The sequence below is a fragment of the Carettochelys insculpta genome, chromosome 29, assembly GCF_033958435.1.
Source record: "Carettochelys insculpta isolate YL-2023 chromosome 29, ASM3395843v1, whole genome shotgun sequence".
Classification (NCBI taxonomy): domain Eukaryota; kingdom Metazoa; phylum Chordata; order Testudines; family Carettochelyidae; genus Carettochelys; species Carettochelys insculpta.
The window spans coordinates 14416482-14484427 of record NC_134165.1 but is presented as its reverse complement, the minus strand read 5'-3'; the positions used below and the strand labels follow the sequence as shown (position 1 = coordinate 14484427).

Here is a 67946-nt window from a genome sequence, read left to right as displayed (position 1 = left end):
GCGGGAGGTGGAGTCAAGCGGATCCACCGCAGGGTAGATGCCCAGCTCTGCGATGGCACGAGACAGCACCGTGGTGGCGTCCAAATGGGCGAAGGTAGTGGCTGGGGCGGGGTCAGTCAAGTCATCAGCTGGCACATAGATGGCCTAGGAAAGGGGAGAGACGTTCTGCCAGGGACCGAGGGAAATGCTACCGACAACACAGAGGGAGCCACTCGGCAGCCCTGGAGGGCACTGACCCACCACTCTCCAGAGCACACTTACCTGCACGGAGGTGATGGAGCCCTTGCGAGTGGTGGTGATCCGCTCCTGCATGGTGCCCATGTCTGTTGCCAGGGTGGGCTGGTAGCCCACTGCTGAGGGGATTCTGCCGAGCAAGGCAGAGACCTGAAAGGAAGCAGAGATGGGTCAGCTGGGGGCTGCAGACAGAAGCAGGGCCAGTCCACAGCAGTGGCCAGACAAGGCCCCCTCCCCTCCAAATCAAAACTGCCAGGTCCCTCCCTTGGCACCCTAGGACATCCAGTGCTCCCCAGCCCTTCCCCTCCTTTGTGTTTAGGCTTGTCTCAGTCCGCCTGACTTCCTCCAGCGTGATCCCTGGCTACGGCACTGATCCAGGGCCACTGGCCTGCAGGGAACCAACCCGGGGCTGGAGCCAGGAGCACACACACGAGTCTGGACAGGTAAGCGCAGCTCCCAGGGCCCCTGCAGCCCCATACCTCGGAGCCAGCCTGCGTGAACCGGAAGATGTTGTCTATGAAGAGCAGCACGTCCTGACCCTCCTGGTCCCTGAAGTACTCTGCCACCGTCAGCCCAGTCAGTGCAACTCTGGCCCGGGCACCTGGGGGCTCGTTCATCTGCCCATAAACCAGGGCCACCTGCGGCACAAGGGGGGAGCGTGCGTCAGGACAGTGCCCCATGCTGGGCCCTTCCAAGAGCACCAGCCCGGAAGGGAGACTGGGCAGCCAAGGCCCACACTTCCCCCAGTAGGGCTGACCCCTAGGATCCCCGCTTGGCCACCAGCTGCACTCTGCTCAGATCCGAGGGTTCGCCTTAACTTGCGGGGCAGCTCGGCCTCTGGGCACCTGTGCCGGAGGACAACGCCCCCCCCCCCCACCCCCACCCCCTCCGCCAGCTTTACCTTGGAGCTTGTATCCTTCAGGTTGATGACCCCAGACTCTATCATTTCATGGTACAAATCGTTCCCTTCACGGGTTCGCTCCCCAACGCCAGCAAACACCGAGTAGCCGCCGTGGGCTTTGGCCACATTATTGATCAGCTCCATGATCAACACGGTCTTGCCCACGCCAGCACCGCCGAACAGACCTGGCCGAGGGGGGAACAGGTACACCTGGTCAGCACAGTAGTACCCCAACAAGCAGCTGTTTTGCCCTTAGGCTCTCCCCACCTGGCCTTTTCCTTCTCAGGAGATTGGTAGCTGCTTCAGCAAACTCAGAAGAACGAAAGTCATCAACACTCATCAGCGAAGGAGCCAAGGGGCATCAGCGAGGGCAGGGCTGCTATGACAGAAGCCACCACTACAAAGCTGCAGGGTGGCTGCCTTAGCTCAAAACATGGAGCCCAGCTCCATGAAGACTCCCGCCCAGGGTCAGTGCCCAGATGCTCCCCGCCAGCTCCTTTGATCTGCTACCTACCAATTTTGCCACCCTTGGCGTACGGTGCCAACAAGTCCACCACTTTGATGCCAGTGACCAGGATCTCCTGCTCTACGCTCATCTCCACAAATTCAGGGGCTTCAGCATGGATAGCAGCAAACCTGCAACACAGGAGCCCGGGGAATTGCAGCAGCTCCATGGGATATGAGTGTGGCATTTGAGGCCTGCTAGGGAGCCCCTGGTTGTGCGCCTTGGTGTCTCTTTGGTCTCGGTCACATGCCCAACAGCCACGGATGTTCCTCCTTGAGGATAGCTGCCTCTGTGCTAACAGCAGGTTTCAGCACTCCCTGGCTCTGCCTCCTGCAACCCCGAGCATCTAGGGCAACAGAGCCCACACTTAGTGGAGTCAAGGCCCCACTGAACTCTAAAAGGAGAAAGTTACTGAATTGGAAAGACACCCCTGTTCAGTTTGGCTGCAGACAATTGTCAATGCCATGTACAACCTCAGACATACTGCTGCCAACTCTCAGCCATTGAAATAGGCCTGGAAGATATGCTACAGTATCTGCCCCCCTTCCCCTGCAGCGATGGGTAGGTCAGCTCCTTTTAACTGGGATCAGCAGGGGCTTGTCTTCCTACGAGGCCAGACAGAGTCTGCACTTACTGTTTGGTGGTTATGGGACCCCTCTCGTCAATGGGCTCCCCAATCACATTCATAATTCTTCCAAGGGTCTCGGGACCCACGGGGATTCTGATTGGGGCACCGGAGTCCAGCACCTTCTGTCCTCTAACCAGGCCCTCAGTGCCATCCATGGCAATGGTACGAACTGTGTTCTCACCTGCCAGGAATGAGAAAAAGAGCATTACATGGATGCTACCTAAAGGCAGTTTCTGGTAACAAGACAGCACTGAAAGCACCAGGGCTATTTGTGAAGCAGGTCTCCCCCAAAATGATGGCAAAAGCCACTTCAGCGGACACCTTGTGGTTAGTGTGCTAACTCAGGAGAGTTACCTTCAGCACCCTGTTCTGACACACACGTGACCTTGGGCAAGTCACTTAACCACTACTATGGGAGGCTGCCTAACTGCCACGATAGAAGAGACATCTGAACAGCTGATATGCACAGGAATCCCTGGAAACTGCTTTCACTGTATCCCTCACTGCAGGCTCCCTTCCTGGCAGCTTCAGGCCAGCTGCCATTTTAAGCCTGCTCCTCCTCAGATCACAGTAGTGGCTTCAGCACGCTCAGAAGAACGAAAGTCATCACATTAGATCATCAGTGAAGGAGGCAGCCTCAGCCCTGAGCAGCTCATAGACCCGGAGTGGCTACTCCTTACCCAGGTGCTGAGCCACTTCTAGCACCAGCCTGATGTCCCTGCCCTGCACTTCAAGGGCGTTCAGGATCGGGGGCAGCCCCTCGTCGAACTGGACATCCACCACAGCGCCAATGACGGCCACGATGCGGCCCATGGCAGCTCCGGGCTTGGCGGCAGGAGCTGTTTGCGCAGCATAGTCCCGGCCTGGAAGGGGAACAGAGGAGACATGAGCTCAGGTCAGACGCTGGGACAGGCAGCAATGAAACCCCCAGGTGAGCGGCTCCAGGAGTCTGCAGGGAACAAACTGCTTGGGCCAGGACGAGGGAGGGACACCCCTGCAGCCAGCATCAGTCCACAGCCCGAGGGGAAAACAGCAACCCCCATGCCCAGGCCCAGCAGCGAGTCTGCTCCTGCAGCTAGGAGGGAAAGGGAGTCCAGGTGCCCACCAGGCCCTTCCCCACCAGGGACAGGCCCACACCACCCCAGAGCCCACAGCATGGGCCCCCAATGGCCAAGCCCCCCCCAACCCAGAGGTCCCAGGCTGCCTTCGCTTGCTACCCCCAAACCCAGATCTGCCTCCACACTCCTGAACCCCCCCAAAACCCCGCCCCCAGCACCCCAAAACCCCGCCCCCACCCCCTCCTCAAACCCCGCCCCCAGCACCCCCAAACCCCGCCCCCACCCGTACCCCCTCCTCAAACCCCGCACCCCGAAACCCCGCCCCCACCCGTACCCCCTCCTCAAACCCCGCCCCCGAGCGCCCCTCCCCAGCACTGCTCCACACCCCGCCCCAAAGCCTCCCCCCATCCCCCTTCGCCGCCCGTGGCCCCCCCGCGCCCCGAGCACCCGCCGCCCGCCCAAGGTGACCCCGCCCCGCCCCGCACTCACGGGCCCCGCCGGTGGCCGCGCCGCGCAGCAGCAGGTCACGTAGCAGCCCCGGGGCCCCGGCCGGGCCCAGCGCCCCGCGCCGCAGCAGGGGCCCGGCGGCAGCAGCCGAGCAGCGACCAACCCAACCCAACATGGCGGCGCTGTGTGAACCGGGACGCCCGCCCGCCGAGAAATGCGCCGCGAGGCGGGGCCGCCGGGACGCACGTGACCCCGGCCGGCGCGCGCGGTTGGGCGGCAGGCGTGCCAGTCAGACGGCCCCGCGAGCGCATTGGGCCAGGCGCCTGCTCATGGCGCCGGCTCCTCTCGTTCATTGGGCGCGACCTACGCCACTCAGCTGCGCTCCTCCTTCCCGTTGGTCCGCGCGAGGGCGGCTGGCGGATGAGCAGCGTGCAGGTGATTGGCCGGGAGGCGGGAAAAGGCGGGCTCGCTTCTTAAGGGCGCAGGACCCAGGAAGGCGTGACCACGTGTCCTGCCTTGTCCTTGCTGCGGGCCTTAGCCCGGCCTGGCCGCTGGGGTCTGTCCCAGGGAGCTGGAGTGTCCCTCGGGGGAGGGTGATTTCCTGCCTCCTGACCCCACAGGCCCCTGGGAGCATTTAATCTGGACAGACCCTTGGCCTGGGTCCATTTTGCTAGGGGTGGTCCCCTGCCTGACACTGTGACAAAACCTGGGCTGGGCTGGGCTGGGCTGGTGGGCACCACTTTGAGGAGTGGCATGACCTCGCCCCAGCCATTCCTGGGCCACAGCGGAGGATCACCTGCGTCAGGGTCCGTGCTGCTGTGTTGTAAAGCAGGACAGAGCCTGCACTGCTCTGCCTGGCTATTGCACCTACGACGGTCTGTGCAGTCCCAGGGTCTGTGACTTGAGCTACAGCCATGCTGCAAAATGGACCTAAATTACAGTTGGACTCGAGCTCTGAATCCCCTCTGTAGGGCCTTAGGAGTCAAGACTGAGCCTGGCTGATGGCTATGTGGACAGAAGAAGATCTGAGCCAGCAGGGGGCTGGGAAGTGCTTTGTGCAAGGCCACACAAGGCAGTGACACAGCTGGAAGCAGACTCTCAGCTCACCCAACACAGCTGCGAATACAATGCAAGAGCCCTGGGTCTTATCTTCCCTCTGCTCACTGTCTTGCTCCTTGCCAAATCAACAGTGGTGATGTATTAATGCTCTGTTCCAGATGGGGGTAGCCCTGGCTCTACCAGCATTGTTAAGCCTCTTTTTTTTTTTTTTTTCAAAAGAGGAAATTTCTGTCACTATGAAACCTGAATTTGGACCATGGTGGTTTGATCACCATTGCCCCCAGCTGCGCTACAAAGATGTCTGCAAGAGAGACCTCAGAGAGGTAGACATCGAGCTGCACAACTGGGAAGAACTAGCAGACGACCGCAGCAGATGGAGGCAGGGGTTACACAAGGGCCTTCAGAAGCGCGAGATGAAGATCAGACAGCTAGCAGAGGAGAAGCGAGCACACAGAAAGCACAATAAGGACTTGCCAGACACCCACTACATCTGCAAGAGATGCAACAAGGACTGTCACTCTCGTGTGAGTCTTCATAGTCACAATAGACGCTATAAATGAAGTCCTCAATTGAAACTTTAAAGGGCGCGATCCATAGTCTATGCAGACTGAAGGATGCCTACTACTACTACTAGGATGCCCATCAGCTCTACCCCTTTGAGTCTTGGGGATCCCTCAGGGTTCTTAGGTGCTTCTCAAGCTTGCTTCAGTACCGGACCAATGCAAGTTTAACCACCATTAGGCACGGGTTACACAAACACCCCAAACCGTGCGGCTGCTGTCCCCTCTCCTCTCACAGGAAGTTAGCCCACACAACTTTTCTCATGCTAAACTCCTATGGTCACTAAGAATTCTACATCCCAGGGTCGTAGCTAGATTCTCACTGGAAACATGGCCCTCAACCACCTACCGCCAGGGCCCCTTCTCCCATCTGGCCTTTCAGAACAGTGGCTGCTTGCAACTCCCATGATGGGAACCCATTCACTGCAGTCATTTCGTGGGAGTTTTGCACACCTGATATTTACACTTCTCTGACTACAGCTTGTTTTTCTTTGCCTATTGTTTAGCCTGCCCTGAACTTGGAAATGCAGCCACTTCGATAAATGGACTGAAAGGCAACTCTGATTTTACAGGAGCCTGGTCATCTGCTACACCTTCTATAACAACCATACATTATGTGAACTTTCCCCTGAGCTTTCCCGGCCCCATTCTATCAATAGATCCTGCTGACGTACAGACCTAAATTTAGAGCCACGCTGAGTTCCTAAAGAGGGATGGGTTTTTTTTTTCCCACTCCAGGAGTCCCATGTACCATTACTTCACCATCCCCCTCATCACACTGAGCACAGAGATCCAAATGGAGACAGTGCTGATCCTTGCCTGGAAGGCAAGTGGTCTTTTTTTCATAGGCATTAAGCGCAGTACATGAAGGAACCAAGCCACAGCACACTCCAGTATAAGAAAGAATCCTCCAACAGTTCCTCCTTTCAATCTATAGAGCCCTGCAAATCCATGGCTCTCTGCTTCATATCCGAGCTCATTTTTGCACATGTGGATGCATATATAAATTTTGTATCAAGAACCCTTCAAATCTGGGGCTATCAGCTTTCTGGATGCCCATTTTGTGCATACCCCTTTTATATTCACACAGGGCTCTACTCATCTAGCAATGGGCAGTTTAACTAGTCACCTCAGCAAGAGTAATAACTCCCAGTTTACTAAAAGTTATTTGGCACTTTTTATTCTACTTCTTGATTGTGATGAAACACAGGCAATGTTGTGCTTGTGCATCCCTAGGTAGGCAAACTGCTATATCCTTTTTGTCTTCTGCCTCAAGTTTACAGCACTGCACATGGTTCTCTCAAGCTTTCATTGCAAGCTGGAGGAGTGGAAAATACTAGATTTATAAAAAGGACCTTGCATGTGTCTGGGACCCATCCAGAGTTTTATATCTAGCACCCCACAGAATTACAGTGAGGGACTCTCACTCAAGCAGATATGCCTTCAAAACTGAAGTTGTTGGAATGTAAAATTAGCCCCAGCTGCTACCATTACATACAGAGCAAAGCCAGGAGCAGTACAGCTGAGTACAGCAGTTTGAAGGCTCTGCAGAGATCTGTCTAAGGAGGACAGCTGGGATGGAGCTGGTACAAGTTCTGGAAGCAGCAATTCCCTTGCCCTGGGCAGTGAGCACTCCAGGGACAGCCTCTCCAGCAAACACTTCCCAGAGTCTCTGTCTCTTCTCAGCTTTGCTACAGACACATCTGATCAATGCACCGAACATGAAGTCCTAACTTTTCTCTGGTACCAGTGACCAGAAATGAGAGACCACAGACTCCCTGGCTCACTCCACATCAATGTTGAAGTAGCCTGGGGGGATGTCTCCTGTAACATGACTAACAGAGCCTCCCTACACTGTACTTGAGCCTCAGTACTTTTGTCACTCATGGGATTTTCCCCAGATGTAAGTAGGCATTGAGCAGGCTGCTGACCAGCACTGGGCAGGGCTTAACCAGCTGGCATTTAAGGGTATATTGTTCCAGCCCCTAGACATAAGAGTCTAACAGGACATCTCTCTCTTGAGCCTTGGACCACTCTGACAACTGTCCCTAGCCATAAGAAAGAATTGAAGAGGGTGCAGGAGGGTACCGCTCTTACATCAGCACGCAACCAGCATGTGGCAAGAGAAGGTGGTGGGATTACCATGGCTGAACACCAATACATGAGATTCTCCAGCAATTAAGCTTGAGGCAGTGGAATTACAGAATACAACTGGAAGGAACCAAGAGGTTGTCCAGTCCAATCCCTTTCATCCACGGCAGGACCAAGAACCACCTAGATACATGAAAGATGTTGTCACTTGATCAGTTCTCTTTTCCACATGAAACAAACCCCTTTTCAGTCTTCCCCTCATGGGTCATGTTCTCTAGAGCTTTGATGATTTTTGTTTGCCTCTGCTCCTGAAGGGATGGAAGCAGTCAATGAACATTCACCTTCTCTGAACCAGCTACCTCTCACATTCGCCTTCTCCAATCTTTTCCATGTGTTTTGGCAGCGACTACTGCTACAGGCAATCGCCATGCATGTAACTAACACTAGTTGGATGCCTTTAAAGGGAAGTTGGCCAAGCAGACATTCCAGTTGAGCACAGGGACATGTTGCTTGTGACTATAGGGGAGCATATAGGGGCCGTAGCGTAACTGACAGAACCTGAACAAGCCCAGTCATGTCTCAGTAATTAGCTACATGAAGCCTGATTTACGCTGTGTTTAGATTAGTTCAGAGGGCTCCTCTTCCGCAGAAAGTACCAGGTGAAGCTGTAAGTGATGACAACATCAGGCAGCAGCATCTGGCATCAGTCCAATACGTATGGTTCTGTTAACAGAATCTTGTACCCAGTGCACTCTTATTGGCAAAGCACAGGAGACTAGAATGATGTACACAGGGCTACTCCACTTTACACCTGAAAGGCACGAGCACCTCCTTTAGAAAGAGTCAGGTGAGCAGCTGTACCCATCTGAAACTGCTTCTGGGGTTCTGTATGTTTAGCTCTGAATTCTTAGAGCATGGCTAAAGTAAGCTTACGCTGGTGTAACAAGACCATGGAGAGATGTGAAACTGACACCCCAAGTGATGCAAGACTGACCAAACCCTGCTGTAGACAATACTTAAGTCAATGGGGAGGTCTCCTGTTGACACTGCCATTGCGCAGTTGGATCAGCTGCTGATGAAAGAAGCTCTGTCAGTGTAATAGCATCTTCACTGAAAGGCCCCACAACAGTGTAAGTGAGACCCACTCTTAAGGAGGACTCTACGAGGAGGAGTCTTGTTTTGAAGAAAAGTACGAAGCAGGAGCCTCCTACTGGTGATAGGAGAAAGTGAAGGATGTGAACACTTAGCAACACCAAACAGTTCCCCAATTCCCACAGCTGGAGCTTGAGAGAGGCTAAATGCTCACAGGTTTTAATCTCTGCATGCAGACTGTTTAGCAGAATGAGCCATCCTCATGGAACCTCAGAGCCCATCATGGTGAGTTAATTGAAGACCGTTCTTAAACGCACCAGAGATGTACTGGAAGGAGACCAAGCTAGAGATATGAAACATGTCGAGGCGCATGGCAACAGGACTAGGACAGGTACTACAGCATGCACTAGAGCCAGCATTAGAACACTGAAGAAATATTGTTTAAATCAGTTGCAGCACACTGTGCTAAGCTTTCCACTTGAAGTCCAGAAACTGATCATCATGAACTCATGTACAAATACACCCCACAGTCCCACAAGGCCAAAGGTCTCTTAAAGAAACTAAAAATGCCAAAATGCAAAAGCTCAAAGATCTAGGAGGAGGACAAAACACTGTTTTATTTTAGTCAAATCACAACACTTTTTTAAACTGTTGGCAAAGTGTACCTACAATTTTCAATTACAGATCCACTTTTTTCCTTTTTGAAGGTTTGCTGGGAACATTACAACTTGCCTCCTTCAAACAACCGAAGTAATCCCACAGTAGTATTCCAGCTAAAAATAAAAATATCCATTCCAGCAAAGAGTAAGAATACATGAAGTTACAGTGAACCAGAGAGTTAAAAGAACAGCCATGGAGTCTTCAACAGTTTATTAGAAAGAATGTAGACATTTAAAAAAAAAAAAAACTCCTTTGCTCTGAACACAGATTGAGGTTTTTCAGTCTTGTAAGAAGCTGGTCAAAGTAAAAGGAAACAAAAATCCAATAGTGTATTAACGTTTTGTCACTCATTTCCATCAACAGTGCAAATACAGTTTGGTCTAAATGTACAGATCGACAAGCAACAATGTACAGCCAGCCACTTTCACCCCTCTGTATTAAGAGATGTAAAAGCTTGAGGGTCAAACAATACCAAATGTACAGGCTTCACCCACTTAAGTTAGGGCTTCACTAGTTTTAGCTAGGATACATCTGGAACACTAGTGATTAAATAAAAAGTGAAGCAATTTTCTTCTCTTTTTTAATTAAAACATTAGTGGAACACACCTGAAGACACCGCAGAGGTATAACATGTTACCAGTTTAATTTTGTGAGCCAATTAAAACATTGTTTCAGTCAGTTGAATTTCAGGTATAAAAATCTGAAATTTTAAATGATCTGCAGTCCACACTGTGAAGGGGGAAAAACAGCAGCGAATTTACCCTTCATGTAAATTGAGAATTTTCCTATTGAAATTATGTCTGATGATGAGGCAAGGAGGCTCTAAGCCCTTTTTATTGCAACTTGTTTTGTAGCGATTGCCTATACCTCAATTTTTTTTTTTGGAAGTCTGGAAAAAAAACTTTCATGCATAACATTATTGCCTCATGTAGCTTAAGACTGCCCCGAACAACAGTACACACCAACCATCAGTGAAGCCATTTAAAACAGATTGAAAATGGGTTAAAGGATGCAAAATTTCTGCCTTTAGCGCTATCAACTCAGGAATTCTTCTGTTATGAAATGTTGTGATGAAGTTCTTTCCCCAAACCTTGAAGACGACAGTTCTTCTTACTCCAGATCTGGCATTTCTGAGGACAAAGTTAGTACATTAGTGTTTGGGTTTTACTTTGTTCTAAGACACCCCTAGAACTCATGTTGCACTAGAGGCTCTACAAAGACGATCCCAGCCCAGTTTAAGAAGCATGCAGCACAGCTTTATAAACGCATTTGCTACAGTTTGTCCACTGGTGGAAGGAAAAGTTAGGGGTTCTCAAACATGCAGAACTTGAGACAGTGCCTTCATAACTGCTGCATGAAATACAAGAGATCAGTCAAGCACATACAGAGCATCATGCACAGGATGAAAGTCTCCAGCCTCAACAACTACTATTAGGAATGTAGCAATTTGGGAAGTTCAAGAGTAAAACGTGCAGCTCTTGGGATAGAATCTGACCCTGTGTTCAACAGTCCACTAGACTGTACATCCTAAACACTCAAGCATTAGACCTGCAATGAATACATACGGAAGGCTAACTAGAATGCAGTGACAACATGCAGAACAGTGCATAGTGCTGGGAAGCTCTCTGCAACACAAAGCTCATGCAAGACACGAGTTCAGAAATAATAAATTTCCTTGTTAAAATGAACTTACTTTCGTCATCACTGTCTGGTGAATCCTGGAGGAGGAAAAAGAGGTTGGCAAATAAGTCAGGTAGGTCCTGAAGTTGTCCTTCTGCCCTGACACTAACTCAATAAATGCCATCCCTAAACTTGAAAATAAGGATGTTTAAGCTATGCTTTGGGTCAGATTTGCTGCAATATCCTTCACAGCAAATCTGGTAAGCCTTACCTACTTCAAAGCAGAATTACCAAAAACCATAGCTGAAGGTGTGGTGAGGCTGGCTCAAGCACAGCAGCTGCAGTGGTAAAGCCATTGCCATTCAGGCCCAAAAACTGGGTGGAGCGTGGGGAGGAGAGGAAGGGGTAGCTGCACCAGAGCCCGGAACTCTGGCCATCATTGCTGCTACTTCAGCACTGGCGGCAGCAGCAGGATCTCCAGGCTCCTCTGAACTGCCACAGCTGCGCGCACACGCGTGTGTGGGTGGTGGTGGGGGGGAGGGAAGGGGCAGCAGCTAAGGGCTCACTGCCCCTTGTGCCCTCCCACCTTGCCCCAGGGCCCACAGTGACTGTCAGCTCTGCTGTTGCCATTTAATGTTCTTGCAGGAGACAAAACGCAGGTTTCTGTCCAAATGTGATGTCCCATTTATGCACAAAGGAAATGAAGAGCAGGACTCCACACAGAGCCCATTTCCACATATTTAAGCTTGTAAGAATTCTGAAGCGGTGATACAAGTTGACATGAGCAACTGAACATATCTGCTGCAAACTTAACTCTGAGGAGTTCTCCACAAACTACTTACATCATCTGCTCCATCTACTTCCGGCAAATCTACATCGTCATCTCCACCCATGTTGTTCATCATCTATTATAAAAGAGAACTAGAGTTAAACTGTAGACTTTGCCTCAATGACATTCTTAGTCTCTGTAAAACCCAAGGAACACTGCATTCTAAGACCCAAGCCAGTCCCATTTATCACCAAGCCCTGGTTCCATTTATCAGTCTCCACTGTGATTTCTGTACATCCTCTTACACACATGCAGAAGTTACTGCATCTTCATTAAGAATATTTCATGGGAAGAGCCCAAGTATGAATGCAGAGCTGCCACACACACTATAAAAATGAACATGCAAAATGTTTTTAAATTAACAGAGTCTCAGTCTGATGGATAGTCAAATTAATGCATGAGCCCTCTATTTCTGGAGAGCCACATTAAGTCCAGCTTCAGTCACATGCACAAAAAAGCAGCCACTCAACTACGGTAAGACTCAGGCCTGGTAGATATGCCTTCTAATGCCACCTGTGAGCACCTACTCTCTTGCTTTTGAGTGCTCTGCAGTTTCCCCTTTGCACTAAGGCTGGTTTGTCAACATACAGTTGAAGATCACCACAAAGGAAAATTAAACATACAGAAGTAGCAGCCAGTGAAGTGGGTTTTTTTAATATACACTATGGTCAACTATATAATATGTATGCAGTGGCTTCAATTTTAAGATCTTTTTGCTCTAGCTGGAACCTGCCAAGTCACCATTTGGTGCTGGCAACAGCTGAAGTTAAATGTGTAATGAGTTTGCATTGTTATTGATAGCCAAAGAGGCAGTTTGTTTGCTAAGACAACTAACTGCCTAGCTATCACCTACTCCTTGCTAACAAGACCCCAAAATGTAAAGCCAAGGCTCTGGGTTTTAATCTTCCCTCACCTCAGAGAAGCGATCAAAATTGGACAGATCTTCATCTGAATCATCTTCCCAGTCTTTCCAATTGTTGAAATCCACACTGAGCCAGTTGAGCTACACAGCAATACAAATAAATATTTGTATCAAGGAGAAATAAAGGAAAAAGTTCCTCTCGCATTTGGGCCACATTAGGCAGGTTCTCCAAGAGCTACCATTTTGTCTGGAGAGGGGCCAAACGACTGTGTAGCTACTACAAAGTACACAGTAAATGCTTAATTATTCATCATCTGACACAATGTTTAAACTCTGCTTCCATGAGTATAGCAGAAGAGAGAAGCATACCTTTGCCCTCTCTTTTGTTAGCCTGGGCCACGACTGGCCAGATTCTCCTTTTCTTAAGCAACACAGGATAGATCTGTCTGTTCTTTTATGCTTTGATTCCTGGAATGAAAGAATTGTCCTTTTAAGGATGGTAGAGTCAGGAGACTGAAGCAACTTCCACTAGCACATTTGAGAGATCACCAACCGTATTTGAGAAAATGAATGAAGACTATACGGTATCTGCCTCCAGTCATCTGCAACACTCTTTACAATGAATACCTAATCAAAGTCTACTGGAGCATCTATGGAACTCTGCACTGTGATCTAACATGTACAAAATAATTCTTCCCCCTCCATTTTGGGCTAGTCACAGCATTCCAACTGGGGAAAGGTTTGCATGCATCAGCCAAGCCAAAAACCCCACACTTCTACACAGCAACATTTTACAAGCTGGTAAAGATCCCGCCCTAACAGGTGCAGTGATGCTAACTGTGTGCATGTTTGGTTTTGGCCCCTTCAGAAAGATGGGTAAGGATAAAGCAAAGAGCACTAAAGGGAGGATGTGCAAGAACGCTGGTGAGAAGCATACAGAAGTGTAGTCAGTAAGTACTCAAGAGGAGACTTTGACATGCCACTCAACTAGCAACAAGGAAGGACACAAGTTTCCTTTCTCAGATCAACAGTTCTTTAAACACATTAGGTACTAATGGTGGAGACTCTGGGTAGTGAACAAGTACTTCACAGGTTTAGAATCCTTTTCTTGTATAATTAAGGGTACAGAGGACATAAGTTTGCAGAATACTTACAATTGGATCAATACAATTAAAAAGATCAATTTCATTTAAATGCTTAAAGTTATCACTTCCGCCAAGACAACTGTAAGAGAAAAGAATTAAGGTAGTTATGTAGCTAGACTTTAAGTTAGAAGAATCTCAAAACAAAGAGTCACAATAAAATAGAAGTATTTACTATTAAATTAAAAAAAAAAGGTTCAGGTCAGCATTTAGATATTGAAATCTCTTTTACTTGACAATTATCTCAGTTATTTACCTGAATGTAAGTTTAGATTTTTCAAAGTTTACGTTAACATCTTTACTGTCTTCAACACAAAATTCAATAAAGACGTAGTCTCTTCGGTCATACCACTTCGCAGAAGCAGGCTGCCTAGAAAGAGACCATTTAAGAGAATTAGATCAAAACTGAAAACACATGCCATTAATTCTCAATGTTGAGAGAAATTTCTTGATTTTAAGACAGAGGACCAAATCCTATCCATTCTAGCCTAGTGAATTCAAGGGTGCAGAGTGCCACTGTTTGCACATTTTCCCCTTACAAACAGCTTTAACAGCACGTCTAGTTTTCACTGCAATTAAGGCGACTCTCATGTGCAAGAGAAGCTTCCTTGCAGTTATAAGATAAGCTTCTTATTGCAGTGTTAGTTCAGAGGAGTAACCTAAATGGGGATTAGGCTGAAAAATAGACAGATGCTGAAGAGAAGAGAAAATTCAGTGCATAATCCTCCAAAAAGCATTGCAGAGTGGTAACACTCTTCGAATGCCTAGAAGTTACCATAGATCTTGAAACTGAATGGAAAGACCATACATTAAGGCAATCAGAATCTCCCTAGCGGATATACTAACGCAAGACCTTTGAGTCCCTAACACCAATGGCTCCTATTTAACCAGACTGAATATATACCTGTTTTGAAGCAAGTTTTCAAGTTGAAAGTGGTAAGAAACAAAAGTAAAGAGAAAACTCAAGTTCCTGAAAAGAGTAAGATCAGCTTAAATTGCATGCAAATACCATTAGAAATTGCCACCAAGTGAACAGGTTCCTGTTTACTAACTAGACAGTTTTACAGAGTCTTTTAAACTTAACAAGGAAGCAGAAGAAGATTGCTATTTAAAGGTGCTGAGATTTATTATGAGTTAGAAACACTTCACTTTATGTACAAAGCCCTCCTCATAGCAGCAGCTATTCCTCACCTCCAAACTACGTTACAACAACAGTAAAGCCTGGGCAGGAGCCATGTAATTACGAAGAGTTAAACTGTAAGTAAGTAAAACAGAACAGGGGCATACGAGTCTCTAGGAATTGTATAACTTTGAGCTGACCATGTCAGATCTCAGCCTAAGTGGGACATGCTTGCTCAGTCCTCTACCAAAGCCTCCAAAGAACACAAGTGCAACAGGATATGCACTTGTAATCCAGCAGGTGGTAAACTATTGCCCCAGGATAGTACAAAACATATCTACTGCTTTTTGGCTAAGTGGTAAAGCTGAAGTCCTGACCACTCAAGGTCCACCAAGAGGTTACAAAAGAGAAATTATGTTGCAAAACAGAACCCAGGGTTGTTCCTGTCTGAATCCAAGGCCTTGGCCAATCATTAGCCCTGCTCAAGTAGAACCAAGGCTGAATGGCAAGTAGCATGTGCGGAGGGGGAAGGGGAGGGAGAAGGAACAGGACCGCCGCTTGTGACAAGGTTCCCTTGAAGTGTAGTGACCCTAGTGACATACAACTTGTATCTAAAGATAACTGCACAAATGAGCCCCTTCTACAGATCTCAGCAAATAGAACAAGAATGGAAATCCCTTTGTCTTCCCCACAACTTGCTTACACTACAAGCACGCACAAGTTAAAGTCACATTTCTATGGGAAGCCAGTGTTAACTGTAGTCACGCTCATCTGAAACTCAACTGAGACGGTACTCATCTGAGACATGCAGCTAACATGGTTCAGAATCCACAGCTGCGTTCTTCCCACCAAAACTGTGCCGACAGTTCATCTGACACAAACTAGGCTGGATAACAATTTCTACATTCTGGAGGGAGCACTAGTCATCCACTTTGCATAAGCTGCTGTCGTCACAAACTCAAGACAGCAGGTGTTTTATACAAGGTGCAATGTACATTGTGATACCTTCCTCCGGAGACCCATGAAAGGGAACCACAATGATGGAACACAACCCTAATCACACACACCGATATCAGAAACTTTTAAAAGAAGTGGTCTCAAGGCTTTACTCTGACCTGAAAGTCTGACTAATTCAATATACTGACCAAAAGTCAGTTATTAATACCACACACGTTTAGAGTCCAGCTGCACCTGAAAGAATGGGTATTTGTTCTTTTCGCGTACAGTGTACATGAAGATGTTGAGTGTGTGGAACACTAGCTTTTTCTGCAATGTTTGACACAAAACCAGTGGCCAAGCATGTTTACATGCACCATTTTACACTTAGCTTGGGGGTTTTCTCCACCCATCTTACGTTATAGAGCTCACTAGGTTCTGTAACAGCTTATTTTATTAAGAAGGTTTTCGTAGATTTAGTATCAGATAGTTTTCCCAAACAGTCTAAAGACAGTGTTTTATCCTACTCTTGCTCAAAAGCCTGGAGAGCTGTTCTGCACATATAGTTCTAGTTAGGGATGTAAAATACTGTTTACTTGGTTAATCAGTTAGGGTTAAATTTAACCAGTTAACCCATTTAACTGGGGGGAGCTGGGGCACTTTGGAGCATGCCTGCCCCACCCTGCAAACTAGGGCTGCTCTGGCCAAGCTGAGGAACCCTGCCCGCAGAGTGCTGTGGGATGCTTCCACCAGGCTGAAGCACATGGCACCTCCCGACAACACACACTCACAGGGGGCCCCATGGAGCTGGAGCAAGCCCCTAGCTGCAGCAGGAGGGAGGCTGCTCCAGCCCTCACGGGTTAACTCAACACCCGTAGTTCTAGTATGCTTCTCTCCAATTACTGTGGACAAGCCTTTGCACAACTTTCAAGGAGAAGCAGCTTGAAGAAAACATCTTGGTGAAAGGGAAACCATTTACTTCATTGATGCTGGACTTTTAGCTTGCCTTGAAAAGTGCAATCTGAAAACAGTATAAAGCTTTCATTTGAGAGTATTCCAACACCACAAGGATTTTGTGTCACTAAATGTCATGACATTTTAGTGGACATGGTTTTAGTCAAAACCTTTATCATGTGCCTCACTCATTAATAATGCCCAAAATTTGATTCACAGCTGCACTGATTTTGATGCAATAGACATATGGTGATGGAGATTTCAATCGGAGACAATGCAAACTCAAGTTCTTAGACTACTATCGCTAAGGCAGTTTACACCCATACAAATACAGCGGCTACTACAGAAGAGACTTAATTGGCAACTCTTGCACCAGCTCTACAAAGACTGATCTGGTAGTAAAGGCAATAAAAGCATAATAGTGGGCCCTACAAGCCACAGGAGAAGTGTGTTTCCATTAAGGTCTAGGTGTATCTCTCTGGACCTCAACATAAGCCAATAGAGCCCAGGTAGGAAGTATAAGGTCCCTTCCCCAGGAAGAGTCATCTTCAAATGTCAAAGAGAAAAATCCGTTCCTGGATGGATTGTCTGAATTCAAGCAAACGACATGAATCCACTGGATAAAAGACTATCTGCCTTCTAGTGGCACATTGAGCAATAGCATGCAAGGCAAAAAGTTCTCTCTTATTTGTGCTGACCTATGCTGGGCAAGTTTAGTAATAAGAGTGGCTATTCTCCCTATTCAATATTTCTAATTTCTTATGTGGACAAAAGCCTCACCCTACTAAGACTTAAAGACTCGTAGTGGGGGTGGGGAGGGGGGAAGAGCAAGGGTAAGTGTGCCCTGCTTTTATTTGCCTACCTCAGGCATCAGACCTGCTACGTACCATAGTCATCTCCCATACTGTTGTGGGAGACTATGAAAATCTGATTCTGAATTTGATACATTAGTTATCACCCAGAGTTGCTACATAATCAAGAGCAGAGAGAGCAATTTCCCTCCTAATGCAAGGGCTTTGTGGAACACTTAACATTTAGCGAGTATTTTCACCGATAAAGATACAAGCTGCCTTCCATGAGTTACAGCCATTTGTAATACCTACATATCTGAGAAAATAAATCATGCCCTACCTATCTTTGCCCAGATTAACTGGGTCTTACAGGAATCAGGTACTGCACCACTATATAGTACTTTCAGTTTATTTAAAAGATTAGACTCAAAATTAAACAGGGGTTCCCTTCCAATGACTTAAGCCCTGTGAAAAAGGGAATATTAGCAAGAGGAAATACAGCAGGCTTATGTTTAAAGTTTGAATCATTACACTATTTTAGATTTATAAATCCTCTTTTCCCTTGCCCCCCCCTGCAAAAAAAAACAAAACGCACAAACCACACACCCACCACAAAACAGCTTGCTGTAGTCAGCCTAACCCACTCTGGAAGCCTGACCTACAGGTAACAATACAGATCAAGTTAAATTTGATCACAGCTTTGATTTAGGCCCCCTCAACATACCAGGAACCACAATTTCATAACCACAAATGGTGACAGAGATAGCCATGTTAGTCTGTATTCTATCAAAACAAAAAAGCCTAATAAATAATTTTGTTAGTCTTTAAAGTGCTACGTAACTGCTTTTTTGTTTTGATAAACACAAATGGTAAGGCAAGCCACATCAATACTAGCAGAAATTTCAGATGAGGTAGTACCATGTGTACGTTAAGATTTCTGGAAGAATTGAGCTACAAAGTCAACAGCATGCATGTGTTGACAAAAGTTTTTAATAAGCACTTGTGCAGTAAGGTCACTCCACACCTGTACAACCATTATGCAGTCCTAAACTATGACAACCTCATCTGACTAGTAGTGGAGAAATGTGATTATGATTTTCAAGGGCTCCAGCTGCATGCATTCATCACCATAAAGGCCTAGCATTTTCTTCTCTTCCTTCCGTATAAACAAGACCATTTCACAAGAACAACTCATCAACTGTGAAGGCTGAAAAGGTTGACCCAAAGGTCATTTGAACTAAACGGACGACGCAGAGTTCCATCACATCAGCTTCTTGTTAAGTCCTAAATGCACCATCAGATGTATTTAATATTTCAATTTTTACCATGACATGTCAGTCATATGCCTGAAAGTAAATAATATCTTGAGCAGAGTTAAAAGTGTTCTCTGGCCCCTTATAATAGTCTTCCTTACGAGGTTCTTGTATTTCACACTGTGGTGCCCTTTACCACCAGATTAAACTTGTTGCCTTGTGTGTGTTTCATTTAAGAAATGACCACAGTGCATTACATCAGTGCCAGGCACTTCTGGTTGCCATTTTGCCCCTCAAGTAATGACACATTGCCTCAGTACTATGGACAGGCTGTGATCAATGCAAGTTACTAGCACATCACACTGATGTACTTCATCTTGCATCTTAAGTGTCTACTTTACAGTGACCTCTTCACCAGCTTTCAATTGATGGGAATCCTGCTGAATTAGCCCAACTTGTCTGTCACTTCCACATTGCATTAAATGCAGTGTATTCTACACTAGACTACAAAGGAGACCAGCTGGTGCAGAACACAGTGGCTCTTCAGCTTAGCAAAGTTAACTGTATGGACTATATTACACCAATGTTCCACAGACGGCACTGGTACCTGTGTAGTGTTTGCAGCTGATGGGGTTGCTAGTGACTTCTGGTGCACAAAAACAGATTGGGGTCCTAAAACAAGCTCTCTCGATATATCGCCATAATTCAAATCAATCTCTGTGCTAGCTTGGTCATTGCCCTGTATTGAATGTCATGGGGATCTAAGTTTCAGTGAAGGGATCTCAACCATGAAACTCTTCCCCTAACAGAACCAATATGGCCTGAATTTGAACACCTTTTCAGGTATGCTGAAAAGTATGTCTGGTGAGCAAACAAGGTTTGAAGGTGGTGAAGAATACTCAGTTCATTGGAAAGTGTGGGATACAGTTTTAGGTAACAAAACTGGCTTTTATTACAAAATGTGTACTCAAATTAACATGCAGTAGTAGTTATGAGAATTCTTGTATTTGTATTCTAGAGATTTACCTTCTGGTCTGGTTCCATGCTGTAGACCTACAGAACTAAGCAATTTTGTCCTGGAAGTACAGTTGTCACAACCAGAAGTCAACTCAAAGTTTTTGAGCAACATATGGGATCTCAGGTATTTTGACACATGCATATACTACATATTTTACATTTATTCAGAATGCAAATGGCTGAGCCACTAAACGCTAGGGCTCAGCATACTTACAAGTCTTCACTTCACAGAGACAGAAAGAGAAATACAGCCATACAGGTGAAGTAACTTGCTTAAGGTCACAAAGCATCTCAAAAACCAAGCCTCAGATGGTTCAGAGTCCCATCTCCCAAACCCCCTACGCCATTACTAGTTCATAGTCTGACAGTAAGTTTGTTTCAGTTTCTGTCACCTTCTGGTGCTTGAGAAGCATGCTTTAGAAGAGTAACCCAACTAGGACCCTGAACAGCCAAACCCAGCTAATACAGTGGCTTGTATTTGTTTCTCTTAATCTTCAAGAAAGAGAAAAGAAGGGAACTAAGATCTTGTGGCATATTTATACTTATATTTGGCCTGTTTTGAGGACTATTGCTCCAAAAGTATTAGTGAGTGGCACCACAGAATAGCTCAGAAGCAGATCATTCCCTGAATTCTCGAGGCGGGGCAGTTACAGGTCTGAGTGACAACCTCAGGCGCACCTAAGAGAGACAGGAAACTTGGGAATCCCGGCAAGGCCTCACTTTAATAAAAACAAAAGCTACTGTTCAACCCAGCTCCTAGGTCTCTATTACTCGTTCCTGGGGATACAGGGACCCCGCGTGCCTACATCTCTCTCCTCCTGCCCCCAAATTAACCCCTCCTGCACCCACACAGGGGAGCAGGACTGGAGGCTGAGCTGCTCATCTGAGGAATACCCACCTCCCCCCCCAAAACCCCACACCTCTCATGAAACCCCTACAAACTTCTCTGCCCCCCCCACTCCTCGCCAGTCCTTCACACCTACTCCAGCACCAGCCCCCCCCTCACTTCCCAGCTCCCCTCCACCCCTTAGGGCCCCCCACGCCCCAGCTCCACCCCCTAGGCCCCACAGCCCCCACCCCCTAGGCCCCACAGCTGCCCTCCACCCCTGGCCCCACAGCCCCCACTCCCCTCAGCTCCCCTGGCCCCCACTCTTCAGCTCCTCCCCCCTCGGCTCCACTCCCCACCGATCCCTGCCCCCTCACATGGCGAGCGGCGGCAGGGGCGGCTCCCCGGCGCGGGGCTCTCTGGCGCGGGCGGGCAGCGGCGAGCGGGACCGGCTCCGACCAACGTGAGGCGGCGGCGGCTCCTCAGGGCTCGGCCTAGCACCCACAATGCACCGCGCGCTCTCGGGCAACGGCGGCTGCTCTAGGCGCTGGTGACGCAGCAAAATACCCCACTCCCGCCTCTCGCCGCACTGCCCGCCGCGCATGCGCCAGCGCCTGCTCCCTCAGCGCGCTTTGCCGCCCGCCGGGCCCGACCTGCCGCAGAGCGCATGCGCCCCAACCGCCTCGCGCCTCCCATGCGCGTGCCCAGGGCGGCCGCTCCCCGAAGTGCGCAGGCGCTGAGCCCATCTTTTCAGTGCGCAGGCGCTTAGCCGCTTCATTGGCTCTGACTCCGGCCCACGTGCAGCGCATGCGCCGCTGACGCCCCCTAGTTTCCCGCGGCTCCAAGATAGAGGCCTAGCCCTCGGTTGCCATGGAAACGAGTAGGGGCTGCTGGGACATGTAGTTTTCTCGGGCCCTGTGGTTGCACGGGGTAGGGGTAGAATGTGGAACATCTAAAAAACATGGGGTGTGCCGGGATGCGGGTCCCCAAAGCCAAGCATGAGACTGCGGCCTTAGGTGGCTCATCAGGGGGATATGCAGGGTACACAAGTCAGCTGCTTTAAGGGGACCCTCTTCCTTAGGAGGTGCTTGGGGACCTCCCAATGGCTGGCTAAATACAAAAGCAGCTTCCCCTCCCTTGGTGTTCACACCTCCAGATCAACTGCTGGTAGTGAGCCTCACCCTTACAGACTGAGCTAACTTTGTTATCCCCACCCTTGCTCTGACTTATTTATACCTGGCCCTGCAGGTTTCCAAGACCAGCATCTGCTGAAGTGAGTCTGTGCTCACGAAAGCTCACACTCAAAATTTTTCTGTTAGTCTATAAGGTGCCCCAGGACCCTTTGTTGCTGTTACAGATCCAGGCTAACACAGCTACCCCTCCGATCAATTTAGACAGTTTTTCTTTTTGCATTTGATAGGCTAGAAAAGCATTTGTTAAATAAGAAAACATTCAAATGCCTCTCACTTTTTCCATGCCTTCTTTTGTTTTCAGGTGCTGTCATTTTTTATTTTTATTATGGCCAGGGACCTCAAAATATGGATGTGGCCCGGCAATGGTAAATAAAATGTCTTACGGGCCACATATAGAACGTCAATGGGCCACTTGGGGCTGGTGGGCTGCAGACTGTCCACCACTGTACTAGAGTCTGAGTTCTTTTCTGCTTCCTACAGGATGGTGGACCTTCACACTGAGCAACAAAATGCCAGAATTAGCATGTGTGCTTGCCTGGGAACAGCAAAGGAGTGCCAGTGTCAGGGCTGAGATTTTATCTGTGAGCAGGGATTCCACCTCCTTGTAACCTCGTCGAAAACCAAAACCAAAATGAAAAATAAAAGATTTCACCGACAATAAGCCACAAGTTTTATTTACTGATAGAAATAGTACAAATGTTAAATTTAGCCGCATTTTACTCTTCTCCGAAAAACCAAAAGGTTCCTCCCTTCTGACAGCTACATCGTCAATTCCTAGAGAGCAAGCGACAGAGAAAGAGAGGGAAAGGTTAGAAACTATCCCACGGAGAGAGTCTGAAATTTCCCAGAGACTTCACAAAGCTCTGCACTCCAGCCCCCTCCAGCATGCCAAGGCAGAAACAACATAGCAGCCTGAATATCAGACTGTTTATCCACCAAGCAGGGCCAAGTGGCCTTGGGGAAGGCTGCTATGAGAACAAACAGCTGTGTAGTATCTTGCTTGAACACATGCAGGGGTGTGAGAGGACAGAGGCATGGGCTCACCTACTCCCCAGATAATTATTTACACAACTACACAGACCTGAGCTGCTCTTGTGCCACTGGGTCTCTTATTCCCCACCCCTCCCAATGGACGATGCTGATGCACAGTGAGAACTACCAGAATGATGCAGAGAGGGTGAAGAGAGTTGTGAAGAAAGGAGGGGGTGAAAGTAGGGATATGCCCTCATGGTAACTGATCATGAAGCTTCCTCCCTGACCCCCACCAGCAGTGAATGGACCAGGCCTGGCCTTCCCATCCAGGGAGGAGTCACTCCTCACTAACTTCTGCTCCCCAAGCTTTGAGTTTGTTTAGCTGGCTGGGAACTGTGCTCCAGGAGCCACTCACCATAATGGCGTTTACAATATCGTTACTGTTGTTCTTCAGTGCACGGACAGCCTTCGCCCGGGACACGTTTGCCTGGGACATGACCAGCTCGATGTCCTTCACCTCAACGCCAGTCTCGTCAACCTTAGCGAGAAGAGACCAGACTGTCTCCCAGCATCGATATCTGGGCCCTGCAGGTAAATGGCCCCATCCCACTGGGGCAAGCCTCAGTTCAACCCCAGCAGCAGCAGCAGCCGCCATTATCTGATTTCACTGCTTGCTGACTGTGGAAATGGCTGTTTCCAGGGAGCACAGGTATTAGTAGGCTGGATCTGCTCCGATCTGGCGTGGTGCCCATTCCCCTGGCAGTGGTCAGCACCAGCCACTTCCAAAGGAAGATACAGACAGCCTGGCAGGAGGGGATTCTGGGATGACCAGCACTCTGGGCAACTTTCTTCATTCTACCATTAGAGCTGGAAGGTGCAGGAAGGGACAGGGAATCCCCAGGCACCACATCTCAGCCTCTCCAGCACAGAGCTACAGGGGGAAACCAGCTAAGATGCTGTGAAGGCGTATACAATGGGGAGACAGCACAGTCCAACAGAGCAGGACACCAGGAACCGCAGCAGCCAGTGCTAACAAGATGTGCCTGCTCCACAGCGGGGAAGGACAGTAAACGTTGGGGGCCTGTGCTCTGCCAGGCCCCCCAAAGGGAGGATCAGCTGGTATGCTGGTTTGTTTGAAGTGGGCAGGGAACCCTGCAATTTGCTCCACACCAGGACACTGGATACCTGTCAAGAGGGGAACACTAGGGTGGGCAAGAGGCCTAGGAACCACACTTGCACATTACTACCAGATCCCTTCATCTGAATTGCCCTGGCTACAGCCTTCCATCTCAGCCTCCCAGACGATGTGACCGGGCGCTGGACACAACGTACCTCCTCTTCTTCGCTCTCCTCCTGTACGGTGGGAGTCTGTGTGTTTTCCTGAATGTTTGAGACGGCTTCTCCTTGCACTTTGAATTTCTCGGCGGCTGCCAGCTGTGCCTGCTGCGACAGATCTTCAATCTGGAGTGGGGAGAAGCACAGAGCGGAATGAGGTGCTGGAGATGGAGCCGCCACTTCAAACCAGCCCCGAGAGACACCCGGAGTTGGTGGCTCAGACATCTGAGACCTTAAGAGTCAGCCCCAGCTGCGCTGCTTGCTCCTGTGGCAGTGCAAACACAACCATGGCTCTGTTGCTATCTGCTGTGCAGTCGAGGTGAGAAACCAGGTTGCAGAGAGGATTCAAAGCCCACCCACCTCTCACCACACACACGGCAGCAGGGAAGCGGTTATCTAGGCACAGTTCTGTCTGAAGTGAGATGCCACAGAATGGCAACCCCCACCCACCCCCCCAGGTCTGGCTGAGCCCCCTGTGCCGCTGTGAGAAGAGACGGAAAGGGCCGTCGGAAACCATCCCTGTCCATTACGAGCAGGGTCAGTTCACCTTGGCCTCGCCAAAGACAATGTAGGTGTCCGACGCTGGGCTTTTGTATACGTCTGGCTTCGTGATGACAAAGAGGATGTTCTTGGATTTCCGGATCGTGACTCGGGTTACACCTGTGACCTGGCGAAGGCCGAGTTTGGACATTGCCTTAAAAGCAAAGGGGACGGAAGAGGAATAACTCAAGACAGTCGAGACAAAGGCATAGCTAGCCCATCGGCACAGGACATCCCACAGAAAAACCGGAGGTTCCTGCTGCAGAGAAGACCCCTACCCAGAGGCAGCATGGAGAGAACTGGGAGTCAGGGTTCAGTCCCAGCTCTGCCACCAGCTGGTCTAAACTGAGGCAGCCCAATGCATATAAACGCTAGTGCCAGGCCATTTCTCCTCCCAGCTGTGCTGGCTGACTCCACACTGGCCATCTTCTCTTACCTTTCGTGCTTTCTTTTCACTCCGGCTCTGTTTTGCTTTGCTAACGGGTTCTTCATCTATTTCAGCCGCTGCAGCAAGCTGCAGGCAGAGAAAACAGGTGGGACCTTAGGAAATCCTGGGGAAGAGGCCTCCAGAATCCCCAGCAGGGGGAGCAGCTGAGCTGATAACTCTGCCAGCTTGGGGTGCAGAGTTCAGGACTCAGCCTGCACCACATGCACTGTAAGAGGGGCCCAGCCATCTCACTGTATGCCGGAGGGAGGGACAGAACAGCGCGGTGTGTGCCTCGAGACTCTCCAATGGCCAACATCCAGAGTGGGGTAAGTGAGCTGGGACAAGACTGGGAGGAACCACCTCTGGAAGGATGAAAGGATTTGGATTTCCCTCAGGCCCTCCCCTAACCTGTGAGTAAGAGTGACAGATGCCTGTTCACATCCACCTCAAGTGACTGCTTGGGCCCAGTGAGTCAATGTACAGCTCCCAGCCCTACACAGCATGGAGAGGAAAGGTTCTCATGTCCAGAAACCAGAGATCCTGCAACTCACCCCCGCCGCACACAGGGAGCTGCACAGGCTGCTGAGCGTGGACCCCTTACCTGTGCCTGCTGTGTGGTGGCCTGTGTAGAATCTTGTTCTTCGAGTTCTGGTACCGATTCGTCACTGTCGGATTCTGTGCCGGACCCTGTGGAAACACACAGGCAGCTTGTTTTGCAGTGTGGGCCTCTGTGAGGAGTAGCAGGCAAATCCAGTGGAAATGAAAGGGGCCAAAGAAACTGACCAGTTCTGACAAAGCCTCTGCCACAAGATTGGTCAACCCTCGTCAGACCAAAGGGTTGAACGTGCTGCAGGCCCCAGTTCACACCAACATGATCACCACCAATGAACGTAATGTGAGCCCTGGCACAGGAGGGATTCTCCCCACAGTGGTCCCTCCTGGGTAACAAAGGAACCACCACACCTCCAAAGACAACACAGACAGCAACCAACACGTTGGCAATTCAGTGCTCTGAGATGCTGGGGGAAAAGCTTTGTGCAGCAGCAGACAGAAGCCTAGTACTCAAGACTGGCCAGGCCAGGGTCCCTACCCTCCTTCACAATTAGGCTAGAGTGGATCAGATCCTGGATTCTATGAGGCCTTCGGGTTTACAGGCACGGACTATGCAGCTGCCACTGGATTTTGGAGAGGGAAGGGAGGATGCTTTAACAGGAGGGGTATTGATATTTTGTCCTCTTTAGGGGCACGATAAACACGTTTCAAACAAGGCTCAACAAGTGGCCAGCGAGTCAGAAAGGCACAACTTGTGTCATTACAGACCCATGGGAAGGGCAGGGGCACAAAAACCAATGCTCAGTTAGTGCCTCTTCAAACTGTTTACGTGACAGCAAAGCAGAAGATTGTAGTTGCTCAACCCAAGGGCAGGGCAACATGATACAAGCCACCTGAGCTCGCTAGGTTGCATGGCTTCTTCACACAAAGCCAGACCTACCTTGGGCTCTTAAAGGGGATGGTACAACAATGACACCAAGAGCCCTTCACAGGAAGGAGCATTTCATGGATGCTGAAACGTGCATCTCTGCCACCGCCTAGAAACTGCCAGGGTTCGGTACGACTCAAATGACTGCTGCCAGTTCATGCATGTCTCCACTGCAGTGGGTGTAGTTAGCTTGCAAGCCCAGACAAGCTGGTGCACGGAACGTGCCTGACCGTGCAGGAGTGAAGAAGCAGAATCCATCTGTGCCACAATTGACGTCCAGCTCAGAAACTAAGGCCTGCCAAGCCACATTCCCAGCCACGTCAAAGATTTCTGTATGCCACAGTCTTGCTAGGAGCAGACGCTTGTGTTGGTGACTAGCCAGACTCACAGGCTGACCCTTGGGGGCCAGGCCGCCACCACCACCAAGAACCTGTCACAGAAACCCATTTTAACACCAAACGAGCTTCCACGGAAGTAACAGGGTAGCCACAGATGCACCAGCAGGGATGCTAAACCTAACCAGAACCATGAGCATCTGCCCAACACAAGCAGCCCACAGACAGACTGAAAGAGACAACACTTAACCCTGGATCCTCTGGTGATCTTTGAGCTAACCTAGATCCCCACAAGACTGCTAAGAAGCAAACAGGAGGAATGGATTCAATACACAACAGATGTTGGACAAACCTCCAAGCGGGAGGCTCCGACTGGGCTTTCAAGCCCCGTGCACGTCTGGTGATGCTGGCCCAGATGCAACAGAGTTCCACACCCCATCGGCAAGTCCGCCCCAGGCTCAGTGTGCGTCCGAGACCCTTCTGTTAAAGACGTTAACTGCACGAGACCCAGCAGCAAGCAGCCCCGTTCTGGGTGCCAGGTAGAAGAGGCTCTACCCTGGCCAGCGCTCACCAGGCAGCCGGCGGCACAGCAAAGGGTTACTTTGACTTCAATACACAGCCATGAGCACGGCTTGTAAATGCTACATTTTTAGGCTACCAAACCAAGCACAAGTGAGGGTCAGGCATCGATATCCGATGGTCTCCACAGGGTTAGTACTCGGTGGGCAGCCGCTGACACTCCATGCACACAGCAAACCGAGGCGGCAAATACCCTTATCATTCTTCAGCACAGGTGGCTTGGCTGGAGGAAGAGGAGCTGGGGCCTCAGCAGGGGCCACAGCAGGTCTGGGAGAGGAGAGGTCCACCAGGATCGGCTGCAAAGGCAGTTCCCCAGCAGGCCCCTCGGGAGGGATGAGAGGCGGCAGCTCGTCTTCATCCTCGATGGCAGCAGCAGTAGAGACAGGGGCAGGGGGTCTAGCTGGACCAGACGAGGAGGAAGGTGGTGGTGGGTTAGGAAGCTGGGGGCAGGGGGTTATCTCCTCAGTGGGGAAAGTGGGCAGGGACGGAGGCCGGGCTTGGGTGTTTACCGGAGTCAGGGGAGCAGCAGGGGAAGCAACAGGTGAGGAAGCTGGCTGCTGGGGAGCAAGGAGGAGCTTGGCAGAAGTGGTGGGAGCAGCACCAGGAGCAGCAGCCTCAGCTACTGCCTTTGAACCAGGCAGAGGGTCAGAGGTGTCCAGAACCAAGGAAGTGGGAGAGGCTGGGGCCAGAGAGGGAGCACCAGGACCTGGGGCCAGTGGGTCTGAAGCAGAGGCCATGGGGCAAGTGAGAGGAAGTAGGGGGGAGCCAGGAGCCACGGGACAAATTGCAGCCTCAGAAGGGGGCCCAGGAGCCGGTGGAGATGCAGGAGTCATCAGCACCGGTGGGATACTGGGAGAAACAGGAGCCCCCAAGCGATGGAGAGCAGCCGAGGCAGGAGCCAAAGGGGAAGGGAGAGGGGCTGGTGGAGAGGCAAGAATCACAAGGGGAGTGGAGGGGCCTGGGGCAGGAGCTGCTGTGGCCTTTGTAGGGGAGAGAGGGGCCAGGGCATTGGGGAGCAGGGTGTGAGCTGGGGCAGGAGCAGCAGTAAAGGCCACAGGGGAAGGGAGAGTGACTGGAGAAGAAGCTGAGGGTACGGAGTGACCGGGGGCAGCAGCTGTGGGGGAGGCTGGGGTCCTTGGAGGAGAAGCAGGGCACTCAGGAGCGGAGGGGGCTGGAGCAGAAGGGGAGGGCAGGGTCTTTGGAGGGGAGAATGGGGTTGTTGGAGAGGAGGGGAGCTCCAGAAGAAGGCAGGGAGTTGGGGCACAGGGGGTAGTAGAATCTGGAGCCTTTGGGGGTGTGGCAGGGGCCTCAGGGTGCGCGGAGGGAGCTGGGGTAGGAGCTGTAGGAGAGGCTGGGATCTTTGGGGGAGAAGCTGCGGTCACTGGAGGGATGGAAGGGACTGCAGCAGGCCAGGCTGGGGTCTCTGGGGGAAGGAGAGTGGGTGGTGGGCAGGCCAGGGTCTCTGGAGGACTGGAGGGGGCTGGGGCAGGAACTGCCGTAGCAGCTGAGGGGACAGGAGCTGAGGGAGAGGCAAGGGGCATGGACAGAACCAGGGCAGGAGCTGCAGGACAGGCTGGGGTCTTTAGAGAGAAAGGGGCTGGAGCAGAGGTGGGGATCTCGGGAGATATGCAGGAGGTGGATGCAGGAGCCACAGGAAAAGCTGGGAAAGAGGCTGGGGCCAGAGTGGCAGCATCAGGGACCACTGGAGAAGCTGGGGCCCCAGGGGATGAGAGAGGGGCTAGGGGAGCTGGAGGAGCAAGAGGGGCTGGGGATGCAGGCTGGGCCACAGGGCTAGAAACAGGAGGGGCAGCAGCCACAGGGGCAGTGGGTGAGACTGCAGGAGGAGCAAGAGGGGCTGGGGCTCCAGGAGGAATAAGGGGAGCCAAGGGAGCCACAGGAGCTGTCCAAAATGGGCATCTAGGAGAGGCTGGTGCCATCAGAGGGGTATTGAGAGGGGCCAGGGAAGTGCCTGGAGTAACACAGACAGATGCCAGTGCCGGGCCCACAGGGGACGCTGGAACAACAGGGGAAGCAGCAGCAGGTGTGGGTGAGCCTGCAGGGGCAGAATGAGCTGGAGACTCAAGAGCTGGGGGAGATGGGATAGGGGGAGGGGTGAAGGCCACTGGGACGCCAACGGCTGCAGCTGGGAGCTCTGAGGGAGCAGAAAAGGTAGGGAGCACCACGGCCGGTACCACTGGTGGGGAGGCAGGGGGAGGCACTGCTAGGGAGGGGGGCTGCTCTGGTGACACGGCCAGGCTGCGGGGGACACCTGGGGAGCAGGGCTGGGTAGGGTTAGTAGCAGGAGCTGGAGCTAGTGCTGGGGAAGGAGCAGCATGAAGAGATGGAGAGAGAGAAACAAAGTGAACCAACGAGAAAGAAAAACGGGGTCAGAGAAAGGTGAGTTATCCAGCACGATCCCATGTGGGCCGTTACCTGGGCAACCCCACGCCCACCTTGCAACGCTGCCAGGCCATGGCACTTTACCCTCACACTGGGCAGGTCTACACGACCCGTCGGAGCCATGCGCAGCGATCGACCCAGTGGGGGTCCACTTACCATGTCTAGCACAGACGTGGTAAATCGCCCTTTGAGCACTCTCCTGTCGACCCCGGTACCCCACCAGAATGGGCAGAGGTGAGAGGAGAGCCTCTGCCATCGACTCACCACAGCGAAGACACTGCAGCAGACAGATCTAAGTGTGTCGACTCCAGCTACATTACACACGCAGCTGACCCTGCACAACACAGGTTGCGTAGCGTGGCCTGGGCCTCAAAGAGCTCTCCACACGCGTCACACTCCCCCCTCCAGGAGACACCACACAACACCCCACCCTTATGGGAAAGTTCTCCTGGCTAATCTTGCCCGCATGCCCAGCTCCATCCCAACTCTACCCCTCTGGGGCACTCCCCCAAGCCCAGAGTGCTGGCTGCCTCCTGCAGCCTGCATGTGTCAGGAGCACATTGGGGAAGAACTCTGCTTCATCTTAGTTTCCTGGCTCTTGGTATCTCCCCTCTCCCTTTCATGGAGGCTGCTGTCCCAGCAGACCGGTACAAGCATCAGTCTGTGTCTCAAAGGGACTCTGAGGTAAGTGACACACATGTGTGGGTGTGTGTCAGAGTCTTGCAAAGCTCAGTTCCCTCAGCTAACCCAAAGGCGTTGTCTGCAGGTGGCAGGCGCCAGCATGCAGGGCTCCACCTGGATCCAAACAGGGCAGGATCACGTGCTAGGCTTTGGGTGCACCTCCATACTAGAGAAGCTGGCTGCAAACCGCTCCTTTAGGTAGGTTAAGCTCAGCCCTCAGGCTCCTGGCAAGCTGGGCAGAGCACAGGCATGCCACACTCAGGACTAGTCAGCACAGTTTGTCTCCTAGCATTTGGGAGGCCTAAGAACAAGAAGGAAACATCACAGGTTCATTGCCCCAATGCACCAGTCTCTTGCACGCACCCTGTCCTGGAAAGGAGTCCCCACAGCTTGGAGCAAACACTCCCTCCTTCCCTAGCCTCATCCGTCCACAGTGCTTTACAAACATGCAAATGAAGACCTTGAATGCTTCTGGAACGCAGATTTTCTTTTACACATAAGCAAGATGAGGCACACAGCAGTGGGGCAACTCACACGCAGAGTCAATGCTAGAGCTGGGACAACCCAGGAGTCCTAGCTCTCTCAGGCTCCTGCTTTGCATGGCCCACCACACTCTCTACAACACACGTTTATTAATGGAACTACCCAGCACAGCAAACACTGTTAATGACACACAGGGCAGGAACAGGAGCTTGGAATACCTGACGCTTGAACCAGAGGCTCAGAAACAGCAGCTGCGGGTGCTGAAGCAGCACTGGCAGGAGGGGCAGGGACAGCAGGAGCTAAACAAGCAAAAGCAAAAGGTTATTATGGACAAGTCCTTCCACCTAGCAAGGGCTGCAAGCAGAAAGGTTCTACTCCCTTTCCAAGACAAACCAGCCTCGGGAGAACAGTGCTGCTCACCTTTCACCTGTGGAGACCGGAGTTCGAGGCCAGGGAGCACGGGCAAGATCCATGACAGACAGAGTCAGCCTGCCGGTGCTGCCGGTCAGGAGCTAGACGAACTAGGAGAGCTGCACGCCAAAAACCGCAGCATCTGTCCTCATGATGTATAACCTTTAGTTCCTGGAGCACCAGGTGCACCCCAAACATCGGCGGGAGAGAGCCCATCAAGGTCTTTGACCGAGGGTGGCAGAACAAGGCTGGTGAGGCTAAACTGGGGATAAACCTGCTTAGCCTTTCTCGAAGTGAAGGGGAAGAGGCTGCCTGTGGGAGTGAGCTGGTTCTGAAAAGCTGCAGGCACGTTGTAGAGGGTTCAGGCAAGAACAGGTGTCCTGCTCCACTTGACATTCCACAAGACACAGGGCACTGGGTGTGACTCAAGCAGTGCAGGGCAGCCTGCAGCCCCAGAGCTCCACTATTAAAACAAGAACAGCAGAGTTGCTTGGGCCATTAAACCAGTTACCCCAGCACTGGCTTCCAAGTGGAGAGACTGAAGGCAAGAAACAAAGGGGGCTGTGTGATGAGCTGAAGGGCAGAGAAGGGGGTGGTCTGCAGGTGTCTGGGATGCAGAGGGCTTCATGTTCTCCTGGGCAGCTTTGGAACAGCAGGAAAATGTCTTTTGAGAGTCTGTCACCAGGCTCCAACCCAGAGGGCCTGGTCCTCTCCCAGGTAGGATGCTGACTAGTGCAGAATGCAGGGCTTGGCTGCACCATAGCGCTAACCCCAGGGCTGTGTTGAGTGAGGGCTTACAGCTTTCACTGAACCACCCTGTCAGGAATGGAAGAGAAAGAGGCTGCATCGCTGGGACAGTCACTTGGGATGCTGCTAACCACTCATCCCGATAAACCACCTCACCTTCCCGCTCATGCTGGGAGACTCCCGCCAGACATTATTGCTCTGCAATGTCACCCCACATCACCCTCCCACCCCACGTGCTCCAGGCCCGTCTGACAAATCAGGAGAGCTGTGGGTTTCAGGGAGGCTGAAAACAATTGTTTAAGAAGGTCACGATCTGAAGTCTCACAGTAATGTGGCTGTGCAGGTAGGAAATGAAGCCCTGTATTGCTGGGCCTTGAGAGCGCAGCAGTGCCTTATGCTCCTTCCACAGTCCACACTGACCCCCACAGAGACACACTTGACTGGCAACAGAAGCAATGAAGCCCTCTCAGAGAACAATTCACACACAGTTATCAGAGGCCTCTAAACAGCAGCTCCTTTCATGCCCTGCCAGGCCTCAGAGGAGCCCTCTCAAGGCAGAGCTGGTATTTCCAGTGAACTGCATGAATCAGATCCATATTTTATGTCGAGAGTGGGTAACTCTTCCTCCTGTAATAACACAAGACCTACCTGCAGGCTCCAGAGCAGCCTCAGCCCGGGAACCCTCACCTGCCACCTCAGGACTCTTGGTGGCAATTGTGCTGGTCTGCTCAGCTGCCAGTATCACCCTGGGAGAGCCTGGCTTGCTTCCCCAGTGGCTGGTGGAGTTACTGCAATAGCATCAGCTGTTGAGTACACTGCACCTATTACCAATGTCCACCAACCGTTGCAACTCCATGGCATGGTAAGACACCCAAGAGATGAGAAGAACTAACAATGGTGGAAAAAGTGGGCTATATCCTTGGAGGCTTTTCCTCCCACTGCACTTGATCAGATGATCCCAATTTGTCTAGTTGTCCCCAAGTCAAACTTATGCATCCCTGAGGCAGAATTCATCCCCGTTGTCAGTGGTGCACTGTGCGGCTTCCCCCATGCATCACGCCCAGTCCCGCAGTCACGCAGGGTCCCTGACCCTCCCAGCAGAACCACACTAAACGAGACCATTCTCTTTGCTAAAGTGGATCACAGCACCCAGGAAAGCTCCAAGAGAAATGAGCAAAAAAAAATCACAAGATACAGGGGGTTTGAAAATCTAAATTATTAAATTCACACACTGCAAAATACAAACAGGGTTCTCCTGGGTTTATTAAAGCTGCACCAATGCTCAGTTCCACTCTACCTCCAAGAGGGCAGTCAGGCATTCTCATAGCACACGCATCAGCACGCCTGCTGACTGCCAAACTCTGAAGTAACTTTCTGGCTGGCGTCACAAAGCATCATGTGGCTCCCTGCCTCCGCTTTCAGCCACACCATTGAAGAAAATCTGTATCTTCAAATCTCGCCAGTTTCAAGGAGTTAAAAGAAATCTCAGGCCCTATACGTGCCTTAGAATCCTACATTTTCCTATGGGTTTAAAAAGTTCCCCTCACCCGACCCTTGTGCCCTGGTTGTTTTGTGAAAGACCCATACATGAAATAGAGGAAACAGAGCACACAGGGGAAAAAACAAAACTGACTGTATGCAAAGTTCACAAAGAAAACAAATGGAAAAAAATTAAGATTTCTCTAATGTGCTTCATCTGGTATTACCTGCAGCAGCAGTACCTGTGACAGAAGCTGACGATATTCCCCAAGAGAGGGAATCAGCATTTTACCAAATGTACCAAGCAACATTCCCTTTAATCTGTTCCATCCACATATGGATTTTTTTCCAATCCATGTGTGGAAAAAAATTTTGTGCACTGAGGCATGTGCAAATGTGCACCACCAACAGAAACAAAATCCCGGCTGTGGGTGCTCTCCTAATCCGCTGCGCAGCAGCTGCATCTCTCCTCAGCAGCCACAAGGGCTCACAGGGCACCAAATAGGCTTCTGTGACTCCACCCTAGACTGCATGACACAGAGCCAGCTACACAGGGAATGCTTTGTTCAACTCTGAATGTTACCATATATTTTCTAGGTCACTACAGGGGCTCTTTTGCATACTTGGCTTAATCTAATTCTGACTCCCCCTATCCCTTCTGCCCCTCTATTCTCTGATTTGCTCACCTTGATAATATTTTTTGATTTGTCAACCTTGATTACTATTTTTGGTTCTCTGTGCCTTAAATATTGAGTCTGTTCTGGTGTGGCTGTGATCTGGAGAAGTGGCTCTGTCCCACGAAAGCTCATCACCTAATAAATTATTTTGTTAGTCTTTAAGTGCTACTGGACTGCTTTTTGGATTTAATAACCAGTATCACTGCTACCACAAAACACCTATTGAGCTGGTTGAGTGAGAAACACCCAGTCATGTGGAGAGGCTGTGGGACAAACAGTTCTGTCTTGTGCAACAGCAGGCAGCCAGACAAGGTGTGGTTAAGAAAAAGAGAAAAGGACCAAGAACAATGAACCCAACATCCAGCACTGGTTAGAGAAGTAAAGACACCCAGACTTGCATTTCACTTAGGAACCCCAGCAAGTCAGAACACTAGTTAAATGAAAGCAGGTTGGGGGTCTGCAGTTAGTATTTCTGCACATCACATGCTGCCAAAGCCTTGGCTGTACAGTGGGACAGCAGGACCGACCGACTCCCTCACTGCCCTTCAAACATGCTACCACCATGTCCAGTCAAAGAGCCCCGTTAACTCAACCATTTGAGCAAGAGAAACCCAGTCAAATGAGAACTGCTCAACCTTCCCTCTTCAAGGCTTTTAACTAGACTTCCAAAAAGCCACTTGTAATGGGGCTCAGGGGTCCCCAAGCTCTGGACCCCACCCACTGGCAGGACTGACTCTCGCTCAGCAGGTAAAACAGGAAGTTTATTAGTCGACAGAGACACAGAGCAGTGCAGAGATGTCACTACAGCAGGCAGAGTCAGTCATTCCAATCCATCTTGGAGAGAGGAGGCTGATGGGTGCCCCAGTTGCAGTCTAGCCCTCCCCTCAGCACAGGCTAGCTCCTTCCAACTCTAGTCCCACCTTCCAACTGACGCCACCCATTTAAAACTCAAAACCCAGCTCAACTCCTTTCTGTTCTGTGTTCAGAGAGAGGTTTTACCTGTCAACTTAGGTTACAGACAGCAGGGGATCATCCTTAGCCATTGTGAGCTGCTCAGCCTGTCCTGTACACATCCAGTCTGACTCACACACCCCCACCCCCACTCCATGACAGCTCTCCCCTCTTTCAGACCAAACTGAGCAGGGTCACTTAGCCAGAGACCTGGGGAAGTTTGGGGCCCTCCCTGAATGACAGGGCATCAGCTATGATAGTGTTGTTCCCCTTGGCACGGACCACCTCCATGTCATAGTCCTGCAGGAGCAGGCTCCACCACAGAAGCTTGTCACTGGCCCCTTTCATGTGATACAGCCAGGCCAGGAGTGAGTCATCAATGCACACACTGAAGCGCCATCCAAACAGGCACAGCTGCAGCTTCCCCAGAGCCCACACATTCCTTCTCTATGGCCGCATAGTTCTGCTCCTGGGGCAGCAGCTTCTTGCTCAGGTACACCATGTGGTGTCTCTTCCCCTTGCCGTTCACCTGCATGAGCATGGTGCCCAGCCCAGTGTCTGAGTAAGAGGGGCCATTTCAGGTGCACCTTTGCATTGGGCATGGCCTTCCTCCCACTCACCTACAGGGGTATGGGACACTCGCTCTGCAGAAGCAGCCCTGTCCTCACTCTGTAAACTGAGTCCTGTGCATCTGGGCCCCCGAAAGAGCCGGTCTGTGGTGCCAGCTCTTCCCAAGCTGACGACACCCCGTCAGCCCCACCTGCCTGGACAGCCAGCTCCTCCGGCCTCTGGGACTCCATCCAGCTGACCCCATGAGCCCTGGCCTGCTCAACCTCTTTAGGAACTTGGGGCACGGGGCCTGCCTATGCCCTTTCTGCCCACAGGAACAACAGCTCAGGTCTCCTCGTGTCCCTCGGGCCAGCTGCTCCATCCAGGCCCTGGCTGGCCCTCTGGGGGGGGCAGATGGCTGGCCCATTTCCTGGGCTCGCCCCATAGGTGATCCCCTCTGTCATACAGCCAGGAACCGTGTCCCTCTGGGACCCCCTTTCAAACCTGGCCCGGCTGTTTGTGAACTCATCAGCCAGCTTCCCTGCACTGTATGAGTCCTCTGGCTTCCAGTCCTCGAGCCACACCCTCAGGTCAGGTGGGCACACTCCACAGAACCATTCCAGGACCATCAACTGAGCCAGGTCCTCCATGGTCTGGGCTCCCATCCCGAACGCCCACTTACGGTGGTATTGCATCAGGTGGGAGGCCAGGTCTACATAGGTCTCCTCTGCCCTCTTCTGCGCCTCCTGGAACTTCTATCTGTACGTCTCAGGGGTCAGCGTGAATTTATGCAGCAGGGCTTGTTTGACCTGTTCGTAGTCCCCAGCCTCTCGAGCTGGTTGAGCACCGCTGGGGCCTTCTGATCCAGCAAAGGGGTGAGCTGGAAGAGCCATTCAGCTTGGGGGACCTGGTGCCACTCAGACTTGCTCAAAACCCATCCAAGTCTCCCACGTCCTTACACTGGGCCAGCACATGCAACTCCAAGTGACTGCTTGTCCCAGGCCTCCTAGCCCTCTCCCCATTCACTGCAGCCCAGGCCTCTTTGCGTCTCATCTCTGCCATGGTCCACTCGTGCTCCCGCTGTCTGTCTCGTTCCTGGCGCTCGAGCTCCCGCTGTCTCTCCCGGTCCTGGCGCTGTCTCTCCTGGTCTTCCAGTTCCTTTAATCGCACCTTGATCTCCAGCTATAACAGCTCTGTCATGGGGGACTCCGCCCAGGATGGACCACTGCTGGTGGAGTGCGACTTGGTGGGCACCATGGCTGGCAGAGTCCAGCCCCACTTCCTGCCTGAGAATCCAAAATGTTCCCAGGACATGACTGGCTACTTTCTGCTGGGACAGGATCCAGATCCCTGAATCGGTTATTCTCTTCCAGCCAGGCAATCACCTGGGCCTTGGTTGCCTTCCCCACGGTCAGGCCCTTGCCTTTGCACAGCCCCACAAGGTCTGCCTTCAGAAGTCAGGTGTTAATCCATCGCCCTGCTGTTCCCCGGGGTGCAGCGCCCCACGACTCCTAGAAACCGCTTTGTTTTGCCTCCAGCACTTCTGGCTCTTGTGAGTCCCCTTCCTTCTATTGGGCACAATCAGTCACTGCTGAAAGGCCACCTGTGGGTGCTGTGCATCCCACCACTGCCACCAGCTGCAATGGGATTCAGGGTCCCCAAGCTCTGCACCCCTTCCACGGGCAGGAGTGACTCTCACTCCGCAGGTGAAACAGGAAGTTTATTAGTTGACAGAGACACAGAGCAGTGCAGAGGTGTCAGTACAGCAGGCAGAGTCAGTCATTCCAATATATCTTTGGGAGAGGAGCCTGAGCGGTGCGCCATCTGGGATCTAGCCTCCTCTCAGCACAGGCTAGCTCATTCCACCTCTAGTCCCACCTTCCAACTGCTGCCTCCCATTCAAAACCCAGGTTGGCTCCTCCCTACTCTTCGTTCAGGGACAGAGGTTTTACCTGCCAACTTAAGTTACAGACAGCAGGGGGTCATCCTTACCCACTGTGAGCTCCTCAGCTTGTCCCCTATACATCCAGACTGACTCTCTCTCTCTCTCTCTCTCTCACACACTCGACTCCATCACCAAAGGCCATAACATTCTTGTTCTCCCTCCCCACGAACTAGCTTCACCTGCTCCTGAAGGCTACTTTGGATGAGTCCTGGGCTCCTTTCAGATGGTGTCTAATAAAGCAAAGCAACACTAACCTGTCTCAGCCTGAGGCTGTGGCAGTTCCTGCTCTGTGGCCGGGACAGTTTCTGTTGCTTCACCAGGCATTTCTGAGAGCAAGAAAGAAAAACAGAATCCACCATTAGGGAAAGATCCAGTTCTTTGGGCTCTGAGGAGCTACAAAAAGCCTGCAAGATATGCACAGTCACCCTCTCTCCCTCAATCAGGAAAGCCAAACAGATGCACATTTGAGTGGTTATAAAAAAGGAAGTGCCATAAAACTTTTTATAAACAAGTTTTTTATTATTATTATTTCACCATAAAATTGCAACTAAATAGTCTTTCCCATTATCAAACCTTTAGCGTCACAGCATTTCCTATTTCCAGCAAGCAAGCATATTGAGAATATACAGGGTTACAGTCAATGCTAACATAGTTAAATAAAATTATATGACCTTGTGTTTCACGGCTTCAGCCAATCTATCAGAAAGATACCTGTTGGGTGGGGTGAGGGGGGCATTAAATATCCCTCATATGTTTGCTGTGGGGTTCTTACACCTTCCCCTCAAGTTTCTGGTAACAGCCACTCTCGGAGAGACTGAGGTAGACAGACCTTGGGCATGACTCACACTGGCAACATGTATGCTGGCTCCTGGGAAACTCAGGAGCCTGGATAACAAATCTTGATCTACAGACATAGCACTTTTGACAGCTCTCACAACTCACTGTGAGAGTAAAGAGGAGAGTCCTTCTCCACCTGAGAGGGAAATTTAAGGTACAGAAAGTTGAGGTGATTTGTTGGGAGGCCACCATGGTGAACTGGGGACAATCAAGGGTGGAATTCTTCCTGTCTGATGAATAAGGTACAGAGATGGCAGCACCCAGAAACTTAGGGTAAGAGCAGTGGAACAACCCTGCATGGTGAGAAGCACCCTCTGGAATCTTTAGTGCCAGCACCCCAGTTTGGGAAGACTCCTCAGAAGACTTCACACATTGAGTCCAGCACCTGGGATCTGGTTTATCTACCTGGGCAGGAAAAAGGGCTGGGTGAGATCCAGGATGTAAAGTTGTGGGGGGTGGGGTTCCAGACAATCTTGAAGTTTCAAACTGGAAGCTCTGACAAACCCAGAATGTGCTTGAGAGCTGGCCCTACACCTCACACCCCCAAAGTTTTTCCAGTAGCAGAGAACTCCTGTGAATTGGAACAAGGCAGTGGAGCAAGGGAGTCCGGTCTGGCTGGAGAGGGATGAAGGAGGGCCAGGACCCCAGCTTGGGGTCCCCTCTCCCCAAGATGGATTATACTGACAGCTTCTGGTTTCTGTGCTGATAAGTCTGTGCTACACTGTAACCCCATGCCTAATAAACCATGCCATTTTACCTGCTGAAGGAGAATCACATCTGACTTTAGAAGGGGACGCAGGGCCCGGCTGGCCCCCACACTCTGTGAGACCCATGCCAGAAGAGGGTATGAGTGAGGCATGAACCCCGCCCCTCCAATACCAAAGGGAACAACGCACCGTTCTTCTCTCACCCACCTGTTAGATACCGCCCTCTTGCCCTTCCATTCCTCTCAACCAGCACCAAATTCTACCCCCCACGCACACACCCTTGGGGAGAAAGACACTCCCTACCTCCCACCTGGGGGCTTCCACTGACCCCCAGATCCACCTTGGGGGAGACAACACACATGGCCTCCACCAAATCACTACAACGTCCTGCACGTTCGTGTTCCCTTAGGTAGAGGACAGACCTCTTTAAACTGCCCGGGGGGGCTTTCACTTACCCCAACATCCACTTGGGGGAGACACCCCGTCTGCCCCCCGGGACCCATAAGAACATAAGAACGGCCATACTGGGTCAGACCAAAGGTCCATCAAGCCCAGCATCCCATCTGCCGACGGTGGCCAATGCCAGGTGTCCCAGAGAAGGAGAACAGAAGACAATGATCAAGTGATTTATCTCCTGCCATCCATCTCCTGCCCTTGTTATGAAGGCCAGGGCACCATACTTTATCCCTGGCTAATAGCCATTTATGGACCTAACCTGCAAAAATTTATCAAGCTCTTTTTTAAACCCTAATAGAGTCCTGGCCTTCACAGCCTCCTCAGACAAGGAGTTCCACAGGTTGACTGTGCGCTGTGTGAAGAAAAATTTCCTTTTATTAGTTTTGAACCTACTACCCATCAATTTCATTTGGTGTCCCCTAGTTCTTGTATTATGGGAAAAGGTAAATAATTTTTCTATATTCACTTTCTCCACACCATTCATGATTTTATATACCTCTATCATATCGCCCCTCAATCGCCTTTTTTCCAAACTGAAAAGTCCCAGTCTCTCTAGCCTCTCCCCATATGGGACCCTTTCCAAGCCCCTAATCATCTTAGTCGCCCTTTTCTGAACTTTTTCTAATGCCAATATATCTTTTTTGAGGTGAGGAGACCACATCTGCACGCAGTACTCGAGATGTGGGCGTACCATAGTTTTATATAGGGGAAGTATGACATCTTTTGTCTTATTATCGATCCCTTTTTTAATAATTCCTAACATCCTATTTGCCTTACTAACTGCCACTGCACACTGCGTGGATGTCTTCAGAGAACTATCCACTATAACTCCAAGATCCCTTTCCTGATCTGTCGTAGCTAAATTTGACCCCATCATGTAGTACGTGTAATTTGGGTTATTTTTTCCAACATGCATTACCTTACACTTACCCACATTAAATTTAGCCCCCGGGGGTTGGGGGCTTCCCCGGCTCACAGAACCACTCGAGAGGAGCCGCCCCGACCCGCCAGGTACCGGGGGGCTCCAGCGCCCCCCTCAGGGGCCACAGGACCCGTCGCCCCCTCCCCGCGCAGGGAGGCCTGGCGGCGGGCGATAGCTGGGACCCGGGGTCCTCCCATGCGGGGCCCGCCCCCGCCCCAAGTTCCCCCCCAAGGGCCGCCCCCCCTCCACTGCGAGCGGCTCCCACCCCCGTTCCCCCAGCCGGGCCCGCCACGGGGCGGATGGGGGCGGATGGACGCGCCGGGACTCACTGTGCGGGGAGCCGGATTCAAGATGGCTGCGCAAAAAGAGAGACTGAGGCAGCAGGGAGCAGCTTCCGGGAGAGCGAGAGCTTCCGGGGCAGGGGTCAACGCCCTCCTCCCAGGAGCTGTTCCCGGCTCTTCCACACACTCCCCCTGGGACAGCGAGATCCACCAGGGGCTGTGCCCTTCTCCTCCCTCCCCTTTCCCACAGGGCCTCCTCCCAGCCCCCCAGCAGGAGTGCAGGGGTCCCCCTTTTATCCACAGGAGATACTGACTGACTTAAAGGACCCCCCCATACTTCCCACAGCCAGGGGCTGTTCCCTGCCCCCCAGCAGGAATGGGGGTCCCCCATTTACCTCCAGGGCTACTCCTTGCTTTAAATGACCCCATATTCTCCCCTCTCAGGGGCTATTCCATGGTCCCCCCTCCTCTGCCAGGACGGGCTCCCCTAGAGCTAGGGCTCCACAGGAGCTGCCACCTGCCCTGCCACTCCCACTTCCATGAGCTGGTCTCAGCCCCTCTCCCTCTCCAGCTGCCCAGGACAGGGTGCAGCTGCCCTCAAGGAGGGTGTTGGGGAGTTGCCTGCTCCCCACCCCTCTTATCTCCCACTGCCCCTGTTGGGGTACCAGGCTCTGCAGGGCTGGGGGAGCCCTGGCCTGTGGGACGCTTCTGCCCCACCATCTCTGATTAAGGAAGGCAGCGTCTCCTCGCCCTACAGACCAGGTCAGATCTTCCAAAGAGCCTAGCTGAGCAACATCAGACAACCTCCTGCCCTTGGGCACAAACCTGTGCGCTTGCTCTCCCGCCCCCTCCACCCCTGCATGCAATTAGCTAAACTGCTGCAAACACCCCTGGAATCAGTCCAATTTGGATCTGACAGCAGTTTGTCCTAGGCCATTTAAACTCCCATCCATGCTGGATTCTAAACCCTTTTAAATCCTCACCTTTAGCATCTGTCCACCACTTATCTTTGAGACCTCTCTGATGCATCCATTCCTCTGAGTGGCCCGAGTCCAGGGCAGGCCACAAAGGGGAAGCCTGAAGAAGTGCATCAGAACCATTTTTTTTTTTGACAGGCAGCAACAGCAGCAATTCCAGGCCTCAGAACAACCGAAGGCCTACAAGCAGTGCCTGTGGGCTGCCTGGCATTTGGGCAATGCTGTGCCTGCACTACCTGGTGCCCAGCAAGCTGCCTACATGAGCAGGGCTTCCACTTATCCACCCAAGAGGGTTTCCAGCTGCGTAATACAAACCTTGCCCTGCTCACTCCATGCCTTCTTCCGTCCTCACCCTCACAGGGGGTTGAAGTATGGGCAAAGGTGCAGGCTCTGGGACAGAGTTTGGGTGAGGGAGGGGATGCAGGTTCTGGGAGAGGGGGTGTGGGTGCAGTGTGCAGGCTGAGGGGGTGCAAGGTGTGGGAGGGTGCAGGTTCTGGGTTGCGGTACAGGAAGGTGTCATGGGTGGCACTCACCTCAGGCAGCTCCTGAAAGTGACCAGCATCTCTCTCTGGCAGCAACTTTGACACGGGATCTTCAGAGTCCATGTGTCTCTGCCCCTACAGCTGCAGTTCCCAGCCAAGGGGGACTGTGAAGCTGGGACTCAGGACAGCCTGTGGAGATACCCCCCCAAGCAGGGGCTGCAGGAACAGTGCTGGCCACTTCCAGGAGTGGCACAGAATAAGAGTGGGCAAGAAACCTGCCTTAGTCTGCCAGGGTCCCCAAACCCGTATAAATTGCCCAAGCCCCTGGTGTTTGCCCCCTTTGCCCCCCACAATCAACAGGCCTGTCTATATGTACAATCAATAAGCTCTAACTCTTATCAGTGACCTCCCCTTGAGATCTATCATCATCCCCATTTTAAAGATGGGAAAACTGAGGCATGGGGCAGTGAAGTGACTTTCCGCAGTGACCTAGGAACAGAAAATGTTTTCTCACTCTATAACCAGTAGGTAGCACAGCCTCCCTGAGATTTCTGGGAAAGGGAAGCATGAGCGTAAAACCATTCTCCCTTCCCACGTGTGCCCAGCTCCGGCTAGGTGCTGCCCGTAGCTATCTGCCAGCAAACTCTCTGTCTGGCAGTGTTCCCCATGAAAGCTCCCCTTTTGCGCCTGGAGTAGAAAAGCTAGATCCCTTCATCCCTAGTGTCGTGCTGATTTCTCATCCAGTGCAGTTCTTCTATCACACTTACCGTTGGTTCGTTATGTACCAGGTCTAACTTCTGTGCCGCGTCCACAGAACAGCTCCCAAGGGTGAAGTTAAGCAGGCCCGCAAAACATCCACAGGACGCAAGCCTGATTTACAAGCTCCTCCTGTTCAGCGGCGCCATTTCCCTGTGCCGTCCTGTCATTACCCCTTTGTCTGGGTGTGCAGCGCACAGGAGAGGGAAGCCACTGATGGTCAGATCGATTCAACTCAACAAGCGGAGGACCCAGAAGCAATCTGAGCCTGAGGTCTAGCTTCACAGAGACAGAAATCCCAGAAACTGCAGGGTGCTTTCATCTACTGGAGGAAGGCAGAACCAGAACTAAAGGCTGCAGACTGAAGTCAGACACAATCCAGGGAGAAATAAGGCAGAGGGAACAGCGTGTTTTCCAGCTCTTGGGGTCTTCAAATGAACAGCGGGCAACGTTCTTGAAGACAGGCTTCAGCGAGGCAGCCCTGTTCGTCTGGTTCTGCAAACATACCCAGGAGTCCCGTGTCCCCGTAAGGACTAAGCAGAAGCGAGCAGCACCTCCTCAAAGCGCAGGCCCCAATACCCTTGTTAGCCTTTAAGATGCCACCGGACCCCATGGCTGATTTTTCTGGGAGATGAATTTTAAACAAACACCCGCTAGTGGATTCCACGCCGAAGCCACCAGCTGAAATTCTCCAGCCTGTGGTCCCTTCCAGCCCTAGGATTCTACGATACTGAAAGACAACTGCGATGATCAATGCTCACCTCTCGGGAAAACCAAAAGGTGATTTTAAGCCCGCAGGTGCCAGCTGGGGGATGGTGTTGGGTTTGAAATGACTTCCAGGCCAGTTTCAGAAGTGGAAACCCTCCCTTGAAGGTCAACAGGGGGCGCTCCGGCAGCTGGATTTGCTCAGCAGTGAGTTTAAATGATCCCTTGCCTGGGAAATCTTTCACAGGACAAAATCCCAGCTAAGCCCTACACCTGAATTATCCGTCCACAGGGCTCTGGTGGCACTGGAGGGGCAGGGGGATGGTGACAGAGCGCTGGTACTTTATCCCACTCCTGAGCCACGTTTGTTTCCTTACTTTGATATGTCCTAAACTTGTGCATTAAAACAAAAGGAGAAAGCAACAAAACTAAATGGAAGAGCCAGAGACATGAGAGAGGAGCATCAATAACCTTTTCAGATCACTGGCTAGCCTCCCCCCGTGGTCAGTGAGCATCCCACCACACAACCCCCCCAGCAAAAGGAGAGATAGTCTCTAACAAAACCCTTTAATAAGTTTCTTTTTGCGCAAAAAAGTAGAAAAGGAGGAAACATCGGGTGCTCTTCCTGGGCCGTCAGACCCAGGCTGCCCGGACTCGTGGAGAGCTTGCAAATTAAACCTGCAGCCGGGAGACAACGACACAAACTGGAGCCACACTGGAATGGTACGCCAGAAGAGAGGCAACCGGAGGAGCCTGTGATGCCTGAAGTCGGCCAGTCGAGGTCCAGGTTGGGAGGAGCCATGCTTAGAAACGACCATCTCCTGCAGCCAGCGCTGTCAAGCAGCTGCTTCTGCTCCAGAGAAGGTTTTTTCTTCCATGCTGGCAAAAGGCAGCAGCAGTCGAGAGACAGTCTCCACTCACCCCCTTTCCCCTCCCGGGCTGAAAGGGCAGCCGAAGGTACTACAGGCAGTGCCCTTACTCCAACTGGCAGAGGGCGAGGGGGACATTTTTTGCTGGCCCCAGCGCACTCGGAATCTTTCAGCCAGTGCAAATTCCTCCCTTCCTCTTTGAACAACCAGCCCGCATCCTTCCTCTCCTGAATCCCACATTATCAACAGTAAAATTCCACCTTGCACTTGTTGCCGCCAACAGGATGGGGCGGTCTAAATCGCCTGCAGCTTGCAGACGAGGCGAGGAAGTGATGGCAGCAGTTCTGATTTCTTGCCAAGAACCTACGGTGTCATCTGCTCACAATAGCTCCAAAAACGTCCATTCAAATTCTCTCCCTCCTGTAGGCAAGACCAGACAGGTTTCCGGTCTTGCTGGGAAAAGTCTTTAATGCCAGGAAGAATAAGACAGCTAGAACAGCCCTCTGTCCCCATCACAGCTCTCTCGACGGCTGGCCAGCTGTAGCAGATGTGGATATCCCCGCTGGAGGGGCTGCCGTCCTCAGAAATCTCCTTGTAAGTCTAAAGAAAAGAGAAACAAGCTCTTACACGACAGAGAAATCTGCACCTGCAGCGGGCGGCAGGTCCCTGCCTTTCCTTTCCCCTAAGCCAGCGATGCTCAGACCTCAGCTGTTCAGGAGCCAGCCCTGCGACCCAACAGAACCCTGGCCATGGGAATTCACTGCTTCTTGGACTGTCGGGCTGAAGCGGAATGACGGGGAAAGATGGATGGTCGTGCGTTCTTCTCACAGCACAATGGCCAACCAGGGTCATATTTTACCACCTACAATCGGTCAATCATGCAGTAAAAGGGTTGGGACTGGTCACTAGTTCAATCGCACCGTGTTTGAACATCATGTGCTGCAGGAGACCCACTGAAGAGCCCCACCACGTGCTGCTGGTGTGAGCTGAAGCTTCTCATGTAAACAGGCCCCCTGTACTTCCAACCCCTCCAGCAGGGAACGCCCTTTGGGTTAGGTTCTCACTGGACCCAGCAGCATCACTGCTCCCTAAAGCTGCCCATCCACCTGTAGTCACTTTCCCTGCCAAGCGTGTCCCTGGATTGCTTATTAATCTGCACTACAGCGGAGCTCAGAAGCCTTGGCTGAAGTCTGGGCTGCATGGCGCTAGATGTCTCTGTCCTAGACAACTAGGCAAAGGAAGGGTCGCTAGCCCCCATGCCCCACAGCAGGGTTCCCTCTCATTTTTTCCAGCCATGGGCAGAATAAATTTTGTTATGTACACCCAGATCTGGGCAGCTGTGCACCACCTTTGAAACACAGGCTGCTGGCTGTGGGTGTTCTGCTCACCAGCTGGGCAGCACCTGGGCGGCTGCCCCGGTGCTCAGCTTACAGGGAACGCTGGTGCGCACACAGCTAAATGGATTTGCCCAAATTCACAAAGGTGGGAAACTGACTCTGGATCTTCCAGGTTCCACTCCTGCACCTTCCCTGCAAAATCCTGATGTGGCACAAGCAGGGCAGGCAACACAGCCTGATTACCAGCTGAACCTCCATGCCGTAATTCTAAGCCCCACGCATGCACCTTCCGGCCTGGCTCACGATTCCCAACCCCACTCAGTACGGTTTCACTGCTCGCAGGCCGGCTGCCCAGCAGGGGAAAAGACAGGGGCATTCTGCATGCAGGTTACAACCACCCCGGCTAACTGTGCACGTTAAAGCCAATGCTGATCTCTGCTTCAACTGCTGGGCAGCGTCTCCCCCTCCCACACTCAGGAGTCCAGGCCGTATTTCTGCAGGGAAAGGTTTTGAGCGGCCTGGAAAAGGCCAGGCCCAGGCCTGTCCCCAGGGATGGACTCGGCCCCTACCGCTTCTCTTAAGCCGCTCTCCTTTGCGGGACTTGTCCATCTCCTCGACGAACTCCTCGAAGACTCGCACGTAGGGAGCCAAGCTGGTTTTCTTGTAGTCTAAGGGAGAAAGACACCCCATGTAGCAGGAGAAACTCCCACACAGCCCCTGGCATAGGGTAAGCTATAGGATCCGACCAGGACAATTCCTCAATCACCCGTTGAAACCTTGGCAATCAGACTGGATGGGCAGGGAAGCAATCCAAGATTTCAGCAAGCAATCAATGGTGGTGCTTTTCTTCGGCGGGGAGCAGGGTCTGGGATGGAGGTTGGGTGCAGAAGAGAGTGTGGGGTAGGGCCTGGGCTGCAGGAGGGGGAGGTGGGGTCTGAAAGGGAGTTTGAAGGAGGAGGTTGTGATCTAGGGCCGGGGATTGGGGCGCAGGGTCTGGGAAGGAGCTGCGTTGAGGTTTCAGGAGCAGGCTCTGGCCAGGAGGCGCCTACCTGAGCAGCTCCCAGGCAGCAGCACTCTCAGGCTGGCTTCCCTACCTGGGCAAGCAGCCCCAGCTCATGGGCTGTTCCATGTGGCTCTCTGCACCGGGAGGAAGGGGCTTCGCAGGCTAGCCCTGCCCCCAGCAAAATCTCTCAGTACCTATTGGTCAGAAACCAGCCAATAGGAGCCGAGAGATTTGGCTGGAGGCAGGGACAGCAGCCAGAGGTAGGAGCTGGCTGTGGGTCAGATTAAAAGGCGTGGTAGGCTGAATCTGGCCCACAGGCCCTGCCTGGCCTGCCCCGATTAAGAGGATGACATGAACTCATCTCCAGCCAGGCCCGTTCCTTAACTTAGACTTCACCATTTTTGCATCAGGGAAAATTCACCCCCAGCACTGCTGCATGCACCCACAATACTGCAGAGGGCTGCTACCCCGGCAGTGCCGCCTAGTGGCTAGGGCACAGGATCGCCACTCGGAAGACAGGCTCAAGTTCCATCTCCACCACCAGGCTGCTGGAGTGAGTGACCCTGTGCGTGCCTCAGTTTCCACATCTATGGAATGGGAATAATGAGACTGAACTCAAGAGAGCCCAGCAAGACCTTGCCCATGGGCCCCGAGCCTGGCCCAGAACCCAGGTCTTCTGTCTCCTAGGCTCTGCTCCCTCCCACGGCCCCATACAAATGTACTCAGCATCTTTTGCCTCTGCCACCTCTGGCCACTCACCCCTGGTCCGTCGCTTGGCCCCTGGTTCCGCCTCGTTTTCCTTCTCTCCATCCTCCTTGTTAGGGGTGTCCAATTCGTTGCACAGGGAGCTAAAAACAAGCAGAGTATCCCTGAAAGAGGGGCACCCAACGCCCCTGGCTACCCTCTAGCCACAATCAGCCACCCAGGAGATCAGCCTCACTGCAGGGCCACTCGCTTGTGGAGAGCAGGACTAGCCCACCTGGTGCTGCCCAGATCCTGCAGGACAGGGGTTCACTGCTGTGTCAGATAAACGAACTGACTGGCCATATCCACCCAGTGCTGATAAACAACACGTGTGCGTGTGTCACAGCAGTGCTCCCTTTAACTTTTTCCACGTGCAGAATACTTTTTATTACATACACTGAAGCATGTCTGGATGTGCACCACCACAGAGACACACGCTGCTGGCTGTGGGCGCACTGCTAATGAGCTGGGTGGCAGCTGCATCTCTGCTGGGCAGCCACCCAAGTGCTCAGGTTACAGGGAACACAGGGGCGCACCTTTCGTTGTGTCTGCATTCCCCAGGGAGCTGCACCCCCAGCCAGGAGCTCCCCTGTGCCACCCTCCTGTCCCCCATATGCCAGAGGGTTGGGGAATTCCCCACTGTCCCTTGCTTCATGTCTCTTTCTTTTGTCCCCCTTGGATGGGCAGGCGGCCGGCACTCTCTCCTCCTGACCAGCCACTCTCATGTTACACAGAGCAGGTTGCATGCCAGGGAGGAAGGCCGTTGCCTCCCCCGGCTCTCCTCGACAGCTGAGCATCGCGGCAGAAGCTCCGTGCTCCCCACCGTTTTCTCCCGTCCCGTTTCCCAACCTCTCCCAAAATCCACCGGGTTCTGCCTGGCGATGCCGGAGGCCCAGACTCAATCGGAAGCGAGTGTGGCACACAGACAGGCGAGCCCCAGCACATGGGGGAACGACCCCACAGCCTCGGGGTACCTGATGGTTGGAACAGCGAACGGGTCGAACTGATCCAGCCTCTGCAAATCGATGGGGACCGAAACCCGACCTGGGAGAAGCAAAACAGTGTCACTTTGCAGCAGTGTGTTTCCTGAGTCGCCCGAGGCTACAGTCCGGGCTCAGGACTCCCTTGGGTTGGGAGCTGCACAGAGCTGGGGGGGTGCACAGCCAGGGCTGCAGGGAGGGAGGGGACAGGGAGAGAAGTGAGCTGCAGGGACAGCTCACCAGGAGTGCAGGCTGGGGACGGGACTGTCCTTTGGACACCTGGTTCAGCCGGCAGGAACTGCCTGTCACCTCCCTGCTGGAAGGGATGCTCGGGGGCCAGGATTCCCCACCGCACAAACCAGAGGAGTATCTAGCAGCGAAATCGCTCCCCAGCCTGGTCTGCAGGGAGGAGGGGCTGGCAGAGGCGCTGATTTTTATTCTTCCCAGTGGGTGCATCACCTGAAGGCCCCACCCTTTGATTAAAGCGGCGTGACCTGTTTTAGGGTGGACGCTGAACGGGCTCTTCAGTAAGTGGCTGACGCCTTTGCTGACGTTGACGTCGAGCCGGGGGAAGCAGTACTGCAGCACGATCTCCTTCACCGTGTGCAACTTGGGCTGGGAGCAGGGAGAACAGTCACAGGCTGTGTGCGTGTGAGACAGAGAGACAAAGCCCCACACACTCTGTTTCTGATCCGTGTGTGTGTGTGTCACAAGGCCCCACACACTCTCTGTTTCTGATCCGTGTGTGTGTGTGTCACAAAGCCCCACACACTCTGTTTCTGATCCGTGTGTGTGTGTGTCACAAAGCCCCACACTCTCTGTTTCTGATCCGTGTGTGTGTGTGTCACAAGGCCCCACACACTCCTCGTTTCTGGTCTGAGGACTTCACCATCCCAGGTTCAGTCACAGGCCCCCAACCAGCCCCCTTGCCATGGGGCAATGTCTGGAAGGCAGGCTCTCCCGAGGGCACCCCCACCCTCATGGGGACCAGCGCTCGATCTGGGTCCCGGATTCCATTCCCAGCTCTGCCTCTGGCAAATACCTCCCCCCGTCTCGCCGTGCCTCAGTTTCCCCACCAATAGCATGGCAGGTAAAGATGCCCATCTCTGCAGTGCTCCTTGAGGCAGACCAGTGGAAAACGTCGGACTACAGTTGACCACTGTTGTTATCCTAGGACGTGCTGGGTCTGCCCCATACAAGACTGAAGCAGCAGCACTATGTATGTTTCATCACTCCGCCTCCCCAAGGGGGAAGAGGGAATCATTCAATGAATCAGGCCCAGAGACCAACCATCCCCCCGCAAGTCACAACCTGCTTTGATTCCCCCCAGCTGCACTCTCCGGCTGTTCCTTACCTTGTGTTTCTCCACTTTGCTTTTCAAGACTGCCCAGCGCTGGACTGAATCGTGCTTTTTGGGGAATTCGAGCAGCAGGCTCTCGCGGAGCGGTGATCAGCTGTTAAGGGTTTACAGCCAGCCTCTCTGAGGACCAACCAGCATTCCCTGCAAGCTGAACGCTTGGGCGGACACCCAGGAGAGAATCAGGTGCCTCCAGGCTGCTTAGCAGAACGCCCCCAGTGCCAGCCTGCATTTCTACTGGTGGTGCACATCCACACATTCCTCACACATAAAATTTATTCCACACACAGATAGAGTTAAAAAAAAAAAAGAAGGAATGTTGGTACCAACTCACCTCACATCAGCCCAGCTGGGGGCTGAATCCACCATCCATAAGGCAGGAGCTGCGTCACCCTCTGAACAAGCAGCACTCCTGTCTTGGGTGACCCTCACGTTCTAGCCCACCACCCCGACCCTGAACTGCACAATCAGCACCCCAGGCAAGGCCCCATGAACAGCCAAAGGATATGCTCTGGGACGAGGGCAGCCACCTTCTCCCAGCTCTCTCTGCTGCCCAGGATATCCTGGCCCACCAGGGCATACTCTTCGAAGTACGGCTCCACCAGACGCAGCGAATTGCTGGGAGAACAGGGGGAGGAGCGTGGTGAGAGGAGGTGGCATGATGAACCACCAGGCACGTTGGTAGAGGACGGGAATGCAATGCCTCAATCCTGATGCCTCTAACTCCACATGGCAGGCCTGATGCTCAGCAACGTCCTCCCAGCATGCAGGGCGAGGGGCATCTGAACAGCTTGGCTGCCGGTTGAGTTAGAGCAGCCCTGGGACTGCTCTAAGATATACTCCTCTCCCCGTGACTCTTGGGGAGCGGAGAGGAGTCATAACTCAGGGTGATCTAGCCACACCCTAACCTAATCCCATGCCAGGGGCTGCACAGAGGGGATGTAGAACCCCTAACATCTTGCTCCATATCGGCTGGCATTGGTCCCCAGGGAGTCATTCCGCCCCACCCCCCCAAGAATGGCACAGAGGGGCCTGAATGTGGCCGAGAGACACTTCCACCGCATCCCAGAGCAGGGTGTCCCATGCAACTCGGCCAGGCTGATGGACATGGGATGCCACCCATGTCCTGGCCACTGACCTGATGAATGGGTGAATGGGCTCCGTCAGGTTCACCTTCTTCACAGTTTCGGGCCCGCCCTGGGGAGTGAAAGAGGAGAAGGATCGCGCAACCCAATCCTGCCCCTTCTCTGAAGGCCAGGCGCTGAGCGAGGAGCCCAGCACCAGGCCCTGGGGCGGGCAAGAATTTGGCTCCAGGGCCACGATCTGTGGAGGAGCTGAACGTTCACAGCTCCATGCTCAGCACCTCCAGACCAGCCACCGATGCCTGGACATCACAGTCCTGCAAGAGGGAGCCTGCAGTCCCTGCCTGAGACACATGGCTGCGCCTCAGTTATCCAGTCAGGGAGTTCAGCGCTGCCCTGTCTTCCAGGGGTTGGGCAGGTAAAGCCACGGCTGATACTGCAGTGGCCAGGGCCAGTGGAGCCTTTGACCAACAGGCCCATATTTCATAGACTATGAGAACCAGAAGGGACCTCGAGAGGTTAACAAGTCCAGTCCCCTGGCCTCATGGCAGGACCAAGCACTGTCCAGACAGACCATCCCTGACAGGTGTCTGTCTAACCTGCTCTTAAATATCTCCAGGGATGGAGATTCCACCATCTCCCCAGGTAATTCATTCCAGCATTTAACCACCCCGGGAGCTAGGAAGTTTTTCCTAATGTCCGCCCTAAACCTCCTCCCTGGCTGCAGTTTAAGCTGATTGCTGCTTGTTCTGTCCACAGAGGCCAAGAAGAACGATTTTTCTCCCGCCTCCTTGTAACACCCTTTTCGGTACTTGAAAGCTCTTAACATGTCCTCTCTCTTCTCCAATTTGCATTGCCCTGCTCAGTGCAGCCTGGCTTCCGAAGAGACCTGGGAGACAGCCAGGACCTCAGCCCAGCCAGGCACCCCCCCAGCCCCGAGCACTCCCACGCACCTTCACCAGGGAGAGATACTCCACGACCGCCGAGCGCAGGGCGGAGGACCACTTCCGGACGGCATCATCGCATACCCAGCAGTGCACCCCACGCCGGCCCGAGTACACCCACAGACGGTGCTTCACCCCAAAATCCTCTGGGGGGAGACATGGAGCAAAATCAGAACAAAGAGGATACAAGAGAAAATTCCCCCATCAACCATCCAGGGCCCCCAAAGGGCTGGGAGATGCTGGGGGACGCGGTGCATAAAGCAAGGCATTTCCACACAGCCGGTCGTGCAGCTGAAGTCTGCAGATGGCCCCGAGGGAGGCTCGTCCCGCTGGCCGGAGGGTGCAGACAAACAGTGTCATAACTGGTGCCTGTGATGGGGTTCAGGGGTCCCCATGCACTGCACCCTGTCCGCAGGCAGGAGTGACTCTCACTCAGCAGGTAGAATAGGAAGTTTATTTAGTGACAGAGGCCCAGTTTCTTACAGAAGAGTCAGTGCAGCAGTCAGAGACAGTCATTCCAACCTGTCCTGGGGAGAGGAGCCCGAGGGGTGCCCCTCTGGGGTGTAGCTTCCCCCCTTGCCAGGCTGGCGCCTTCCAGCTCCCTCTCCCCCCAGCTTCTAACTGCCTCTGATTCAAACCCCCCGCCTTTGGCTCCTCTGTGATGGGGTTCAGGGGTCCCCCCGCTGGCAGGAGTGACTTTCACTCAGCAGGTATAACAGAAGGTTTATTAGGCAACAGATGCCCAGTTTCTCACAGAAGCGACAGCACAGCAGCCAGAGACAGTCCTTTCAATCTGTCCTGGGGAGAAGACCCTGAGGGGTGCCCCTCTGGGGTGTAGCTTCCCCCTCCTCCGGCTGGCTGCCTTCCAGCTCTCCCTTTTCCTAGCCTCTACTGCCACCCCCGATTTAAAACCCAGCTCAGCTCCTCCCTGCTCTTTGTTCAGGCAGAGGTGTTACCTGCCAGTTGTAGCCCCAGGGTCATCCTTAGCCACCGGGAGCTGCTGCTTGCCTCAGACATCCAGCCTGACTCACACATGCACTCCCCCCACTCCATCACATCCTCCCTCCTCTTCGTTCAGGGCAGAGGTGTTACCTGCCAGCCTAGGTTATAGCCCCAGGGTCATCCTCAGCCGCTGGGAGCTGCCCTTATTGTCTCACACACATCCAACCTGAGTCTCACACATGCACCCCCCCCCCGAACTCCATCACAGTGCCCAGAGCTGGCAACCGCAGCTGTGCTAAAGCACCGTCGTCTCCCAGGATGCAGTGCTCCGTCGCGGGCCAGCGGGACAATCAGCACTGCCCCCGAGGGGACGTGTGGTCTTGGCAGGTCCCATCCCCGCCAAGGGCAGCCAAAAGTTCTCCACAAGTGGAAGCGGCCGAGGGGGGGGGAGAGAGCAGAGCAGCCACCGGGGGCCCAGCGAGAGAGGGAACGTCAGAGCCCTGTGGGCCAGGCCATGCAGCAGCCCCCGGCCCAAAGGAGCGTGGCCAGTACTCACCCACCAGCCCACGGTCGATGATGCGGATGGCAATGGTCATGAGGGTCCAGCACTTGGAGCAGATCTCAGCGGAGCTGGAAGGAGAGCGGCCCAGGCAGAGCCGAGCAAGCGTGAGCCTCGCACAATACAAACCCCACGCCCCAGACACAGCACGCGAGCCACGGGGTCAGAGCCGCACCGCGTATCCCACCCCAGGGTCACACTCCGAGGGGGAACTCTCCAGGGACGGCTGCAAAATAACATTGGAACTGCAGCCCGCCCAGCGCTCGATGGAGTCCCTGGCTGCTGGTTTGCTCCTTTGGTCGCCCAGGAATCAAATCCAATGCTCTCAGCATAGGCCCTTCCGGGGAACGCTGGCCTTTGGGTTACAGAGCAGGGCCACAGCTCTGCCATGGCCCACCTCCTGCCTCAGTTTCCCCCACTGTAACCTAGGTTTCTTTGTCTTCCAGGACAACGACCGTCTCCCGCCATATCTTTGTGCGCTGGGGCCCTCTCGGACCGACCGCAGCCCAAGCAGCTACCTGCAGCATCTCCGGACGTCGTCGTAATCGGTCATGTCGATGTCGAACACCAGCTCCTTCTCCTGAGCCTGGAAGGCGCCCATGTGGACAGCGTTGCGCTGGCTGGGCTGCAGGAGGGGCGGGAGGGGTCAGTTTCAACGGCTGCGGGCCCCACACGGGTGACTGCTGGGGTGGATTCAATGTGCGCTCTGGGGATGGAGTGTCCGCAGGGGCAAAAGCCAAACTGCTCCTGCTACAAGCTCCCCGCAGTGCCTCTTGCCCACCCTGGGCTCCGCTGCCCAACTCCTCTGCCTCCCTCCCTCCTAGGGAAGAGGTGGGGTAGGGCAGTGTTGATGGGGGAAGGGAGTCAGGCACACCCCCGGGCATCCATGCTGCAGCAGGGGCTCTGCCACACCCAGGGCATTTCCCACCCCAGATGGGAGCCGGGCTTCCTGGGTTCTCATCCCAGTGTGCTCAAATGCAGCAGCCCTCCGCCTCGCCAGTGCACTATGCCCCTTTCCGGAGTCCAGTTTGTCTCACCTCCCCCAGGTTCCAGCTCACTTCACAACCACGTGCTTGCAAAACCAGCCCCTCAGCACACCGACGCCTCACAGCGCCCAACAAACTGCTCACCCTCGCCATTTTACCCCCGCCTGACAGACGGGACTATAGATGCAGGTTGAACCTCTCTCGTCCGGCACCCTGGGGACCTGACTGGTGTGGAATCAGAGAATTTGCCGGACCGGGGAGGCCAATATTGCCTAGCTGAATTATCAACTCTTCACTGCTTCTGGGGCTTGTCAACGATATTTAGGGGGAAATTAGAGCAAAATAACAGCCCAGAACACCGAGAGCCAGGACAGGTGGCTGGAAAGAAACTTTACGGGCCCGTGGGAAACTTGGCCACACCGACGAGAAGCGGTCGTCCGGCTAACTAAAAGCACGCCAGATTGCAGAGGCTGCCAGACATTAGAGGGGGTCAACCTGTGCTTACATTTCAGCGTGATACTTGTAGTAAGTACAGGCCCAGTATGAGGCCTTAGGCCTGAACTAAAGTAATGGTCAAAACTGCTAACAGAAAGCAAAGTGCAGCTGTGAGCTAAAGGGACGCATTGCTCACAGACGGTGGCAAGAAGAGGGGTGATGCTGCATAAACATCTCTACCCAGCATAGTGAGGTAGGAACATGGTACCAGAACACCCGACCCTGGAACTTTCCGCAGATAAGAAGGAACAGGCTGACCCATCCCAATGACAGGGGCAGAAGGGTAATATGATGGATAGAGTTGTTCTGTTCGAACCAACATGTACAATGTGAGAGGCGGCACCTGACTACGTCGAAGGGTTGTACCTCAGTACCTCAGGAGTGATGTGTGAATTGTTTGTACCTGTGTATAAGAATGTACCCCTGGGGTGTGGTCTGGGTCCGGCCAAGGGGGCAGCGGAAAGTCCTGCCACTGACTGAGCCAAGTCCATTGACTGTGGGTGCATATTTGTAGTATGCCCTGACTTAGACTAAGAAGTCTACAGGGAACTACTATTGTGTCCAATACGGCAATAAACCTGGCCGACGTGCCTTCGCACCTTACTAGACTCTGTGGTCATTGGGGGTTCTCTTCGGGTCTGCTGTGTCGGCTGTCTGCAGAGCTGGGGCAGCGCACAGAGGGAACACACACACGCAGCCGAGTGATACCAGCACTGGAGAGAGCAGAGCACCACCCTGGTAGCATCTGACAACAATACTTACCCTGAAATCATACGGAGCAATAAACAAGTGTGTGAAACTTTAGTTTGTGCTGACCTTGCTAGTGCTTTTTAGGGAGCCTGCTGTAAAACTAGACAAACAGTTAGATGCCTGGTATCAGCAAGGTCGCTGCCTTAGTCTGTATCTTCGAGAGCAACAAGAAGTCCTGTGGCACCTTAGAGACTAGCAGATATTTTGAAGCATGAGCTTTCGTGGGCAAAGACCCCCACATCAAATGCATCTGATGAAGCAGGTCTGTGCCCACGAAAGCTCATGCTCCAAAATATCTGTCAGTCTGTAAGGTGCCACGGGGCTTCAGTTGGATGCCTGGATGCTACTGCGAACCCTGACCCTGTACTGGAAGGAGCGGCCGGCTCCTGGCTGGCTGTGCACCCTGGGGGAGGCCAGCATAGCCAAGGGGCTCCGGCCGCGTGTGGAATTTTACATTGATCACAGTGTTCCATGCGGACGAAACCCAAGGACGTCTCCCCACCCGAACTCACGCGATGGGAATAGACAGCGCCAATGTCAATCTTGTAGGGACTTATCTTCTGCATCTCCTTCTCCAGCTCCTGGGGGCTGCTGAAGGACTGGTAGCGCAGGTAGACGTCACTGCGCAGCGTGAAGGAGAACTCCCGCCGCTGGAAGTAATTCTTCTCCACTGCAAAGGAAACAGCAGCTGCACAAGGCGCCAGGGCGGACACAGGGATGGATGGGCCCCCAGCCCTGACCCACAGCTCCTCATCCCATATGTTCATTCTTTCCCAGCTGCCCCCACCAAACTCTGGACATGGGTCTTTTAGACTCTGTCCTTATGCTCTTGCGCATCCTGCTTCATGGCCCCATTTTCCCCTCACCATACACAGCCCCCTTCCAGCACCCTCCAATTCTCCTGCTCAGTGCATGCACCCCTCTGCCCCTACCTCCTGCCTGCACCCCCACCCTGTGCACACGTTCTCATGGTCCTCTACATCATCATCCACCCCAGATGATGAGTGCACCCCCATCTCTCCTACACGTGCCCCTCATCCCCCTCCTTATGCATGAGCCCCCACCCCCATTTGCCCCTGCATGTGCCCCCACCCTCTCCCCTTCTGCGTGACCCCCACCCTGATATGCACCCCATCTCCCCTGCATGTGCCCCTCACCCCCTCTCCTTATGCATGAGCCCCCACCCCCAACATGCACCCCCATCTCCCCTGCATGTTCCCCCATCCCCTCTCCTTATGCATGCACCCCCATTTCCCGCTGCATGTGCCCCCGCCCCCTTTCTTTAGGCCTGAGCCCCCACCCCCGACATGCACCCCAATCTCCCCCTGCATGTGCCCCCACCCTCTCCCCTTCCACGTGAGCCCCACCCCCCTGCATGTGCCCCTCACCCACTCTCTGTATGCATGAGCCCCATCTCCCCTGCACGTGCCCCCACCCCCATGCACTCCCATTTCCCCCTGCATGTCCTCCCACCTTCTCCCCTTCTGCGTGACCCCCACCCCCGATATGCACCCCATTCCCCCTGCATGTGCCCCCACCCTCTCCCCTTCCACGTGAGCCCCACCCCCCTGCATGTGCCCCTCACCCACTCTCTGTATGCATGAGCCCCATCTCCCCTGCACGTGCCCCCACCCCCATGCACTCCCATTTCCCCCTGCATGTGCTCCCACCTTCTCCCCTTCTGCGTGACCCCCACCCCGATATGCACCCCATTCCCCCTGCATGTGCCCCCCACCTCCAACATAAACCCCCATCTCCCCTGCATGTGCCCCCATCCCTTCTCCTTATGCATGCACCCCCACTTCCCCCTTCATCTGCCCTCTCTCTTTAGGCCTGAGCCCCCACCCCCGCCATGCACCCCAATCTCCCCTTGCATGTGCCCCCCACCCTCTCTCCCTCCGCGTGACCCCCACCCCCGACATGCACCCCCATTATCCCCCGCCCCTGCCCCACCCGAGGCGCGCCCCCCGGCCCCCGCGCACCGCCGCCGTAGCTGAGCCAGCGCCCGTAGGGCCCGTGGGGGAAGAGGCGGCGGTAGTACAGCGGCAGCAGGTCGGGCAGCACCGCCGGCTCCCACGCGGCCATGGCCCCGGCGCGCAGCGCGGGAACCGGGAGCCGCACGTGAGCCGGCCGGGGCGGCTGGGAGCTGTAGTCCGGGCGGGAGCCCCACCCCCGCGGCGCGGCGCGGCTCCGTGTGCTCGGCGCTGTCCTCCGTCTGCCTGGTTCCCCCGTGTGTCCTGCGCCCAGCTCGCTGCGCCTCGCTCCGTGTGCCCCGTGTCCCCCTCCATGTGCCCGGTGCCCCCCTGTGTCCTACACCCCGCGCCCTGCGCCCTCCTCCGCCTGCCTGGTGCCCCCTGTGTCGTATATCCCATGCCCTGTGCCATCCTCCGCCTGCCTGGTGCCCCCCTGTGTCCCGTACCCCGTGCCCTGCGCCATACTGCGCCTGCCTGGTGCCCCCCTGTGTCCCGTACCCCGTGCCCTGCGCCATACTGCGCCTGCCTGGTGCCCCCCTGTGTCCTATGCCTCACTCCATGTGCCCAGCAGCCCCCTCCATGCGGTCTGTTTCCCATTTCATTTGCAGATATTGGCCCTCTTTTGTGTACCCCATACCCTGCTCTGCGTCTGGGGCTGGCCCCACACCATGTGACCAGCGCCCCGTTGGTCATTTAGGAGGTGGGGCACGGGGAGTGGGGTACACGGAGCCTGGTGCAGGGCGTGTTGCAGAGGCCTCATTGGCACAGATTGCAAGGTTAAACTGCATTGCGCTGTGCTTACCAAATGCTGAGCCAAAGCGTAGGCAGCATCTGGCTGACGTCTATGTTTCCTTCCAGGACTAACATACAGCAGCGTGCGCCCTTAACCAGTCAGCCAGACGCCACCGGGTAACCGTGCTGCGTTAGGTAAACCAATAAAACAAGAAAGCAGTCAAGCAGCACTTTAAAGACTAACAAAATAATGTATTAGGTGATGAGCTTTCGTGGGACAGAGCCACTTCTTCAGACCAGAGCCACACCAGAACAGACTCAATATATAAGGCACAAAGAACCAAAACAGTAATCAAAGTTGACAAATCAGAAAGAAAAAAATGATCAGCTGATGAACTGCAGCACAAGGGGCCGGGCGGGAGCCCAACCGAAATGGTGATCAGGAAACTGTAGATACATCTCTGTTTTAACCATCTGCTCATCAGAGTTCTTAAATATTGTCAAGTCATTTTATGTATCATTGTATTAAGCCCTGTTCTATAGAAATGTTTCTAGAACAGTTCCTAGAAGTAGGGAAGGTAAAGACAAAACTCTGTACCCTTTCTTTTTGGGTTGCTTCATTGCTTGCCTGGCGGAGTGAATGAGGTGTGAACGGAAAGGCGGGCGACCAGCACCTCCAGGTATGGAGAAGGTAGATCCAAGACCTGTGAGAAGAACAATGGAACCTGTGAAGTGGGCCCAAGGAAAGAAGACTGGACGCGTGGAGGCCTTGGGAGTTACCAGCAATTGCTGCCTTTGGAAGCACCACCCAGAAGGTGCTAAATGCATATTCTTAAGACTGCTCTCCCAGATGATGCAGCGGCATGAGATGGCTAACTTGAGGCAACCTGCCTGTGAGAGAGGCCTGTATAAGTGAAGGCATGTTGCACAGGGACCCCGGGTTTTGTCTTGTCATCACTGGAGCACCGATCCAGATCGGCAGAAGCCCGGCTCCACCCCTCCCCCATCTAACTCACCTGGCCAGTTATGGGTCGAGCAGGTGGCGGAGTGGTACTGTAGGTGAAAGATAATATAGAATCAAATGAAATAAAAATCCTAAAGGAATCAAAATGTTCCATAGAATCACTATGGATTGCAATTCCTGCCTCTGATGGGAATATTATATATATTATCGACCACCTGACCAGGACAGTGATAGTGAGGCTGAAATGCTAAGGGAGATTAGAGAGGCTATCAAAATAAAAAACTCAGTAATAATAGGGGATTTCAATTAGCCCCATACATGTCACCTCAGGACGGGATTCAGAGAGAAAATTTCTTGATGCCTTAAATGACTGCTTCTTGGAGCAGCTGGTACAGGAACCCACAAGGGGAGAGGCAATTCTTGATTTCGTACTGAGTGGAACACAGGATCTGGTCCAAGAGGTAACTATGACAGAACTGTTTGGAAATAGTGACCATAACATAATAACATTTAATATTCCTGTGTTGGGAAGAACACCGCAACAGTCCAACACTCTGGTATTTAATTTCAAAAAGGGGAATTACACAAAAATGAGGAGCTTAGTTAAACAGAAATTAAAAGGTAGAGTAACTAGAGTAAAATCCCTGCACGCTGCATGGAAACTTTTCAAAGACACCATATTAGAGGCCCAACTTAAATGTATACCCCAAATTAAAAAACACAGTAAGAGACCTAAAAAAGAGCCACCATGGCTCAACAACCATGTAAAAGAGACAGTGAGAGATAAAAAGGCACCTTTTAAAAAGTGGAAGTCAAATCCTAGTGACGAAAATAGAAAGAAACATAAACGCTGCCAAATTAAATGTAAAAATGTAATAAGAAAAGCCAAAAAAGATTTTGAGGAACAGTTAGCCATAAATTCAAAAAACAATAGTAAAATGTTTTTTAAGTACATTAGAAGCAGGAAGCCTGCAGAAAAGCAGTGGGGCCCCTGGACGATAGAGACACCAAAAGAGCAATCAAGGAAGATAATGCCATTGCAGAAAAACTAAATGATTTCTTTGCTTCACTCTTCACGGCTGAGGATGTTAGAGAGACTCCCAAATCTGAGCCGTCCTTACCAATAGTTAGAACATAAGAACATAAGAACGGCCATGCTGGGTCAGACCAGAGGTCCATCTAGCCCAGTATCCCGTCAGCCGACAGTAGCCAATGCCACGTGCCCCAGAGGAGGTGAACCAAAGAGAACGATCAAGCGATTTGTCTCCTGCCATCCATCTCCCGCCTTCGACAAAAGGCTAGTCACCATCCCTTACCCCTTGCTAACAGCCATCTATGGACCTAACCTCCAAATATTTATCGAGCTCTTTTTTAAACTCTGTTAAGCTGCGTCTACACGTGCACGCTACTTCGAAGTAGCGGCACCAACTTCGAAATAGCGCCCGTCGCGTCTACACGCGTCAGGCGCTATTTCGAAGTTAACTTCGACGTTAGGCGGTGAGACGTCGAAGTCGCTAACCTCATGAGGAGATAGGAATAGCGCCCTACTTCGACGTTCAACATCGAAGTAGGGACCGTGTAGACGATCCGCGTCCCGCAACGTCGAAATTGCTGGGTCCTCCATGGCGGCCATCAGCTGGGGGGTTGAGAGATGCTCTCTCTCCAGCCCCTGCGGGGCTCTATGGTCACCGTGGGCAGCAGCCCTTAGCCCAGGACTTCTGGCTGCTTCTGCAGCAGCTGAGGATCTATGCTGCAGGCACAGGGTCTGCAACCAGTTGTCAGCTCTGTGTATCTTGTGTTGTTTAGTGCAACTGTGTCTGGGAGGGGCCCTTTAAGGGAGCGGCTGGCTGTTGAGTCCGCCCTGTGACCCTGTCTGCAGCTGTGCCTGGCATCCCTATTTCGATGTGTGCTACTTTGACGTGTAGACGTTCCCTCGCTGCGCCTATTTCGATGTTGGGCTGAGCAACGTTGAAGTTGAACATCGACGTTGCCGGCCCTGGAGGACGTGTAGACGTTATTCATCGAAATAGACTATTTCGATGTTGGCTGCACGTGTAGACGTAGCCTTAGAGTCCTGGCCTTCACAGCATCCTCTGCTAAGGAGTTCCACAGGTGGACTGTGCGCTGTGTGAAGAAAAACTTTCTTTTATTAGTTTTGAACCTGCTACCCATTAATTTCATTTGGTGCCCTCTAGTTCTTATATTATGGGAACAAGTAAATAACTTTTCTGTATTCACTTTCTCCACAGCATTCATGACTTTATACACCTCTATCATATCGCCCCTCAGTCTCCTCTTTTCTTGACTGAAAAGTCCCAGTCTCTGTAGCCTCTCCTCATATGGGACCTGTTCCAAACCCTTAAGCATTTGAGTTGCCCTTTTCTGAACCCTTTCTAACGCCAATATATCTTTTTTGAGGTGAGCAGACCACATCTGCACGCAGTACTCAAGATGTGGGCGCACCATAGTTTTATACAGGGTGTGTGTGTGTGTGTGAGTGAGAATGGGAATGGGCTATATCGCATGCACATGCTAAGGGTTTGTTGGCAGGGGAAACGTTGTTATATTTTGTTCTCATAGAAACATTGTTTTGTATATGAATGCGCACTGATGTTCCCATGAGGTTCAATATTGTATTTAGCATTGTTAGTGAATCCTCCTTAATTTTCTCATGAAATTCAGCATTGTTTTGTTACTGAAATCCTGTTCATGTTCTATATGACTGAATAACTCTACCTCCCTGTAACTTACATTCTGTTAATAATCTACTGGTACTTTACCTCCTGATTAATAGGGAATTACCAGAGTGGAATGTCATATGAGCAGTAGAAGTTCAGTTTGAGCCGGATAAATGGATAAAGGGAGTATGAGAAACTCTCCCCTGGTTTGTTGGGAGGGGGGATGAACAAAGGAGGAGAGAGGTATAAGTATTGCTCATCTCTTGTTGCAAGGTGTGCAGGCTTTGAGGAGAGATCCCCCTGCGCCTTACTTGGCAGGCCAAATAGAGATTCTTCTTCCACTCTCGGTGTGTTATTGGGCCAGCGTTGCACACCGGGCACGAACTGCCACTGTGCCACCTTAAGAAGGAGGCAACAGGTTGCTTGCTAGATGTGTATTCCCAATAAATGTGGCATTTTGCCTGTTCCCTTGAGGAGAGCCCGGGCAGTACTTTTCAGTACAAGAAAACAAAGATAAAAGGCTTCCCAGTGCCGCTCTTCCACTGTCTTAGACACAAGCCGAGTCTCACCGTGTGTGCCCCACAGTGGGGTCAGGTCTGGTCCACCTCTGCAGAGACTTGGAGGGGCCCTGGTGAGCTGTCCTGTGAAAGCTCGTAAGTTGCTGCTCAGTGTCGTCCTGGCTTGGCACATTCTGTGCTGTGCAATTGGCTTTCCCAGGAGGAAATTACTCACAAAAACTCCAAACCAGGGGTCCCTCTAGTTTTTTCCATCGATGGTGGGATAAATCTTGTTTCGTGCACCGAAGCATGTGGGGATGTGCTCCAGCAATACGCACGCAGCCTGCCAGCTGCAGGTGGCCAGGGGCCAGGGATTCCTTCTGGGCAGTCTACCTGCCCAGCCCTGCTTCCCTGTGTACGGCCTAGACTGGGACAACCTGCTTGTCCCTGCGTGATCTGAGCAGCCAGGAACTCAGCACCATGGAGGTTGCAGGGGCCAGTTATGCTGCATATGTTTGGGGCCCAGAACAAGCCGTCTTCACCCTTTTTTTTAACCAGCAGCAGAACCTTGCACCCTGACCTTTCCACCACTGGTGCATTCACCTTCCCCATTCAGCGCTCAGCCAGCTGCCCTGGCCAATGGTAAGAGCCTCCCCAAGGTCAGAGTTGCTGTGCCCAGCCAGTTCAAAGGCAGCAGCTCTCCCCAGAGCTGTGGCACCAGGCGGGAGTTGACTTCCCGGGTAAGACAAGATCTTGGTTGCAGGTAAGCAGTTGCCGGCTAATTGGGGAATGTAGTGGCTGGTGTCCTCGTTAGTGCATTGATACAGGCAGGGGCTGGTGCAGGGCTCCTGGTTCAGGTGGATTTCACACGCAGCGTGGTCTGGTTTTTTTGCAGGTTGGCACAATTCCTACCCAGGGTGAATCAACCAGGGGGGTTGTTCTCTGGCCAGCCTCTTGCCTTGCCACATACCTCCGTGCCCAGCAGCTGTAACCCAGCCCCAGTTTGGATCTCGTTTAAGGCTGGCGTTAGCAGTGAGAGGAGCAGAGCCCAATCCCAGGGAGTGAATTTAGCAGGGCTCAGCCTGGGGCAGCTAGGCTCTTTGCGGAATCCAGCTTCCATCAGCCCCATGGAACTGAAAATACAGCCTGCATTCAGAAGACGCCTGAGAAGCCTGGGAAATCTGGCTGTCTCACCTCCCACCCCTGACCCTGTGGTTTTTTTGGTCACTGGAATGTTTATGTCCATAAGGAGTTTAATGCCAAAGCCAAGGAATCCCTGTTTCAAAATCCTGCTTTTATTAGATGCATTGGTGCTCATGAATCTTTTGGCTGTTGCATGCATGCTTCTAAGCCAGGAATTCCCAACCTATGGGTCACGACCAAGAAGGGTCGTCGGCTGGAGCCATTTGCAGCTTAAAGGAGCCATTTGTGGCTCCTGAGCTGCCACCCACTCCTCTTCTGGCTCCCAGGGAACCTGCCCTGAAACCAATTAACTAGAGTCTCATTTCTCTGCAGCAGGGCAGGGAACTGCCCACGCTGCAGGTGGGGGAAGGGAGGAGGATTGCTGGGGGGAGCTGTGCAGAGGAGGAGGTGGCCTGGGGAAGGAGCAGAAGGGATCAGCAGAGGCTGCATGGAACTCCCATGTGAGCTAGGTGGGAGGGTGGGCGGCTGAGAGAGGTTTAAGCCTGGGGATGAGGAGCAGGGGTGGGTGAGAGCCAGCCAGGGATCCATGCCCCAGCTGGCTCCCAGCCATAGGGCCGCTGGGGTCCCCCCTTAGAATACATATTCATTATTTTATTTACCTTCAACAATATAAATTGTATATGTACGTTGCAAGGGCAGCTCCAGATGAAATTTTCACAGGGCGTAAAAATGTTTAAGGGGGAGAAAACAGAATCAAGATTTAAAAAAGAAATTCCCGGGGGAGAATGTCTCCACCTGGTTTTGAATTGCTGGGGTCACAAAATCCTACTGGATTGTCAGAATGGGGACCCGTCTTGAAAAGGTTGGGAACCACTGGTCTAAACCCGCCTTTGTTGTGCTGCGCTGTTAAACAGCTGCTCTGACCCACCCCAGTGCTAGCTGCATTTCAGGACAAGTCTTGCCCCACCTGGTTGGTTGCTTGGTTTGCAGGGTGGGAGGATGTGGCTGTACCTGGCTGCCCTGCTGGGGCTGTACTTCCTGCGCCGATGGTACCGGGAGCGGCAGACGGTGGAGAACCTCCGGGAGAAATACGTCCTGATCACCGGCTGTGACTCCGGCTTCGGGAACCTGCTGGCCAGGCAGCTGGACTTGCAGGGCCTGCGGGTGCTGGCGGCCTGTCTCACCCCGCAGGGCGCGGAGCAGCTGCAGAAGGTCACCTCGGAGCGGCTGCAGACAGTGATCCTGGATGTCACCCGCACGGACAGCATTGCCGCGGCGACCGCCTGGGTGAAGGAACAAGTGGGGGACAAAGGTGGGACCCCCAACCCCTCCCCCTGCCCCTTTGTTCTCTCCTGGCAGGTCTGAGTCACACCGGCTGGGGCTGTGCTAATGCAACAGGCAGAAAAGGAGTGAAAGGATGGGAGGCAGGATGCCTGGGTTCTATTCCTGCCCTGGAAGGAGGGAATGAAGTGTAGTAGTTAGAGCAGAGGGTGTTGGAAGCCAGGACTCCTGGGCTCTATTCTTGTCTCTGGGAGGGTGTGGGGGCTCCGTTGGCTTACAGCTGGGGGTCGGATCTCGCCGCCATGCCAGTTTCAATGCACTGGTGCTTCCCCTCAAGGCTGCAGGGCCACCAGCAGCTGCGTTTGGGGCCCAGCGACTTGGGTGTGGGCTCCTTGAAGCTGGACCAGCCCAGAGGGTTGCAGACGTTCCCAGCCCGCACCCAGAGAAATGGTCCTGGAGCAGCTGTCCCAGGCCCACGAGGGAGGGGGGGCAGAATGGGAATTGCTTTAATTGCCAAGTGCGGATGAACAATGGTGCTGTTAGGGGATTCCAGCTCTAAACGGAGCCCCCTGCCCCAGTTCAGCCACTCTCCCCAATTCCCAGGGCTCTGGGGCCTGGTGAACAACGCAGGGATCATTGGCAACTTGTGCCCCAACGAGTGGCAGACCAAGGACGACTTCGTCAAGGTGCTGGAGGTGAACCTGATTGGCCTGTTTGAGGTGACCCTCAGCTTCCTGCCCCTGGTGAGGCGAGCCCGGGGCCGGGTGGTCAACGTGGCCAGTATCCTGGGCCGACTGGCCTTCTACGGCGGGGGCTACTGCGCAGCTAAGTACGGCGTGGAGGCCTTCTCGGACAGCCTCAGGTACCTGGGGGAGCCGTGCCTTCCCCTGCCCTGCCCTGCCTTGCCCCCAATCAGCCAGCAAGGGGCAGAGCCCCAGGGTCTTCCAAAGCAATTTGAGGGCCTCAGCTTTTGAAGCCTCCCCTGAAACCCCTTTAAAAGCCCTGATTCACAGACTCAGGGGGCAGCTGTGTTAGCCGGCCTCTGTAAGACCAAGGAGGAGTCCGGGAGCCTCACGGATTAATTGGGGTGTGAGCCTGGGTGGGTAACACCCGCTGCACCAGATGGACCAGGGTGGGACAACAATGGCGGGTAGACGATGACAGCAAAAGAAGGAAGTTACTGCACCCCTAGTCCTTCGGGAAACCTGCCCTGGCCAGATCTCCGGGGGCTTTGATTTTAAGGGGCCACACTTGAGAAGAGTGGAGAGGGGGCTCCCAGAGTTGTTCTGAAGTGGCTCCTGAATCCCTGGTGTCCCGTGGCTGTCAGGGTTCCCACTCGCTTTGTTTGCCATTCCCTGGTTGGAATACATTTGGTTCTGTGCAGAGGCGCATGCGGCTGTGTGTCACCAGCAGAAAGACACGCTGGCAGCTCTGGGCACTCGGCCAGTCAGCCAGCGGCATCTGTATCTCTACTTAGATTTCCAGAAAGCCTTTGACACAGTCCCTCACCAAAGGCTTTTATGTAATTAGGTGGTCATGGGATAGGAGGAAAGATCCTTTCATGGGTTGGGAACTGGTTAAAAGACAGGAAGCAAAGAGTAGGAATAAATGGTAAATTTTCACAATGGAAGGGGGTAACTAGTGGTGTTCCCCAAGGGTCAGTCCTGGGACCAATCTTGTTCAACTTATTTGTCAATGACCTAGAGAAAGGGGTAAGCAGGGAGGTGGCAAAGTTTGCAGATGACACCAAACTGTTCAGGATAGTCAAAACCAAAGCAGACTGTGAAGAACTTCAAAAAGATCTCAGCAAACTGAGTGATTGGGCAGCAAAATGGCAAATGAAATTCAATGTGGGTAAGTGTAAGGTAATGCACATTGGGAAGAATAACCCCAATTATAGATACAACATGATGGGGCAAATTTAGCTACAACAGATCAGGAAGAGGATCTTGGAATTATAGTGGATAGTTCTCTGAAAATATCCACGCAGTGTGCAGCGGCAGTCAGTAAAGCAAATAGGATGTTAGGAATAATTAAAAAAGGGATAGAAAATCAGATGAAGAATATCTTACTTCCCCTGTATAAAACTATGGTACGCCCACATGTTGAGTATGTGTGCAGATGTGGTCTGCTCACCTCAAAAAATATATATTGGCGTTAGAAAAGGTTCAGAAAAGGGCAACTCAAATGCTTAAGGATTTGGAACAGGTCCCATATGAGGAGAGGCTACAGAGACTGGGACTTTTCAGTCAAGGAAAGAGGAGACTGAGGGGCGATATGATAGAGGTGTATAAAGTCATGAATGCTGTGGAGAAAGTGAATACAGAAAAGTTATTTACTTGTTCCCATAATATAAGAACTAGAGGGCACCAAATGAAATTAATGGGTAGCAGGTTCAAAACTAATAAAAGAAAGTTTTTCTTCACACAGCGCACAGTCCACCTGTGGAACTCGTTACCAGAGGACGCTGTGAAGACCAGGACTCTAACAGAGTTTAAAAAAGAGCTCAATAAATGTTTGGAGGTTAGGTCCATAGATGGCTGTTAGCAAGGGGTAAGGGATGGTGACTAGCCTTTTGTCGAAGGCGGGAGATGGATGGCAGGAGACAAATCGCTTGATCATTGTCTTTGGTTCACCTCCTCTGGGGCACCTGGCATTGGCTACTGTCGGCTGATGGGATACTGGGCTAGATGGACCTTTGTTCTGACCCAGTCTGGCCATTCTTATCTTCCTGAGCG

At 52.6% G+C, this 67946-nt stretch overlaps 5 protein-coding genes and 2 non-coding genes across 12 annotated transcripts in view; 1 reads left to right on the top strand and 6 right to left on the bottom strand.

The window, feature by feature from the left end:
- ATP5F1B (ATP synthase F1 subunit beta) overlaps nucleotides 1-3974 on the bottom strand; it is a 5012-nt gene extending 1038 nt beyond the window's left edge. The window contains exons 1-8 of the mRNA XM_074979701.1: nucleotides 3816-3974; nucleotides 2949-3131; nucleotides 2275-2449; nucleotides 1650-1771; nucleotides 1136-1320; nucleotides 714-872; nucleotides 262-384; nucleotides 1-144 (exon numbers count right to left, since the gene is read on the bottom strand). The exon at nucleotides 1-144 is cut by the window's left edge and continues 69 nt beyond it. Coding sequence (XP_074835802.1) covers nucleotides 1-144; nucleotides 262-384; nucleotides 714-872; nucleotides 1136-1320; nucleotides 1650-1771; nucleotides 2275-2449; nucleotides 2949-3131; nucleotides 3816-3948 — 1224 coding nt within the window. The 5' untranslated portion in view covers nucleotides 3949-3974. The remainder of the gene's footprint in view (nucleotides 145-261; nucleotides 385-713; nucleotides 873-1135; nucleotides 1321-1649; nucleotides 1772-2274; nucleotides 2450-2948; nucleotides 3132-3815) is intronic.
- On the bottom strand, nucleotides 1413-1484 carry LOC142003483 (small nucleolar RNA SNORD59). The gene has a single exon (XR_012642836.1). It is a non-coding gene; the product is annotated as a small nucleolar RNA SNORD59 (small nucleolar RNA).
- LOC142003482 (small nucleolar RNA SNORD59) lies at nucleotides 2824-2897 on the bottom strand. Its single transcript, XR_012642835.1, has one exon. It is a non-coding gene; the product is annotated as a small nucleolar RNA SNORD59 (small nucleolar RNA).
- Nucleotides 3975-9168: 5194 nt separating the features above from the next.
- On the bottom strand, nucleotides 9169-21204 carry PTGES3 (prostaglandin E synthase 3). Its single transcript, XM_074979716.1, has 8 exons — nucleotides 20963-21204; nucleotides 13945-14058; nucleotides 13701-13770; nucleotides 12916-13014; nucleotides 12598-12687; nucleotides 11698-11760; nucleotides 10929-10953; nucleotides 9169-10365 (listed from the first exon to the last, which is right to left on the bottom strand). Exons 1-8 carry the CDS (start codon nucleotides 21187-21189, stop codon nucleotides 10346-10348), a joined length of 708 nt encoding a protein of 235 aa, XP_074835817.1. The 5' UTR covers nucleotides 21190-21204; the 3' UTR covers nucleotides 9169-10345.
- A 1220-nt stretch (nucleotides 21205-22424) lies between these two features.
- On the bottom strand, nucleotides 22425-41101 carry NACA (nascent polypeptide associated complex subunit alpha). Of its 3 annotated transcripts, XM_074979695.1 has the most exons (10): nucleotides 41021-41097; nucleotides 38024-38095; nucleotides 31229-31309; nucleotides 27640-29763; nucleotides 25654-25739; nucleotides 25062-25139; nucleotides 24633-24779; nucleotides 24083-24211; nucleotides 23166-23288; nucleotides 22425-22552 (listed from the first exon to the last, which is right to left on the bottom strand). In XM_074979695.1, the coding sequence occupies exons 2-10, from the start codon at nucleotides 38091-38093 to the stop codon at nucleotides 22538-22540; spliced, it is 2853 nt and encodes a 950-aa protein (XP_074835796.1). In that variant the 5' UTR covers nucleotides 38094-38095; nucleotides 41021-41097; the 3' UTR covers nucleotides 22425-22537. The 3 variants fall into 3 exon arrangements, with proteins under 3 accessions (XP_074835796.1, XP_074835798.1, XP_074835797.1); XM_074979697.1 differs by lacking the exons at nucleotides 27640-29763; nucleotides 31229-31309 and having other exon boundaries at nucleotides 41021-41101; XM_074979696.1 differs by lacking the exons at nucleotides 31229-31309; nucleotides 41021-41097.
- A 3344-nt stretch (nucleotides 41102-44445) lies between these two features.
- PRIM1 (DNA primase subunit 1) lies at nucleotides 44446-58119 on the bottom strand. Of its 2 annotated transcripts, none has more exons than XM_074979699.1 (13): nucleotides 57923-58119; nucleotides 56453-56610; nucleotides 54228-54334; nucleotides 53707-53780; nucleotides 52218-52354; nucleotides 51321-51379; nucleotides 50692-50800; nucleotides 50180-50272; nucleotides 49066-49440; nucleotides 48820-48889; nucleotides 47861-47949; nucleotides 46668-46766; nucleotides 44446-45361 (listed from the first exon to the last, which is right to left on the bottom strand). In XM_074979699.1, exons 1-13 carry the CDS (start codon nucleotides 58023-58025, stop codon nucleotides 45125-45127), a joined length of 1710 nt encoding a protein of 569 aa, XP_074835800.1. In that variant the 5' UTR covers nucleotides 58026-58119; the 3' UTR covers nucleotides 44446-45124. The 2 variants fall into 2 exon arrangements, with proteins under 2 accessions (XP_074835800.1, XP_074835801.1); XM_074979700.1 differs by having other exon boundaries at nucleotides 45193-45361; nucleotides 49320-49440; nucleotides 57923-58113.
- Nucleotides 58120-62792: 4673 nt separating this feature from the next.
- The window catches only part of LOC142003057 (17-beta-hydroxysteroid dehydrogenase type 6-like), a 7832-nt gene continuing 2678 nt past the window's right edge, over nucleotides 62793-67946 (top strand). Inside the window, exons 1-3 of one of the 3 annotated variants that reach the window (XM_074979707.1) lie at nucleotides 62793-62940; nucleotides 64918-65239; nucleotides 65812-66070. In XM_074979707.1, coding sequence (XP_074835808.1) covers nucleotides 64927-65239; nucleotides 65812-66070 — 572 coding nt within the window. In that variant the 5' untranslated portion in view covers nucleotides 62793-62940; nucleotides 64918-64926. Of the gene's footprint in view, nucleotides 62941-63459; nucleotides 63548-64387; nucleotides 64428-64917; nucleotides 65240-65811; nucleotides 66071-67946 lie in introns of those variants that run through there. The other 2 variants (XM_074979706.1, XM_074979708.1) reach the window with 2 other exon arrangements.

Coding starts and splice junctions, on each gene's coding strand:
- PRIM1 (XM_074979699.1), bottom strand. CDS start 58,025: ATGGCCGCGTGGGAGCCGGCGGTGCTGCCCGACCTGCTGCCGCTGTAC. Junction 51,380..52,217: donor AGTATCTCTCCCTGGTGAAG/GTGCGTGGGAGT, acceptor TTCACTCCCCAG/GGCGGGCCCGAAACTGTGAA. Junction 47,950..48,819: donor TTCGCTGTTCCAACCATCAG/GTACCCCGAGGC, acceptor GCTTGTTTTTAG/CTCCCTGTGCAACGAATTGG.
- NACA (XM_074979695.1), bottom strand. CDS start 38,093: ATGCCTGGTGAAGCAACAGAAACTGTCCCGGCCACAGAGCAGGAACTG. Junction 25,740..27,639: donor TGTGCTGAAGAATGATAAGG/GTATTTGCCGCC, acceptor GTGTTTCCACAG/GGTCCGGCACAGAATCCGAC. Junction 24,780..25,061: donor GTGAAAAGAAAGCACGAAAG/GTAAGAGAAGAT, acceptor TTTGCTTTTAAG/GCAATGTCCAAACTCGGCCT.
- PTGES3 (XM_074979716.1), bottom strand. CDS start 21,189: ATGCGCGGCGGGCAGTGCGGCGAGAGGCGGGAGTGGGGTATTTTGCTG. Junction 12,688..12,915: donor TAACAAAAGAGAGGGCAAAG/GTATGCTTCTCT, acceptor ATTGCTGTGTAG/CTCAACTGGCTCAGTGTGGA. Junction 10,366..10,928: donor ACCAGACAGTGATGACGAAA/GTAAGTTCATTT, acceptor CTTTGTCCTCAG/AAATGCCAGATCTGGAGTAA.